Genomic DNA, 72089 nt, shown 5'->3' with positions numbered 1-72089 from the left:
ATAGTGGGAACAGACCACGACAATTCCTGTCGTTCCTGTTGAACGTTGACGTTCTAATCTCCCCCTAACGACGGGAAGACTATCTCATCAAAGTGACAATCCGTAAATTCAGCGAAAAAAGAGATCGTCTGTCAAAGGTTCTACATAGCGGACTTATAGTTGGAGACTCATGTCCAACACAAATATATATATATATATATATGCATTCGTTGCAATGACTCATGTTGATGCGTTGTGGCGGCGCAATTGGCATATGAACCGCACACTCAAATATGCATAAGTACGAGATATTAGACTCGAACCCAGTCACTAGCTGTAATGCAAATAAAAGTTGAGTGGCTGCTATGAGTCGTAGACGAATTAGCATAGCTGCATGCGATATTGCATAACCCAAGTGGAAATATTGGTGCGCATTACCAATGTTCGGGCTACCATCGTAGTCGTTTAATGGTGGCTTTTCCGCGAGACCAATTGGGTGTGTACATGGGAATATGATACTTGATATCAATTCCCAATGATATGCAATAGTCATCAAAAATTTTCGATGTAAACTCTCTAGCATTTTCAAGTCGAATTGACTGAACGGGATTATCCGGGTAGTGAGCCCGTAGCCATATGATTTGGGCTAGGAGTTCATCTTAAGCAGCATTACGAGTGGACGATAGTGCGACACGTGACCAACGTGTCCGCATATCAACCAACAGCATAAAACATCTAAGCAGTCCGCAAGTTGGTTGAGTCGATCCACAGAATCCCCTTGGATTCTTTGTAAGAATGAAATTATTTCTTTAGTGTCATTTTCATAGGATGGTCGTGATCCTTAAAAAAACAGGCTTTACAGAACGAAAGATTGACCTTATAATCAACCAATGAAGGTTTTGGTTGAGCCACATTGTCACAATTTACTTTGAGAAGTAGAGAGAGGAGCCAAGTCTCCATACATGGCATCAAAGCCATGATTTTGCCGCAGGGGGATCACGGCGCCGGTGTTGGTCGGCCGGTGGTGCATGGCGGCGGCGCCCCAAGGCGCGGCGGCGGTGCAATGCTCTCTTGAATCGACTTTTGATTCTTACTTCTCTTCGTTCTGAAGAAGAGATGTCCGTGTGAAGTCTTTAGTATCACGGATCATCATATCATGACCTGGGTGTCCCAAACGGTCGTGTCAAAGCCTATATGTGTCAAAATCCCATAAGTCGTCTCTCATGACATGGTTGGATTCAATAACTCGAATCGTGGTTGCATACAACCCACTAGAGCGACACATAAGTTTCTCTAATACTCGTTTATGTCCGTAGTCATTAGAGGTGATGCAAAGGAACTCTTGTCCATTCTCACAATGTGTTTCCACATGAAAACCATTGCCTCTTATATCTTTCAAATAATAAAGTTCGAATTAAGGTATGTCCAGGACATTAAGTAAAAGAATCGACACTTTATTAATAGTTAATGATTACATCAAAGTTTCTTTAACCAAAGTCTAATCCAAAATGAAAACTTAGACAGATTGTAGTCACTCAATCCGTTCGATTACTCCAATCAAATATGACCAGGAAAGTAGGAAGAGATGTCGGTGGAGCGAGGCTCTCTTAAGTACCACTAATCTCAATTACTTTCCTAGACATCATACTTAATTAGGTGAGCCTAGAGAGAAAGAGTTAATACAAAATGTCATTACTGCCATTACATAATACTTGGAAATAAAAGACTATAATAAAAATCTGAGGCATTTTTTTCTTCATCGCCATATTTAAAGTCTTCTTGAACTCGATGTCATGATCACCATGAGGCGGCTACCTTCCTAGGTACATTGCAAACTCAGGTCCATTGATCAGACGTTCCATATCAGAAATAGACACCATGAAGAGGATTCTCCCTTGATTGAGGCGCATTGGCGCAATGTGCATGGTCCCTAGGACCGGAGGCGTTGGAAAATTATGACCATGGCCAACGTTGGCTCTATGGTTTCCAACCCTTCGTCCCTCAAAGTCACGGCTCCTACGGTGGCGTGATTGTCACCTTTGGCGACTACCTTCATGAGCATTTCGATCATATGGATCATGACGTCTATGGCGATTTTTTCTAGCCATGGGACGATGCTCTGGATAGCTATCTCGAAGCCTATCAATTTCTCTTCTCACAAGCTCGTTGCCTTGCCTTTCAGCAATTTCCATAGCTTCAATAAGCTGTTGAAAGCTTGTGATCCGTCTTGCATTTATATGAGTCCGAAATAAATCACAGGACCTCATAACATAGACAGGGAAGGTATTGAGGGTTTTCTCAATCAATTGTTCTTCTGTGATCGTCTTTCCACAGAAGCGCATCATTCCTGTGATGCGGAGAGCTTCCGAATAAAATTGTATGACTGTATCAAAGTCAGAGAAGCGAAGATCATTCCATTCTGCTTCTAATTAAATTCGGAGGGATGGAGTCACGAACGTTGCCATAACGTTCACGAAGCGCTTGCCATAGCTTTATAGCGCTATCCTCATTCATGAACTCAAACCTGAGGTCCCTATCCATGTGACACATCATTAGGGCAAGTACCCTAGAATTGTCGATCTCAGTTTGAGGGTTTGGAGCAGTTCCTTTATGACAAAACTCTTGGATTGTATGCAATAAGTCACGGGCAATAAGGTGTATGCAATAAGTCACGGGCAATAAGGTGGAGCTCAACATCCTGAGCCCACATTAGGTATCTTTTGCTTGCATAATCCAATGGAACAAAATCGAGTATGTTCAAGTTTGACATCCTGAAAAAGGGTGAAACAAGAATGAATTAGTTTCGGAGCTAAATTTCCACAAAAACTAATAATAATAAATTTCCGAGCTATGCTACCAAGAAATCGATTTCCAAGAATATTTGGATTAGACCGAAACATTGATGTTTAATATGGTCACAATTTGATGCTTGCGGACGCTCTTAGTCCGAATATTATGAACACTCTTAGTTCATTGATTACGAAACGCTCTTAGTTCGAATATTATGAACACGCTCTTAGTTCGAATATTATGAACACTCTTAGTTCATTGATTACGAACGCTTTTAGTTCGTTTAGCGTGAATCCCCACAATTCCACTTATTAAATAATCGAACCCATGTTCGTATATTGCAAATCCTGCACCAAATAAAGAAATTTAAAAGACAAGAAAGCAGGAACTTTAATCACAAAAACTTACTTGTTGAAATTCGGAGCAGATTCGCTTCTGAACAGCTCCTACTTCGAATGGTGTACAGTTCTCAAAACGACTCCAATAGGACTGAAATTTGGAGGTCATATAGAAGAGACAGAGACGAACAACTTTTATGAAGAAAGGATTTTGATCAGAGATCCCGAACTAGACATTTCGGGGCATGTAAGCAGACTGATATGCACAGGAACGAGAGGAAAGGTGAGAGGAGGAGGATGCAACGTGCGTGCGGCGGTTTTGCAGGGGAAGCAGGCTGCACACGGGGGCGCAGGGACTGCAGGGGCAGCGTACGGTATGGCTAGCTAGGGCTAGGAGCTTGCGGTAGTTGGTATTGGCCGAAACAAAAAAAACTGGGCAAAAAGTCATTTCTGCCGGTTTTTCTGCAGGAGGATCAGTTGGTGTGATGGCCGGTTCAGGGACTTTTAGACTGGTTCTTGGTCTTCTGCTTCAGGTACCTGAATCCTAGGACAGAGAAGGTGCTGCTGACAAAATTTGGTGGCAATTGGGTGTCCGGAAGGTGGTGAACCGGTGGAGAGATCGCAGCGGATGGTTTGGGGCTTCCGGCGGCCGGTTCGGTAAGTTTCCGGCCAGTTTTGATTGTGTTGCTGCCGGTTCCGGACTCCTTGGGTCGGGGGCTACTAGTTGGGAGGCGGAGGCAATTAGGGTTTGAGGGTTTCGACTTGTTTTAGGGCTTTGGTTATTTGTTTCAGGGTTAGGGCTCGTTTTGATAACGTGTTTAAGGAAAATATGATTTGCAGAGAGAATTGATGGGAGAATTGTAGTAATATTATTGATAATAGGAGCCCTATATATAGGGATTTACAGAGTACACAAAAAGTAATAGAATCCGAACATAATTAGGAAATGTAGAACCTTCTCCTATTACAACTCTAAGACTAAACCCTAGTTTGAAGAGGCACACATGATGTCGACTTCCTTCAACAGTTTGAATATATAGATGCGTCAACTTTCTTGAGTTTTTCTGTTGTCTGATTAGCATAAAGACTATAGTTAGCCTGCTTCATCTGTGGTTTATGATAATTTTAGACCACAGACATTTGCTTGAATTTTGTTGTTTGATGTTAATTCGGATTTCAGCTTGTTTTGGTTCTTATGCCTGTCAACTATCACCTCCAATCTTGACATAATAAGATACATAGACACAAGTACTGTAGGCAAAGAATCAATATATATGAATCCTTTCATATTAACAACTCCAGATGTACAAGTCATCAATGCATTATCTTATTCAAGTACATACAAAGTCATCAATGCATTATCTTGACATAATAAGTACATAGAAACAAGTAGTTAATTAACACAACCTTGTGCCTTGAGCAGCTTCAGTTGTTAGCATTTTCTTCTACTACTTCTGTTCATTCCAATTCTGAAGCAAAGGCTCTTCTCACATGGTGAAATGCTACAACTTTGTCGCCAGCTTTGAACTTCTGAGGTCCTTGTCCAACATCAAACCTTCATTATTTAGTCTTGCATGAGTTACCTGATAATTATCTAATGAGCAGGCAATAACAAAATGGAGAAATCCCAATGTACACAAAATGTTATTTTAGTTAATACAAGAGGCACACAGCAAACACATGAATTGAACATGATTTAAGCAAACCTGGCATGGTAAAAGTAGCAATCCATGAGCAAAATTGACCCATCTAAGAGGAGCTGAATCCAATCTTGGGGAATATATCTGGGCAGAAATTAACACCACATACTTCATGTGAGTTTACTAAACAATAGCATTTTCTATTCTCATATCATGCACACTGCAACTAGAGGGAATGTACTTAAGACCATTAACAATAGTAAATTGGACATTACAGGATAACTTGATTTGAAAACTAAAACTGAATGGAAACTTTAGCAGTACAGGAGTCGAAGTGTTTGTGATGGATTTCCTCACCATAGCTATAACTCATTTCAACTTTGGTAGAAAAATGCAAACAAAAGACTTTTAAATAAGATAGGGTCGAGAACCTGAGAGCTTTTCATGGTTTAAAAATGCTAAAACACCTATTATAGCACATATTATAACCTAAAGTCGCAGTCGTTGGGAATGAAAGATCTTTGTGTAGCAATAAAATGTGCATCAGCTTCTGTGAGTGCTGTGTACTTGCCCTTTTTTCGGGCAGTTAGTCACCAAGACTTGCAGCAAACAATCAGATCACTTTTAAGAATGGATAGTAGTGGAACACGTGTAGTTTTTCCAACCATACTTATGAGGAAGGTATTGCAAATCAATAGTTCTGAATTTTAAAACCAAAATCACTTCAAAACTAGATGCCTGGGATGTACCAAACTATGAGAAAATTCCAAAACCAAAACATGTGCACATGTTATCTAAAGAAACTTAAATTACCTTTGTTGGTAGAGCTGCATTATTTTCCTTGGAAGTTTGACGCAACGACTGTTTAACAAATAAACTAATAGTATTTGCATGAAACCATATCAAACTAAACAAAAAGGAAATTGACAGTTTGAGATAAAAAAAAAAAAAATTTAAAATGAATATCCAGAATAAATGCTGATGATTACATGTAAGTTCAAGGTATAAATAACCAAATATTTAATACCTCCAGCACACATATCTGAGCAACATTATCCAGAAGACCTAGCTTATTGAACTCGATGCATTCCTCATGAAGCAGCTTAAACCTATAAAGATAATTTAAGTAAGGTATAAATCAGGTCTTGTCAACATTAGCATGCGGTACCAGCAGATAAATGCTGTGAAGATGATTATCTTTGTTAATAAAGTAGTAATAAAGAAAAGAAAAACAAGCTAATAAAAACGCAGTGTCGAAGAGCAATTGATATGGTATCAATATCATAGATCAATAGCTCTGATAGATCATTCTTTCCTATATATTCTCGAAGAGCATATTCTGAAGTCTGAATCGTACCAGTCGATTCAAAATGTTGTTTTGTTGATTTGATCTGTCCTGATTCTGCAATATAATCATCAAACACTAAATCAAAGCCAACAACAAACACTTTGTAAACATGCTCCTATGTCCTATCGAAAGAAAGGTCGCTTTCTCATTCTCTTACCCTTTCAGTTAGCTTGCAAACTGTACCAAATGAACACTACGGCAAACAAGATACTGATAGAAAAAATAGCTGTAAAGCTGGAAATTAACTTCATTGGCTTTCCTTTACCTGAAAAAGAAATTTAGAATACGACCGTCGCCGAGACTGGATTGAAGATTTTGAGGAGGTCTGGGTTTTCAGTGTATTGAGACAATCAGACTTGAGAGAATGAAGACGAAGTCGTTGGATTGTACCTCCGTCTTCGCCTAGGCAAAGTGAGCTGAACAGTTAATCGAAAAAACCCTAAATTCCCAATCCAACAAAAACCCTAAATCTATTAACACTTAATCGAATGGCTTACCAGCAGTATAGTGAACGAGTAGAAGAGATTGCTGTTGGATTTGACGCTGGATTTTTCAGTTAAGTGGTTTTGGTTTGAGAGATGTGCTGTGAACAAGAGAGAAGTTTGAGAGAGGGGCGTTTTCAGTGTGTTTGAGAAATCTATCGGGCCAGATTTCATCAATTTGTTTGATCTAATTTCATTTACGTTATACCAAAAAACCAAACAGTTCCCTTCAAAAAAAAAAAAAAAAAGCAAATTTTCAAAGGGTGGTTCTATTCATACCTCCCAATTTGCTATTTAGACTTCTAATAATTTTTGTACAATTTTATTTCCTATTTTACCCTTCTTATAGTATGAAAAAAAAAAACAATGATCGGCTCAAAGAGTCGTGTTTAATCTCTTTAGAACAGAGTAAAGCGAAACTCCTCTCTCTCTCTCTCTCTCTCTCAACCCACTCAAGGTTCTCAATTCTTTTAACAAGTTTTTCAATTGCAGAGATATGCATGACTCATTTTCTTTCCATATAATAAAAAGCCATAAAGATCAATCGTTTCAATCTTCATTCTTGTTCAGCCCATGCTCTGTAACTAGGATTCACTTGCATAATCATTAATACATGTTATTTTATTCTGATTCATGATTGAATTGGGACTCAGCAGATCAAGTATGAGGTTGAGTTAAGGTTCAAACTGAAGGCTTGGCAATTTTGATGATTTGGTAATCCAAATTCATATAAATTGAAAAGAAAACCATGACATTTTGGGTGGTTATTTCTTCCTTCTACAAATATATAATTAGAAGAAAAAAAATTAAATAGGTGTATCTTTTAATTCGGCAAGGTTAGACGTCTCTCTCATAATTGGGTTTTGGATTGATAGATTAAGTGGGTTTTGGTTCATCTGTATCTATGTATGGCTTGGTAGGATAAACGCAGTTTCTAGAATTTAAGTTGATATATAGATTGTGTCTGTATTTGATTGATATAACTTCAATTGCATCAAGAATGGTGCTCTATTAGATCCCTCGGCTTGAAAGAAATGGAAGACTTTTATGACATCTTCACAATCGGAAGGCTCGCTAGGCTTGAAAGTGAAGTTTAGGTATTTGGATATGTTCCCCAAAACCGCTTCTTCTTGTTCTTTCATATATCTTCGTCGATCGTTCTTTCATGTTTCTTCATCGAGAAAGATCAAGGTAAGTTGAATTGAAATGGAGAAGAAGACAACAGGGATGAGAACACAACTACTATGGCTTTGTTGCACCAGTCGATTCTTTGTTTTCTCTCATTTAGTTAGAGGGTAAAATAGGAAATAAAATTATACAAAAATTATGAGAGCTCCAAATAGCAAATTGAGAGGTCTGAAAAGAACCACCCACTAATCGAAGCAAATCTTTGTTTAACGCACAACAGAAAACTGTTGTCTGAAACAAAACATTTTTCTCAAAATCATTGTATATCGAGTAATGCTAGGTGAACCAGCTTTTAGGGAACCATCTAGAGCCCACCTTAGTTGGCATCTTATGTGGCATAGCCACATCATCAAAGCTTAATTTCTAATTCTTTTATATTTTTATTTTTTCTTAACTACAAAAATTCATTTTTCTTTTTTCACTTTCTTGATTTTATCTTTTATACTTTTTTTTTTCTTTCTGATCTAATCTGCGCCGTCTTCATCTTCATCAGACCAACATATGTTCTCTCCTCCTCTCTCACCAATTGCTATAAGAAAGTGGCACCTTGCAGCAAAGAAGCATGTAAAACAGAGCAAGCATTCAATTCCAACCAGTGCACCCGGCACTCCATTACATGGCACGTAAAGTTTGGTTATAGTAGAGAATTGCGAAGCGCGCTCCTGGTTTGAAGACTTGGATTTAAGATTTTCCCACCTTGAAAGATTGATTTTACACCAATGTTGGGTAGCCTTTGGGGAACGTATCAAGATCTATAGTGAGCTGCGAGCATCTAAAATATTTTCTACTATTTAGTGATTGTTTGATGTCAAACTTATTGTTTATGACTACAAATTTTCCAAATTTATTGGAGGCTGTAATCATACTTGGGTTTAATGTGTCCAACGACATCAGAAGGATGCTTCAACTAAGAGATTTTCTTGGACATTTTGATTGGTCAAGAAAAGTAAGTCTACATGTTTCCGATGCTGAGGTATAAACATCGATCCCCCTCTTTCTAGGCTATAATCTATTGTAATTAACATATGTGCGTGGCCAATTGAAGAGGAGGTAAGAGGGTTGAGAGGAGGGGTGACAGAGGAGGAGATAAGACGTTGGTTTGATGAAGATGAAGAGGGCGCAGATTAGATCAAAAAGAAAAAAGAAAAATAGGGTTTAAAATATAAAATTAAGAAAGTGAAAAAAGAAAAAGGAACTTTCGTAGTTAACAAAAAAATAAATATAAAAGAATTAGAAATTATGCTTTGATGATGTGGCTATGCCATATACGATGCCACCTAAGGTGGGCTCTAGGTGGTTCCCCAAAAGGTGGTTCATTTAGCATTACTCTTCACTATATTCAGACAACATAAATTTTTCATTCTGTCGTTAAAATTATTCAGACAACAGAAGACAACTATTCTGTTGTCTAATAAGTTTATTGATGTAATACCCCGAAAAATCCAAATTAATTTCCGTGGATTTTTAGAAATGATTTCACGATAGTGGGAGCGAGTACGAGGCTTGGAGAAGTTATGGAATTAGTTCGAACGATTAATTTTCGAAAACGAACGTTATTTAGGAGGTCTCAAAAAGTGACTTTTTATACATTGGGAATTTGGGAAAACTTCATTCATGAAAGTTGTAGAGCGCGTCGATACGAGTTCGTGGACATATGGAATGCGAAAATCGGAGTTCGTATGAGAAAGTTATAAGCGATTGAAAATCGGGAAAATTCTATAAATACAAAAAAAGTTCCGGAAATTGCATTGGAGGACAGAAATTTCAGAAACCTATATTTTCTCCCCAATTCTCTCCCGAGCCCAGATTTGTTCCTCTCTCTTCCACCGGCCATATCTCCCTCCACAGACCTCCGATCGACTTGATTCCAAAAGTATTTTCATTCGCCTTGAAGTCAGTTAAAACTTCCTAGAAGACATCAAAGTGAGAAAAGAACCATGGAAGGTGCTAGGAGGCCGAGAAGCTGCACAGCTCGAGCTGGAATTCGCCCGATGCTGCTCTTCCTTCACCGGCCGATATCTCTCTCATCCAACCTCGAATCGAGTTGATTCCAAAAGGGATTTTGCTGGGCCTGAGCTATATTACAACTTTGTAGAAGACATCGAGGGGAAATAACCAACGTGGTAGCCGCTACAAGTCGAAGAACACGATGCAGTCGAGCTGGAAATCACCTCCTTTCCCCACCGTCGTTCTCCCTCCTCCGGCCACCTTTTGCCGTGATTCTTGAGAGGATTCTGCACTTCTGAGGATGTAGATCATTTCCCCTAAGGTGGATTGCATCGATTTCATCTGTGGAGATCGAATTGGAACGAATTCAAAACTAGGGTTCTTCGGGTTTCAAACCTTATAAGGTAAAATTCTACTTTTTGGCTTATAATCTGACTTTGGTGTAGTTATGAAAGTTTCAATTCGAGTTAAGATGAAGAACTTTCGTGTTGGGAGTTTTGTCTAATTTTGACTTTGGATGGGTGGCGGTGCCGCCACTGTGATGGTGGTTTCCGGCGACCTCCGGCCACCCCAAGGACAGTTTCTGTCCATTTTTGTGTTCTACGTGTCGATACGATCGTTTGCATATATAATTCATAATTTTTGGATATCGTATGATTAAGTTATGAATTTTTAAGTTTAGATCGATTTCGATCGTTAGATTTGTGATCTGTGAAGTTAGGACCGTCAGATGGACTTGTAGTTTTGATATGATGATCTTATGACTGTCCCAGTGGCTTTGTGTGGTCATGGGCGAAGATCCGACCGTTGGATCTTCGTATAAATGCAAAACAGTGATTAGGGAGGCGATTCGTGAGAATCCGTCCGTCGGATTTTCGTATAAATTTGTGAAGATGTTAGTAAGGACGATTCAGGAAGATCCGACCGTTGGATCTTCGTGATGATTTTTGGGGGGTGATCCTAAAGGCGATCCGTGAGGATCCGACCGTTGGATCATCATTTAATTTTGATCCGACCGTTGGATTGTCGTTTGAGTATGTTTTTTTGAGCTATTGGCTAAGTTAAGGTCATGTGTGATTAGGTGATTGACGGTCTCCCTTGGGTGAACGATTTCGGTGTGTATTGTGTTGAATTGAAGACGCAGCGGGAATATCGAGGTGAGTAAAATCGCACATGGTTCATTTACGAACCGAAATTCAGTGATTGAATTCTATAGTGATTTTGTGAAAACTGTTTTAAGAAAATCAATATTTGTTTTAAATTATATGGACTTGATCGACTACGGTCCATAGGTAAGTAAAATGTATTTAAAGTATAAAAATGAATTTATCGATTTTTAAATGCATGTGAACTATAGTTGGTATTAGTGGTCATTCTTGTGTGGGTGACTACGTATATATATATATTTACGTGGAATATATATTGGATGTGTGGTATTTGGTGAAGTGTGGAATTGATGCGATTGATTTACAATTCGAGCATTACTCTCTAGAAGATATAATTTATCTTATAGGTTGAGTTGAGTGTGATAAAGAGTAATTGAGTAAAGTGCTATAGTTGAGTCGTTGAGATGAGTTAAATGAGGAGTCGAGTGATTTGAGGCAAATATTTTCGTAAGGGTGAACCTTGGCCAAGGTGATACTCTACGATTCAGTTAGAGCTCTAGTCTGTCTGCCGTCATACTGCTTGGGGGATAAACGAGTTATCATATGCCCTTGGGTATGACATGACATACTGAATGGGGTGATTAATATAATTAATCATAAGCCTGTAAGTATGATATACTGAATGGGGTGATTAATATAATTAATCATAAGCCTGTAAGTATAATATACTGCATGGGATGATTTATATAAATAAATCATAAGCCTGTGAGTATATATTGAGTAAGAAGTTGTTTATTATTGAGTAGTCATGATGAGATGTGAGTTGATTGATGCTTGAAGTGATGTTGTACACTTCAATTCTTATGCAAAACAAAATTAAAATGTGCTTGAGTTGATTGTGTTACTTTAAATCGTGCAATCCTTTCATTTACTCATACGAGCTTTGCAAAAAGCTTACCGGGTTTGTATTGTTGCAATCCCGGTACACTATTCAAACGGTGTAGCGGGTAATCCTGCAGGTCAGGAGAATCAGGACGGTGATCGTGCGGGTTAGAGAATTTGTTTTAGTTTTACAGCAATTGTAATTGTGAGGTGAGTTATGCTCTTTGAGCCTTACAATATAATTTGGTAAAGTGTGCTGTAATAAACAAATTTGAGATTTGGTTTATGTAATATCGAGCGATGTGAGGTGTGGTTGTTTTGAGAAAAAATTCAGGTTGTATTTATGTGAGTTGTATTAATTCATGTTTCGGATTTGGATTTGTTATTCAAAATCCGGGGCGTGACAGTTTGGTATCAGAGCGTAAGGTGCATATTTGGTGATGTGTCAATACCTTCCGAGTGATGGCCCGGCTGCAGCGGATCCCCATCGTGTGCTCTTCGGTATTGGCTAAGTCATTGGGTATGCGTGAGTGTTGGGAGTTGTTTAGGCCGCTAGGTCGTTTTAGGAACGTGAATACCTTCCCTATAGTATTGACTTGGTTAATATGAATTTGTATTTGACTTATACTGTGTTTTAAGTGTTATACAAGTATTAGCCAAGCATACTATACTCCTTAGGTGATGGATATTCGAAGGGGTTGTACTTAGAACCTTACAGTTGTCTTGTAGGTTCGTATGGGAATAAGTTCAGTGGCCGCGAGTTACAATCCTTGAGGAATAGGAACCTCTTGATTCAACTCTGTTAAGTCAACGAGGATTGTTTTATGGAAATGAGGTTCTTTTGATTGTTGAAGTGTTTGGTTGAAGGCATGATGTGGATCTATGCACGTACCTAGTGTGGATACGAGTATTGATTGATAGAAGTTTACCTTCTTAAGTTAGACGTACATATGTTTTTGGATGAGATGTACATGTCAAATAATAGATATCTTGTTTTGTAATGAGATGTCCTTGTGGAGTTTGTTAGTAGGGTTGAGGTTAGGGAAGAAATTATTGTGGTTACTTCTTCCTTGTGCTTGTAAGTTGTTAAGCAGAGTTTAAGGTGCGAGACAAGAATTTTATTTTGTGCTCGATGGTTAGAGATGAGAGACCATTGTTTTGGGTTGTCGTTGAGTACTATAATTCCTTCAGAATCAGGATTGTTGGTAGAATTGGAATTAGTAGTAGTTTTGGTGATTCGGAATTTGAATTGAGTTCGCGAGATGTGTCTTATATACGTGGTTGATGTTGCTTGCATCATTTTGGAACGATACGTTACGATTCACAAGGAAAACTGGATTTGAAATTTATTCATTTGAACACCATGGGTTGATGACCTGACCGTGACTTGTGAATATAGTTTTGTTCAAGTGAATGAAATTGAATTTTGTGGCCTTTGTGTGGTGAACTAGTTTTCTTAAGTTTTGGATCATAGTATGGAGATGGACTGCAGTGAATTTGAAGTTGTTGTGTGTTTTAAGTTTAAGTAGGCGGGACACTTAAAGTTTTGCAAGGGAGTTGATTTTGGTGTAATTAATTGGGAGAGTTAGAATCAGTTCTTGTGAATGATGTTGGATGAGAGTGTGTGCCTTTGGTGATTGATTTTAGGTGATATAGTTAAACGCAATTTCGGATATTGATTTTAGTGACTTTGTTAGGTATCCATGGTGGTTCAAGTGAATTACTATGTGATATGGAGTTTGATTCGAATTCTGAATCGCTAAATGTTAGGGATTGAATTGTGGTGAGTTTTTGTTGAAGCAATTGATAGATGGAATTATCGAGATTCTATAAGAGTTGTAAGAGTAACTCTAAAGACGTGGGTTTTTCCTAGCTAACTCAGGATGTGTTTAGCTTTATAAATCCCTAATCCTATCGATGAAATTGTTGTGTTTGGTTTGACTCAGAGGATACTAGCTAGACCTCGATGCGACTTAATTGATTGTTGGATTCTTTTTGAGTGATTGTTTTTATTGCATCATTATGAAAGATGTGTGCAGTAGAGTTGTTTATGGTTTTGAAAATAGTATTGGGTGACCAAGGTTCGATCCTTGGTGTTGTTGTTGGTTAAACAAAAAGAAAAGAAAACATGCACACCATCTTATTGATTTTACATTACAAAAAAAAAAAAAAAAAAAAAAGGAAAACGAGGCCCATGCTATACTAAGCCTAGTCAGCAGCTCCGGATGGATTGAGGCTGAGCTCAAGAGAAACGTTTGAGCCACTGTGGTAACCGCCTGAGCCACCAGAATAGTAACCAAAAGCGCTACCTTCCTCGGAAGTAGCCTTCAGGTTACCAAAGACGTCCTCGCCGTGCACGGGGAACAGAGGAAGAGTTTGAACCTCCTGGTGATCTCCTCCTCGTTGTTGCAGGGATGTTTGTCCTCCTGTTGTGCCAAAAGAGTTGTACTGGTATTAGTGTTGAAGTGTGAGGAAGAATATGAAACAAAATTTAAATCAAGAAATCCTTCATTACCAGTAGAATAGGTGGAACCAAAGTTGAGATCAATGGATCTACCATCATCAGTAGAACTAGTGGACCCAAAATTGATGTCAATGGATCCACCAGCTGGCCCAAAATTGATGTCGATGGATCCACCAGCACCAGTAGAACCAGTGGACCCAAAATTGAGATCAATGGATCCACCAGTACCAAGAGAACTAGTTTCCATGGGCACTGGAGCAGCCTGATTACACCTATTCATCTGCTTCTCTCGAGCCCTGACGTTCTGGAACCAAAAGTAAATGTTCTTACCCTCAACATGTCCATACTGGTTCAGCTGGAGGCAGATCTCGTGAATGTGCTCTGTAGTTGGGCACTTAAATCCCTTGACGTAGTAAAGATCCTTGAGGATTCTTATTTGTTCTGGAGTAGGAATCCACCTGGTACGGCTTCGCCAGAAATCCATGTTGGCACTACTTCCAGCTGCTTGGGTGTTTCCTCCCTCCTCTGTTGGTTGCTGTTGTTGTGGTTCCATTTGTTGCGGGGTTTGGAGCTCCATTAGTTGCAGAGTTCGTGGCTCTTGGGTCATGGAGTGAGAGGATGTGAAAATCGAGGAATACATGGTTTAGTGTTTGAGGGAGATTTTGTTAGAAGGATTGGAGTTGTTGAACTGGTGATTGGAGATCTGAGATTCTCAGAGGAAAGATGAGATCGAATCTTCAAATGGAAGAAAAGATCTGAGAAAGAAGGATTGAAGATTTGGAGGAAAAGATTGAAGATCTGAAAGTTCAGAGGAAAGATGGGATTGAATCAACTAGATGGGAGAGAAGATCAGAAGAGAAGGATCGAAATTGATGAAGAAAGGATTTGAGAAGAGAAAGGCTGAAGAGTTGAGAGAGAAAGACTTGAGCTCGGAAGAAAATTTCTTTTCTTTTGGAGTGAACAGTTTTTCTCCAGAATGCACCTATTTATAGAACAAGGTGAGCAGATCTCCACCGTTGGATGAACGATCTCAGAATTTGAATCCACGCGTTGGATTAAAGTCGCCCCGAAACCCGGAAAAGCTGTTGGCGCGTGTTGAGCGTGTAAGGGGACAGGCCGAACCTCGAGACGCTGTGGCAGACAGCTTTAGCCGAAAGTGATTTGCTTTCCGTAAATCACGGAAGAGACGTGTCGTGGCACGTGGAGTGTACCGACAGTTTGTTGTTATTCTATCGCTTATGATAGAATAACTAAAAGAAGTTGCATGGATAGTAACGAGAGCAGCTGGTGCTCTAGTGGTTGAAGAGCAAGGCTCTTGTACAAGAGGTCAGAGGTTCGAACCTTGCCTCTCGTTTATTTTTATTATGTTCGCTTATGACATAATAAGTATAACATTTGTACACGTTATATTAAGCACAGCTTGTGCTCCAGTGGTTGGGGACAAAGGTTTCGTGCAGCAGGTTGAGGTTTCGAACCTTGCCTCCCCCGTTATTTTATTTATGTCGCTTATGACATAATAAATATAACACGTGAGCATATATTAATGAAGGCAGCTCTTGCTTCAGTGGTTGGGAGCAAAACCTTCGTGTTCGAGGTCGGGAGTTCGAACCTTACCTCCTACAAATATTTTTGGATTTCGTATATGCTTGATATACGGACCCATATACGGTATGTACGGTATACATACGTATATACGGTTTGTACGGTATGCATACGTATATACGGTTTGTACGGTATACATATGTATATACGGTCTATACGGTATGCATACATATATACGGTATACCTACGGTATGTACAATTTCATACCGTAGTCGAGCTGAAAGTTGGTGGGCCGATTGGTAGGCCCAAATAGTAAGCCCAATTGTTCGGCCCGATTGGTAGGCCCAAATAGTAAGCCCAATTGTTCGGCCCGATTGGTAGGCCCAAATAGTAAGCCCAATTGTTCGGCCCGATTGGTAGGCCAAATAGTAAGCCCAATTGTTCGGCCCGAATGGTAGGCCAAATAGTAAGCCCAACTGTTCGGCCCGAATGGTAGGCCCAAATGTTAAACCCAATTTGGTTCGGGCCGGTTCGAAATGTGGATGGTTCGGTTTCTTCGGCCCAATTGGCCAGCCCTAATGCTTAGCCCAAGGATTGAGCAAGCCCAAGTCATCGTCACTGGGTGACATATTTTATTGGCGTGCTTTTGGGGATGATTTGTTTTGAGTGATGCATTTCTATTGTTGTGAAGAATGGTGCATGCTTGAGTTTTACTATAGAGATTTACCGTGATGCTAATTGAGTAGCGAAACACTTTGTGGGAGTGTTTACTGTGCTTGTATGCCTGTACAGAGTGATGATCTAAGTGAAGATCTATGTGATGATCTATGTGAGGATCTATGAGATGATCCATGTGACGATTTTGTGTATGTGATGTGGAGTGTTGTTGAGCAGTTGTTGTGTGAGTTTACGTTTGTGATGAAAGGATTTAGTGGCCATAGGAATGTATTTTTATACAAAGAGCTGAGGCTCTGTAGATTACTACAGATTTGGAAAAGATGGAGATTCTATGATTAGGTCAACCTTAATCGAGAGGAATTGACTTACGCTCAAATTTCGGGACGAAATTTCTTTAAGGAGGGTAGATTGTAATACCCCGAAAAATCCAAATTAATTTCCGTGGATTTTTAGAAATGATTTCACGATAGTGGGAGCGAGTACGAGGCTTGGAGAAGTTATGGAATTAGTTCGAACGATTAATTTTCGAAAACGAACGTTATTTAGGAGGTCTCAAAAAGTGACTTTTTATACATTGGGAATTTGGGAAAACTTCATTCATGAAAGTTGTAGAGCACGTCGATACGAGTTCGTGGACATATGGAATGCGAAAATCGGAGTTCGTATGAGAAAGTTATAAGCGATTGAAAATCGGGAAAATTTTATAAATACAAAAAAAGTTCCGGAAATTGCATTGGAGGACAGAAATTTCAGAAACCTATATTTTCTCCCCAATTCTCTCCCGAGCCCAGATTTGTTCCTCTCTCTTCCACCGGCCATATCTCCCTCCACAGACCTCCGATCGACTTGATTCCAAAAGTATTTTCATTCGCCTTGAAGTCAGTTAAAACTTCCTAGAAGACATCAAAGTGAGAAAAGAACCATGGAAGGTGCTAGGAGGCCGAGAAGCTGCACAGCTCGAGCTGGAATTCGCCCGATGCTGCTCTTCCTTCACCGGCCGATATCTCTCTCATCCAACCTCGAATCGAGTTGATTCCAAAAGGGATTTTGCTGGGCCTGAGCTATATTACAACTTTGTAGAAGACATCGAGGGGAAATAACCAACGTGGTAGCCGCTACAAGTCGAAGAACACGGTGCAGTCGAGCTGGAAATCACCTCCTTTCCCCACCGTCGTTCTCCCTCCTCCGGCCACCTTTTGCCGTAATTCTTGAGAGGATTCTGCACTTCTGAGGATGTAGATCATTTCCCCTAAGGTGGATTGCATCGATTTCATCTGTGGAGATCGAATTGGAACGAATTCAAAACTAGGGTTCTTCGGGTTTCAAACCTTATAAGGTAAAATTCTACTTTTTGGCTTATAATCTGACTTTGGTGTAGTTATGAAAGTTTCAATTCGAGTTAAGATGAAGAACTTTCGTGTTGGGAGTTTTGTCTAATTTTGACTTTGGATGGGTGGCGGTGCCGCCACTGTGATGGTGGTTTCCGGCGACCTCCGGCCACCCCAAGGACAGTTTCTGTCCATTTTTGTGTTCTACGTGTCGATACGATCGTTTGCATATATAATTCATAATTTTTGGATATCGTATGATTAAGTTATGAATTTTTAAGTTTAGATCGATTTCGATCGTTAGATTTGTGATCTGTGAAGTTAGGACCGTCAGATGGACTTGTAGTTTTGATATGATGATCTTATGACTGTCCCAGTGGCTTTGTGTGGTCATGGGCGAAGATCCGACCGTTGGATCTTCGTATAAATGCAAAACAGTGATTAGGGAGGCGATTCGTGAGAATCCGTCCGTCGGATTTTCGTATAAATTTGTGAAGATGTTAGTAAGGACGATTCAGGAAGATCCGACCGTTGGATCTTCGTGATGATTTTTGGGGGGTGATCCTAAAGGCGATCCGTGAGGATCCGACCGTTGGATCATCATTTAATTTTGATCCGACCGTTGGATTGTCGTTTGAGTATGTTTTTTTGAGCTATTGGCTAAGTTAAGGTCATGTGTGATTAGGTGATTGACGGTCTCCCTTGGGTGAACGATTTCGGTGTGTATTGTGTTGAATTGAAGACGCAGCGGGAATATCGAGGTGAGTAAAATCGCACATGGTTCATTTACGAACCGAAATTCAGTGATTGAATTCTATAGTGATTTTGTGAAAACTGTTTTAAGAAAATCAATATTTGTTTTAAATTATATGGACTTGATCGACTACGGTCCATAGGTAAGTAAAATGTATTTAAAGTATAAAAATGAATTTATCGATTTTTAAATGCATGTGAACTATAGTTGGTATTAGTGGTCATTCTTGTGTGGGTGACTACGTATATATATATATTTACGTGGAATATATATTGGATGTGTGGTATTTGGTGAAGTGTGGAATTGATGCGATTGATTTACAATTCGAGCATTACTCTCTAGAAGATATAATTTATCTTATAGGTTGAGTTGAGTGTGATAAAGAGTAATTGAGTAAAGTGCTATAGTTGAGTCGTTGAGATGAGTTAAATGAGGAGTCGAGTGATTTGAGGCAAATATTTTCGTAAGGGTGAACCTTGGCCAAGGTGATACTCTACGATTCAGTTAGAGCTCTAGTCTGTCTGCCGTCATACTGCTTGGGGGATAAACGAGTTATCATATGCCCTTGGGTATGACATGACATACTGAATGGGGTGATTAATATAATTAATCATAAGCCTGTAAGTATGATATACTGAATGGGGTGATTAATATAATTAATCATAAGCCTGTAAGTATAATATACTGCATGGGATGATTTATATAAATAAATCATAAGCCTGTGAGTATATATTGAGTAAGAAGTTGTTTATTATTGAGTAGTCATGATGAGATGTGAGTTGATTGATGCTTGAAGTGATGTTGTACACTTCAATTCTTATGCAAAACAAAATTAAAATGTGCTTGAGTTGATTGTGTTACTTTAAATCGTGCAATCCTTTCATTTACTCATACGAGCTTTGCAAAAAGCTTACCGGGTTTGTATTGTTGCAATCCCGGTACACTATTCAAACGGTGTAGCGGGTAATCCTGCAGGTCAGGAGAATCAGGACGGTGATCGTGCGGGTTAGAGAATTTGTTTTAGTTTTACAGCAATTGTAATTGTGAGGTGAGTTATGCTCTTTGAGCCTTACAATATAATTTGGTAAAGTGTGCTGTAATAAACAAATTTGAGATTTGGTTTATGTAATATCGAGCGATGTGAGGTGTGGTTGTTTTGAGAAAAAATTCAGGTTGTATTTATGTGAGTTGTATTAATTCATGTTTCGGATTTGGATTTGTTATTCAAAATCCGGGGCGTGACAGTTTGGTATCAGAGCGTAAGGTGCATATTTGGTGATGTGTCAATACCTTCCGAGTGATGGCCCGGCTGCAGCGGATCCCCATCGTGTGCTCTTCGGTATTGGCTAAGTCATTGGGTATGCGTGAGTGTTGGGAGTTGTTTAGGCCGCTAGGTCGTTTTAGGAACGTGAATACCTTCCCTATAGTATTGACTTGGTTAATATGAATTTGTATTTGACTTATACTGTGTTTTAAGTGTTATACAAGTATTAGCCAAGCATACTATACTCCTTAGGTGATGGATATTCGAAGGGGTTGTACTTAGAACCTTACAGTTGTCTTGTAGGTTCGTATGGGAATAAGTTCAGTGGCCGCGAGTTACAATCCTTGAGGAATAGGAACCTCTTGATTCAACTCTGTTAAGTCAACGAGGATTGTTTTATGGAAATGAGGTTCTTTTGATTGTTGAAGTGTTTGGTTGAAGGCATGATGTGGATCTATGCACGTACCTAGTGTGGATACGAGTATTGATTGATAGAAGTTTACCTTCTTAAGTTAGACGTACATATGTTTTTGGATGAGATGTACATGTCAAATAATAGATATCTTGTTTTGTAATGAGATGTCCTTGTGGAGTTTGTTAGTAGGGTTGAGGTTAGGGAAGAAATTATTGTGGTTACTTCTTCCTTGTGCTTGTAAGTTGTTAAGCAGAGTTTAAGGTGCGAGACAAGAATTTTATTTTGTGCTCGATGGTTAGAGATGAGAGACCATTGTTTTGGGTTGTCGTTGAGTACTATAATTCCTTCAGAATCAGGATTGTTGGTAGAATTGGAATTAGTAGTAGTTTTGGTGATTCGGAATTTGAATTGAGTTCGCGAGATGTGTCTTATATACGTGGTTGATGTTGCTTGCATCATTTTGGAACGATACGTTACGATTCACAAGGAAAACTGGATTTGAAATTTATTCATTTGAACACCATGGGTTGATGACCTGACCGTGACTTGTGAATATAGTTTTGTTCAAGTGAATGAAATTGAATTTTGTGGCCTTTGTGTGGTGAACTAGTTTTCTTAAGTTTTGGATCATAGTATGGAGATGGACTGCAGTGAATTTGAAGTTGTTGTGTGTTTTAAGTTTAAGTAGGCGGGACACTTAAAGTTTTGCAAGGGAGTTGATTTTGGTGTAATTAATTGGGAGAGTTAGAATCAGTTCTTGTGAATGATGTTGGATGAGAGTGTGTGCCTTTGGTGATTGATTTTAGGTGATATAGTTAAACGCAATTTCGGATATTGATTTTAGTGACTTTGTTAGGTATCCATGGTGGTTCAAGTGAATTACTATGTGATATGGAGTTTGATTCGAATTCTGAATCGCTAAATGTTAGGGATTGAATTGTGGTGAGTTTTTGTTGAAGCAATTGATAGATGGAATTATCGAGATTCTATAAGAGTTGTAAGAGTAACTCTAAAGACGTGGGTTTTTCCTAGCTAACTCAGGATGTGTTTAGCTTTATAAATCCCTAATCCTATCGATGAAATTGTTGTGTTTGGTTTGACTCAGAGGATACTAGCTAGACCTCGATGCGACTTAATTGATTGTTGGATTCTTTTTGAGTGATTGTTTTTATTGCATCATTATGAAAGATGTGTGCAGTAGAGTTGTTTATGGTTTTGAAAATAGTATTGGGTGACCAAGGTTCGATCCTTGGTGTTGTTGTTGGTTAAACAAAAAGAAAAGAAAACATGCACACCATCTTATTGATTTTACATTACAAAAAAAAAAAAAAAAAAAAAAGGAAAACGAGGCCCATGCTATACTAAGCCTAGTCAGCAGCTCCGGATGGATTGAGGCTGAGCTCAAGAGAAACGTTTGAGCCACTGTGGTAACCGCCTGAGCCACCAGAATAGTAACCAAAAGCGCTACCTTCCTCGGAAGTAGCCTTCAGGTTACCAAAGACGTCCTCGCCGTGCACGGGGAACAGAGGAAGAGTTTGAACCTCCTGGTGATCTCCTCCTCGTTGTTGCAGGGATGTTTGTCCTCCTGTTGTGCCAAAAGAGTTGTACTGGTATTAGTGTTGAAGTGTGAGGAAGAATATGAAACAAAATTTAAATCAAGAAATCCTTCATTACCAGTAGAATAGGTGGAACCAAAGTTGAGATCAATGGATCTACCATCATCAGTAGAACTAGTGGACCCAAAATTGATGTCAATGGATCCACCAGCTGGCCCAAAATTGATGTCGATGGATCCACCAGCACCAGTAGAACCAGTGGACCCAAAATTGAGATCAATGGATCCACCAGTACCAAGAGAACTAGTTTCCATGGGCACTGGAGCAGCCTGATTACACCTATTCATCTGCTTCTCTCGAGCCCTGACGTTCTGGAACCAAAAGTAAATGTTCTTACCCTCAACATGTCCATACTGGTTCAGCTGGAGGCAGATCTCGTGAATGTGCTCTGTAGTTGGGCACTTAAATCCCTTGACGTAGTAAAGATCCTTGAGGATTCTTATTTGTTCTGGAGTAGGAATCCACCTGGTACGGCTTCGCCAGAAATCCATGTTGGCACTACTTCCAGCTGCTTGGGTGTTTCCTCCCTCCTCTGTTGGTTGCTGTTGTTGTGGTTCCATTTGTTGCGGGGTTTGGAGCTCCATTAGTTGCAGAGTTCGTGGCTCTTGGGTCATGGAGTGAGAGGATGTGAAAATCGAGGAATACATGGTTTAGTGTTTGAGGGAGATTTTGTTAGAAGGATTGGAGTTGTTGAACTGGTGATTGGAGATCTGAGATTCTCAGAGGAAAGATGAGATCGAATCTTCAAATGGAAGAAAAGATCTGAGAAAGAAGGATTGAAGATTTGGAGGAAAAGATTGAAGATCTGAAAGTTCAGAGGAAAGATGGGATTGAATCAACTAGATGGGAGAGAAGATCAGAAGAGAAGGATCGAAATTGATGAAGAAAGGATTTGAGAAGAGAAAGGCTGAAGAGTTGAGAGAGAAAGACTTGAGCTCGGAAGAAAATTTCTTTTCTTTTGGAGTGAACAGTTTTTCTCCAGAATGCACCTATTTATAGAACAAGGTGAGCAGATCTCCACCGTTGGATGAACGATCTCAGAATTTGAATCCACGCGTTGGATTAAAGTCGCCCCGAAACCCGGAAAAGCTGTTGGCGCGTGTTGAGCGTGTAAGGGGACAGGCCGAACCTCGAGACGCTGTGGCAGACAGCTTTAGCCGAAAGTGATTTGCTTTCCGTAAATCACGGAAGAGACGTGTCGTGGCACGTGGAGTGTACCGACAGTTTGTTGTTATTCTATCGCTTATGATAGAATAACTAAAAGAAGTTGCATGGATAGTAACGAGAGCAGCTGGTGCTCTAGTGGTTGAAGAGCAAGGCTCTTGTACAAGAGGTCAGAGGTTCGAACCTTGCCTCTCGTTTATTTTTATTATGTTCGCTTATGACATAATAAGTATAACATTTGTACACGTTATATTAAGCACAGCTTGTGCTCCAGTGGTTGGGGACAAAGGTTTCGTGCAGCAGGTTGAGGTTTCGAACCTTGCCTCCCCCGTTATTTTATTTATGTCGCTTATGACATAATAAATATAACACGTGAGCATATATTAATGAAGGCAGCTCTTGCTTCAGTGGTTGGGAGCAAAACCTTCGTGTTCGAGGTCGGGAGTTCGAACCTTACCTCCTACAAATATTTTTGGATTTCGTATATGCTTGATATACGGACCCATATACGGTATGTACGGTATACATACGTATATACGGTTTGTACGGTATGCATACGTATATACGGTTTGTACGGTATACATATGTATATACGGTCTATACGGTATGCATACATATATACGGTATACCTACGGTATGTACAATTTCATACCGTAGTCGAGCTGAAAGTTGGTGGGCCGATTGGTAGGCCCAAATAGTAAGCCCAATTGTTCGGCCCGATTGGTAGGCCCAAATAGTAAGCCCAATTGTTCGGCCCGATTGGTAGGCCAAATAGTAAGCCCAATTGTTCGGCCCGAATGGTAGGCCCAAATGTTAAACCCAATTTGGTTCGGGCCGGTTCAAAATGTGGATGGTTCGGTTTCTTCGGCCCAATTGGCCAGCCCTAATGCTTAGCCCAAGGATTGAGCAAGCCCAAGTCATCGTCACTGGGTGACATATTTTATTGGCGTGCTTTTGGGGATGATTTGTTTTGAGTGATGCATTTCTATTGTTGTGAAGAATGGTGCATGCTTGAGTTTTACTATAGAGATTTACCGTGATGCTAATTGAGTAGCGAAACACTTTGTGGGAGTGTTTACTGTGCTTGTATGCCAGTACAGAGTGATGATCTAAGTGAAGATCTATGTGATGATCTATGTGAGGATCTATGAGATGATCCATGTGACGATTTTGTGTATGTGATGTGGAGTGTTGTTGAGCAGTTGTTGTGTGAGTTTACGTTTGTGATGAAAGGATTTAGTGGCCATAGGAATGTATTTTTATACAAAGAGCTGAGGCTCTGTAGATTACTACAGATTTGGAAAAGATGGAGATTCTATGATTAGGTCAACCTTAATCGAGAGGAATTGACTTACGCTCAAATTTCGGGACGAAATTTCTTTAAGGAGGGTAGATTGTAATACCCCGAAAAATCCAAATTAATTTCCGTGGATTTTTAGAAATGATTTCACGATAGTGGGAGCGAGTACGAGGCTTGGAGAAGTTATGGAATTAGTTCGAACGATTAATTTTCGAAAACGAACGTTATTTAGGAGGTCTCAAAAAGTGACTTTTTATACATTGGGAATTTGGGAAAACTTCATTCATGAAAGTTGTAGAGCACGTCGATACGAGTTCGTGGACATATGGAATGCGAAAATCGGAGTTCGTATGAGAAAGTTATAAGCGATTGAAAATCGGGAAAATTCTATAAATACAAAAAAAGTTCCGGAAATTGCATTGGAGGACAGAAATTTCAGAAACCTATATTTTCTCCCCAATTCTCTCCCGAGCCCAGATTTGTTCCTCTCTCTTCCACCGGCCATATCTCCCTCCACAGACCTCCGATCGACTTGATTCCAAAAGTATTTTCATTCGCCTTGAAGTCAGTTAAAACTTCCTAGAAGACATCAAAGTGAGAAAAGAACCATGGAATGTGCTAGGAGGCCGAGAAGCTGCACAGCTCGAGCTGGAATTCGCCCGATGCTGCTCTTCCTTCACCGGCCGATATCTCTCTCATCCAACCTCGAATCGAGTTGATTCCAAAAGGGATTTTGCTGGGCCTGAGCTATATTACAACTTTGTAGAAGACATCGAGGGGAAATAACCAACGTGGTAGCCGCTACAAGTCGAAGAACACGATGCAGTCGAGCTGGAAATCACCTCCTTTCCCCACCGTCGTTCTCCCTCCTCCGGCCACCTTTTGCCGTGATTCTTGAGAGGATTCTGCACTTCTGAGGATGTAGATCATTTCCCCTAAGGTGGATTGCATCGATTTCATCTGTGGAGATCGAATTGGAACGAATTCAAAACTAGGGTTCTTCGGGTTTCAAACCTTATAAGGTAAAATTCTACTTTTTGGCTTATAATCTGACTTTGGTGTAGTTATGAAAGTTTCAATTCGAGTTAAGATGAAGAACTTTCGTGTTGGGAGTTTTGTCTAATTTTGACTTTGGATGGGTGGCGGTGCCGCCACTGTGATGGTGGTTTCCGGCGACCTCCGGCCACCCCAAGGACAGTTTCTGTCCATTTTTGTGTTCTACGTGTCGATACGATCGTTTGCATATATAATTCATAATTTTTGGATATCGTATGATTAAGTTATGAATTTTTAAGTTTAGATCGATTTCGATCGTTAGATTTGTGATCTGTGAAGTTAGGACCGTCAGATGGACTTGTAGTTTTGATATGATGATCTTATGACTGTCCCAGTGGCTTTGTGTGGTCATGGGCGAAGATCCGACCGTTGGATCTTCGTATAAATGCAAAACAGTGATTAGGGAGGCGATTCGTGAGAATCCGTCCGTCGGATTTTCGTATAAATTTGTGAAGATGTTAGTAAGGACGATTCAGGAAGATCCGACCGTTGGATCTTCGTGATGATTTTTGGGAGGTGATCCTAAAGGCGATCCGTGAGGATCCGACCGTTGGATCATCATTTAATTTTGATCCGACCGTTGGATTGTCGTTTGAGTATGTTTTTTTGAGCTATTGGCTAAGTTAAGGTCATGTGTGATTAGGTGATTGACGGTCTCCCTTGGGTGAACGATTTCGGTGTGTATTGTGTTGAATTGAAGACGCAGCGGGAATATCGAGGTGAGTAAAATCGCACATGGTTCATTTACGAACCGAAATTCAGTGATTGAATTCTATAGTGATTTTGTGAAAACTGTTTTAAGAAAATCAATATTTGTTTTAAATTATATGGACTTGATCGACTACGGTCCATAGGTAAGTAAAATGTATTTAAAGTATAAAAATGAATTTATCGATTTTTAAATGCATGTGAACTATAGTTGGTATTAGTGGTCATTCTTGTGTGGGTGACTACGTATATATATATTTACGTGGAATATATATTGGATGTGTGGTATTTGGTGAAGTGTGGAATTGATGCGATTGATTTACAATTCGAGCATTACTCTCTAGAAGATATAATTTATCTTATAGGTTGAGTTGAGTGTGATAAAGAGTAATTGAGTAAAGTGCTATAGTTGAGTCGTTGAGATGAGTTAAATGAGGAGTCGAGTGATTTGAGGCAAATATTTTCGTAAGGGTGAACCTTGGCCAAGGTGATACTCTACGATTCAGTTAGAGCTCTAGTCTGTCTGCCGTCATACTGCTTGGGGGATAAACGAGTTATCATATGCCCTTGGGTATGACATGACATACTGAATGGGGTGATTAATATAATTAATCATAAGCCTGTAAGTATGATATACTGAATGGGGTGATTAATATAATTAATCATAAGCCTGTAAGTATAATATACTGCATGGGATGATTTATATAAATAAATCATAAGCCTGTGAGTATATATTGAGTAAGAAGTTGTTTATTATTGAGTAGTCATGATGAGATGTGAGTTGATTGATGCTTGAAGTGATGTTGTACACTTCAATTCTTATGCAAAACAAAATTAAAATGTGCTTGAGTTGATTGTGTTACTTTAAATCGTGCAATCCTTTCATTTACTCATACGAGCTTTGCAAAAAGCTTACCGGGTTTGTATTGTTGCAATCCCGGTACACTATTCAAACGGTGTAGCGGGTAATCCTGCAGGTCAGGAGAATCAGGACGGTGATCGTGCGGGTTAGAGAATTTGTTTTAGTTTTACAGCAATTGTAATTGTGAGGTGAGTTATGCTCATTTGAGCCTTACAATATAATTTGGTAAAGTGTGCTGTAATAAACAAATTTGAGATTTGGTTTATGTAATATCGAGCGATGTGAGGTGTGGTTGTTTTGAGAAAAAATTCAGGTTGTATTTATGTGAGTTGTATTAATTCATGTTTCGGATTTGGATTTGTTATTCAAAATCCGGGGCGTGACAGTTGACATAGTGTATGAGCAGGGTAGTGCCAAACTAACTAACCAGACTAAATCTTTGTAGGAGGAAAATAATTCCTTCACCAAGTTGTTAGCTGGGGAAGTAGAAACTATTGCACATATCATAATTCTATATGCTTGTTTACATAGAGTTTGGTTTGGGTCTCAATGGGATTACTAACAAGTTTTTCTAGACATGACAACATTACATACAGTGTTATCAAATCTAACTTCTATTTTTGACCTAACCTCCCAGGCAAAAAAATTAGACTCTCAAGTCTCACCTTGACAAGCTTTGCTTGCAAGAAACTTTGCGCTGCTCGTGTTAGCTTCCTAAATAAAAAAGAATATAAGAAAGTACGTCATTCTCATGCTTTAATAAAAAAGAAGAAGATAAGATCAACAATAGAAACTACACAATCTTTCCCGTACTTGCAGAGATTAGGAGCTTAATTACAAACTTCTTTTTGCTATGTGAATTGGAAATTGTCTCGCTAGAATCAAAATTTGACAATAAGACGGCAGATTAGAAATATCGGGCTCATGTATATGCTAGCATAGTCCTTTTTTTTTTTTTTGTTGTTTTATGAAAAATCTTGACGGCACAAGGAAAAAATTTGTTAAAAAGAAAAAGAAAAAAGAAGACAATGAGCCAAAGTTGTAGGGAAATAGACTTTACTCCGCAAGAAGAAACACTACTAGAAATTTCCCAATTCCACATTGATTCGAATTAGTCCCTTTTGTCCCAATACACACTGATAGCAGTTGCTAATAGCATTAGCCACTAATAAGAAATTAGTCTCCTCTATAGCATGTGTCATTGGGGCAATAGGCACTGAAAAATCAACAGCTGTTTCTGGTGGCTTTCTCCGGGTACCTCACTCAGAATGCTATACCGTCTGGGGTACCGATCCAACTCCTCGATCCTGTACCAGGAACACAGCGTTAGAGGGATAAACCGTACCGGACGGTTTATGCCCCTCCGATGCCTGAGTAAGATATTAATGTATAAATGAACTATATAAATAGTGGATGAAGGAGTTATTACTCGTGAAAGGTGGTTGTGCTGATGGCTTAATACTCGAGTATGGGAAAGGAGTTTCCCCCATCTTCGATGTGGGATGCACATTGTCCCTAGGACCTAAAAACTGAACGGTTAAGATGTGAAAATTGATCGGAAAGTGGGTGAAAACCGGAAATCCGTACCTAAGAAAAACTAAGGACGTCCTTAGTGTAGCCGGACTGTATATATATATATATATATATATATATATATATACACTTACTCACCAAAGTTGCCACTGAAACTTGAGCATCATAATTAGAATGAAATCCAGCGACTATAATGCAATCGAGTGAATCAATTGTAGTTGCAATCGAGTGAAAGAAAGAAGCTTTTGGTTTTCATGAATTCACAATACAATCGCCACATAATTTCATCATGCACATACATACATCCATTCATTTCGTCTTTACTTTGCTCCCACACGTCAAGATGATCAAGTGGCATCCGGTGTCTCGACTCTCGAACCTTGGCATATATATGGATATAATAGACACTAGTCACCTTGCATGTAATCTCCATACACAAGTGTACTTTAATTTGCATGCAGAGTCTTCACCTTGTATACATATCTCCGCAATCTTTGCATTCTTTCCCACACTCACTCGAAAGCAATGACCATGGCGACATCACTCAAAGCTTTGTTCATTTTCTCTCTTTTCCTTGCCTCCATCTCTTTCTCTCTTAGCTATCAGGATGACCCTCAGCAGCAACAGCAGCAGTGCCATCAAGAATGCCTAGTCCTAGAGCAGATGGAGGAGCAGCAGCAGAAAGGCATCGGCGGAGAAGGACATGGAGGTGAACCACAGATTAGGGAGTGCCAGCGGAGCTGCGACAAACAGCATACCTGGCGCCCAGATATATCCTACGAGGAAGGGAGTAAAAAACACGGACAATGTCGTGCACAATGCGGGCAGCAGTGCCTGCGGAGGTGCGACGAACAGCAACACCTCGAACATGAGATTCAGGACCTACACTGTCGTCAACAATGCGGGCGGTACTTAACACATAATGAGCGTGGACAAATATGCCAGCAGCGTTGTCAGAGTCAACAAAGTGGCGATCGGCAACAGCAACGACAGTGCCAATCAAGGTAATTATAGTTTTTAAGTGATTGAAATGTTGTCATATGTGGCTTAAAAGATGACTAATTTAATTACTTTTTTATTCAAACAAAAGTTGCCTGCAGCAATTGCAGGATCCTGAAACGAAATTTGGGGAATGCCAGGATAGATGTATATTGTCTGGGCAACGCCAACAACAATGTTTTCACCAGTGCAAAGAGCAATTGAGCGAACAGGAACGTCGGCAGATCTGCCTGCGGCTTTGTCTTAGGAATTTACAGTGTAGTGAACGGCAGGCAGTGCGACAATATTGCCAGAGAATGTGCTGCTGCGAGAACCAACTACAACCTGGAGAACAAGACTTCAATCGGCAATCAAGAGATCCCGAGCAGAAATTTGAGCTATGCAAGCAAAGGTGCCAATCCAGGCAACATGGACCACAAGGTCAACAACAACAGCAGCAGTGCGGTCAACAATGCGGACAACAATTGAGCCAATATGAGCGTCAACAGGTGTGCCAACAACGTTGCCAGAGGCGACAAGGTGGGGATTTGAAACAACAACAACATTGCCAAAGAAGGTGCGAGCAACAACTTGAACAAGAAAAACAAGATGAGGGTCAATTTGACATGCAACAATTTGAGCAAGAACAGGGTCAACAGGGTCAGAGCCTACTCATATCTTCAAGTTTGGGCTTCGCAGGCTTCTAACTTCAACCAGTAATCAGTAGTACCAGAAAGAGGTTAATGTACGTCTTATGAACAATGATGTAATAAAATCTGCGTGGTATGTAGATCAGCAATACTAGCTATGGGCAGTGCTAGAGTACTTATTTTGAAGTTATTGCTCATGTAGAGTGAGCTTTAATTTTGGGCTACAAAGAACTCTAGCTTCTATTTTTTAGCAAACCACACATAAGCTCTTGACAAAAGGTGAATTCACTAATACATCCCTATAAGTTGATTTAGAGTTTATAAGGACAAAATTTTACACATTAAGGCAAGTTATTTTGTTGCCAAGTGTCAAGAAGACATTTACAATTCTAACATTCACACATGGATAACTAAATATTAATTATTTTCTTTAATTCAAACTCTTTTTTGTTCAAATGAAGAGAGAGAAACAACATTAGACAAGAAAAAAAAAAAACAGCAAAACCAAGTTAGACACTTGTCCAATCCTGCTAATGCACTCGCTGCACTCATACTCGTCCAATTCTACAACTACACTTGTACTCGTGTTCTGCTACTTCACTCGTCATCGTCTAATCCTGCTACTGCACTCGCTACACTCATACTCGTCTAGTTCTGCTACTACATTCGTACTCATCCAGTTCTGCTACTACACTCGTACTCATCCAGTTCTTCTACTGCACTCATACTCCTCCAGTTCTGCTACTGCTTGAAGATAATTAAAGACAATATTGAAGGTTAGCTCTGCTATTGCACTTGTACTCCTCCAGTTCTGCTACTGCTTGAAGATTAAGACAGTAATAAAGGTTAACTTTGCTACTGCTTTTAAGGATGGAGAAAAAATGCCTTTCAAATTGCCGGTTAACATTAGATAGTGAAATTGCTTGATTATACCAAGAAAAACAAAAGTTAATGTCTTTCAAATGACTAACTAAACACTTGAAATTCAAGAACATTACATTGTTCAATGTGTTTCAAATCCAACATCGCTGGTGTTTTATATCTTTTAAGGACTAGTTTGTTTCTATTTCATTCGCAATCCCCTCCTTAATCATCATATTCAGTAGGAACAATTTCAAGGTAAAATTCCACAACGGAAAACGAACCTCGGCTTTGACAAAAAAAGCGCTCCGAGATGTGAATCTCAATGCCTTCTGTGTCCATCATAATGGCGATGGGGTAGCCCTTGTCCTTGTTGAGCTTCCTCACACGCTCAATCACGGTGCAGTGCCAATCGAGTGTGTTGTGGCACATGTTGAGTCGCGCCATGTTCATGCTGCAGACGGCGACGGCAACAGCCTCAATCGCAGTGGTGTTGACCGACAACTTGAGGAGTAAGGAGGAGGAATGGGGTGGGGTGGGGTGAGGAGTGAACAGACTGAAAGATTGTGACCAGACATGGTTGAGTGAGAGAGAGAGAGAGAGAGAGAGAGAGAGAGAGAGAGAACAAATTTGGTTCTCAGTCCATGAATGGAGGGAGCTGATTAAAAAGCCATAACCTTTTGACAATAGCATCGTAGTAATTTTAACAAAAAATTGTATTAATTCGTAATTACGCATGAAATCTCAGAGATTAGGTCTACTTCATTCTCCTTGGACTTGGGCTTTGTGTCCTTATTTGTATAAATCTAATATAAGATAGGTTTTCTGTTTTTTTTTTTTTTTAATTTGGTATGTTACTTGTATGTAATCTATTTTTTTCATCCAAAAAAAAAAAGAATTCTAGCTTTTTGCCACAAAAATCAATAAAAAAAATTTCTCTACATATTTTCTCTTTGATCGGTATTTAAGATCTTCTTTTATAATGCATCTTTATAATAAATAAAATAACGTAATTGTTGTAAAACATAAAATAAGAGAGTTTGGGAGAAGAGAGAAATGAGAATGAGGGAATATGATAGAAAACCTTCTCTTATATAGAGATGAGATTATGGTTTAAATTACAATAGTATCCCTAGTTGGCTAATTACAAGAATGCCCGCTAGATAATAACTATTTACAACACTCTCATTTAGATATTATTTTGTCATTATTCTTCTTTGCTGTATGCTTTGGTGTTGCCTCGTCAAAAATCTTGCCAGGTAATAAAAACCTTTGTGGGACAAAAAAATTTCTGGTTAAAGGAGAAAAAGAGGAGAACGCACATGTAGGGGTGGTAATCAGAACCCGGATTTCGGTGAAGTAGTCTTAGGCCATCTCCAGCTGTGGGGGGGGGGGGGGGGGGGGCTAAAATAGCCCCCAGGCTAAATATTAGCCCCCCCATAATCACTATTCATGTGAATAGTAAGGGCTATAATTTCTACCATCTCCAACCCTTAGGGCTATAATTTTAAATGCCCTATTATTTTATTGTTTTTCATTATGTATTTCTAATATATAGTATTTTATAACTATGCTACTATTTCCACTTATATAATTATTTTTTTGATCAAATGTTATTAATTTTTTAGATATGATTTTGGCATCCAATTTCCTAATTTTTTTGTGGTGGAGGCCATTTTTGAACAAAGAAGATATGATAGAAATTGCACAATGAGAAACAAGTAGTATTGGAGTGAGGAGGTAGAAAAAAAATATGAGTGAAGGTGAGAAATGAAAATGGGAGTGAGGAGGTATTTATAGGAATATTTGATAGATTTTTTTATTATTTTTTCTGCAAATTAGCCGTTGCATTCAAGCAGAAAAAATAAAAATTTCCAAATGGCTACTTTTTAGCCGACCAAAAAAAAAAAAAAAAGTATCCCAACGGTTAGACTTAGCTGACATCAGCCATGCAAATACATCAGATTGGATTTTTTGTGTACAACGTGGTCCCCACACAAATCAAGCCTAAGGGCTAAACAAGGGGCTATATATACCCCAGCCCATAACCCTTTTAGCCCCTCCAAACTCATTTTTGTAATAGCATAGCCCCCAATTAGAGATGGTTTCCACTATTTTTTGGGCTATATCAACCCCTTAGCCCCCCATTGGAGATGGCCTTATATAGACCATAAGCTGTGAGTCCGTGGGAGATAGATGCACGAGTTGCTACACCAAAACCTTGCCCGGTAAATCCAGTGGGACAAACTCGTGGTCAAAGGGAAAAGATGAGCAAATGCATATATGTCGAATAAATGCATATTCAAAATGCAGTATCAGTAGGGTGACCATATTAAAGGTGTGCCTCATTAAAACCTTGCAAGGTAACAAAACCCAGTGGGACAAAATAACCCTGGACGAAGAACAAAACGAGTACATGATGATCAAATGAGTATGCTTTGGGATACTCCCCCTGATATGACTCCCCTTGAAAACTACATACTAGGTAAAGCTAATTCTTGGAACATGCTTCATAAAGAGTTCTAACTCTTAGCATGATTTGAGGAGATAACAACAAGGGTTTGTTTCTTATACCTCCAAAATATTGTTGTATTCCCCATAGTAAAGACATAACTAGTTTGGGAAAGGTCCTTGTGTGAGTTTACATAGCTATCCCATGTCAGCATATCTAACAAGGCAAACATCATTCCGAGGATCAAGGAGGTTTGATCCATTCCTTGATGTGTAGGGATAGAATAAGCTCATATCCATCATACATTTAAAGTAGTGGAAAATTGTCTTTTATGCCATTTTCAGAGGCGGCGTGTTGGCGCAGAGCTATATGTAGCTAACAAGTTTGCATTGAATGAGATGTTCGGTCTAGGACATTGAGCCAAGTACAATAATGCTCTTATTGCACATTGATATGTGACCTCCTGTGCCAGTATCTCTCCATTATCATCTCCAGGACGAAATAGGCTTTTTGAGGATCTAGATTTCGGACTACCTTGGCTGAGCTCGAAGACGTTGGTTTATCCTCATTAAAGCGTTTTAACATCTCCTGGATGTAATTTAATTGATGGATTCCATCTGCACGGTGCTCGGGCTTTAAGTCGAGACAATAACAATTTGTTCTTCTAAGGTCTTTCATCTCAAATTTCGACTTCAGGTGCTTGGCAGTTTCCTTGATCTCTTCAAGAGTGTCAATCAGATTCATATCATCAACTACTATAATTGTAAACCTGGAACTTGTTTTCTTAATAAACACGCATGGGCGTAGTTCATTATTCACTTATCTCATCCCAATCAAATATTTACTTAGGCGGTTATACCACATCTGCCCGGATTATTCCAATTCCTGAAGTGAACGGTTCAAACAAATGAAGAGCGTGTTCTGTGGTCTAGACCTTTTTTTTTTTAATATCTTAAGTCCTTCAGGAATCTTTATATATATATATATATATATATATATATATATATATATATATATATATTGGTTCCAAAAATCTTTTAACCAATATAGATTAAAAAAAAAGTCTGTGTATTATGTTCCCCATTGAGATAAGCTGTGACCACATTCATAAACTGCATATTCAGTTTTTTAGAAACTACCAAACTGATAAGATAGCAGAAAGTTATAACGTCCATTACGGGAGAGTTTTGGGTCTGAAGATCATGAGCAAACAAGATGACGAACAAAAAGGATATGTGGATTGAATTCTTATGGGTTGTAATGGGTTGTTAGATCATATATTCAAAACATCTAGGGCCATCCCCGGTTAGTAAAATACATAGTGTGGGACCTGTAGGCTTTTTTTTATTTTTTTATTTTATGTATGGACTAACGGGTAACATATTGAAGTTCATTTGGCATACATGCATCATTTGTTATCATTTATAAAGTATTGGTTGATAACTTGATTGTGTTACGTAGTCAAGAATAACCTAAAGAGGTTTGGCCTTACTGAGCGAAAGCTCACTTCGATAGATTATTGTTCAGGTACGTTATGAGATTTGACATGTTTATCAAGAGGACTCAGGGAGACGACATTTCTTACATTTACGAGAGTCCAAAAGGATCGCAGCAAATTAGAGTGAGATAGATCGCAAGGCGTTATTTCTCTTTGTAAAGTTTCTATATTATTTCAAATGTTTTATTTTCGACTAATTCTAGAAAAGGTATTTGGTGTTGTTTATAATTTCCATTTATATTTCTATTGCTGACACCTCGGATTCAGCGTTAGGTACCAAATATCACCTCCACTTGGTTCGGAGTGTCATATGAATCTCTGTCCTTAAATAAATAAGGTGCATGTTCAAAGATGTGAATCAATGAGTCTTTGGTCAAAACATTGAATGAGATTAAAAAGAAGTTTCTAATCACATCCTAAGAATTACATAAGAATAGAAATCACATTAGGGGATTGACATATCAATTTCATACCCCGATAATATGATTTAAACATCTTATTAGAGAATGACCGTATGGTCCAACTGTCTGGCTCTTGCAAAGCACTTGCAATTGCATGTTTCTCATATATTCAGGGAGGGGAATGCTCCAGCTGATACCTTGGCTAATTATGGTGCGTCTCATGTTGGAAGCCATTTATGGTCAGCACTGCCTTTGTTCTTGGTTCCTGGTTTTGGTCGTGATTTTTCATCAAGGCCAACCTACAGGTTCTCTTAGTCCTATAAGTTACTTTATTGGTTCTCTTTGCACTTCTTTCAATTATGTTTGTTCTCTTTGCATTAGTACAGAATCTTCTAGAATGTTCTATGTAGATTTGGGTCTCATTGCTTTTTTGTAATTTTATTTGGGAGTGGCCTTGGCTGCGTCCTCCACCCCACTTGTTTTGTTTTTGAGTTATCAATAAATTTCTGAGAGTGGGCGTTGAGCTAGCCCTCTTCTCATTTTCAAAAAAAAAAAAAAAAAAAAAAAAAAAAAAAAATTCCAATTGAATAAGTTCTTTGTCATTCTATATTAACTAGGGTACGTAGTCATAATATGTTGCAAGACGTTACTCATGACTTGTGAAGTCTCCGAGGGTTGATAAATATTTATGATCCTAATAACAAGGGAGAATCAAAATTGAGTTTTGATTCGTAAACAAAAAAAGAATGGTTTTACAAACTTCACTGTTTTGTTGATTAGAACCTAAGAGATCGCACACCATATAAGTGGATCCTTGAAATTGTTCATGAAGAAGATTAAACAAGAGTTGGTTATGACCAAATAATTAATTAGATTTATTATTTGGACATAATTAGGATTTTAGGGTAAAACCGAACTTATTGGGCCTAAACGGTTGTCGGGTTTTTTGGATGTTGACATGGGCTTCACTAAGTGAGACTTAAATGAAAGCCCAAGACACAATTGTAGTGTCCAATAACATGTCTAGACCATCCAACATTTTGGCTTTGTGAAAGTCGATCAATATTTCACTTTTAGTAGTTGAAACTATTTCCTACTATGTAAGGTGAAAGCATGGACAAAGGGAGTAAGAGTTTTTACACTAACCTCTTTAGTTGGTAGGAGAGAGTTCTCTCTTTATCTATTGCATAAGTTGGTTATAACAAGGAAGGAAGAACACTTGCATACTTCTTCCTTTCCTTTCATCTTTCTTCATCTCTTGATCCACTTGGTGAGGATCCTTAGTGGCCACATCCTTTTTGTGGCTCTACTTGTTACATCAATGAGAAGTTTACAAGCACAAGAAGGAGTTCTAAATCCAAGGTGGTTCAAGGTGGAGAAAACATATACAAGGAGAGATTAAGGAGAGGAACTTTGGTGGTTCACTTGGATCGGATTGAAATCACGTTCCAAGGGTGAGTAGAACATAAACTTTTTCTTGTTCTTCCTTACTATGCATGCTATATTTACATACATATCACAATAAGCAAAGATCATGGGTTAAAGGAATGGATTTTATGTTTCGTTAGTAGTTTATTTATTTTTTTGAAATAGAAGTTAAATTCATTAGATCAACAGCCAAAGGCTAGAGCCTACCATAATTTACATAAGCAAAACTCGGCAAGAAAATTCGAACTAAACTATCTAAGCTAGAGCAGATCATTAAAATCTCTGGGACGCTCACATTTAAGCAAGCTTATACAAGAATAAAAAAAGGATTAAATATTTGTTACTCCTCAAACTTTTGCCTGAAAAACAGTTTAGTCCCTCGCCTTTTAAATTAAACTAGATAGTCTTTATTTTCTCTAATTCTCACACAACAGGTCTTCAACAGACCTAAATTGACTATTATACCCTCATTCATCTTTTTCTAATTTCTTCCTCTTTTTTCTCTCTTTTTATTTTTTTAATCCTTTTTTATTTATTTTTTTCTACTTTTCTCTCTATCTCTCTCTCTCTCTGTCTCTCTCTCTCTTTTTTTTTTCGACGAGACTTTGTCTCTCTCTCTAAGCCCAGATCCATGGTCCCTGCCGATCATCCTCGATGATGTCGCCACCGGGCTTCGATCATGCCTTGGTCGAGGGCAACGCTAACCATAGCTCTCACCTCATTCACTCTCTCAAATTCTCATGGAGATTTCCAGAAGCCTCGCTTTTCCAGACACCCATCCCATCCTCGCCCTCCTTCGAGTGTATTCCTTCTTCTTTTTCTCTGAGAACGAAATGATATCAGACATGAACACTCATCCCCGCCTTCTTCTTCTCTTTTAGACTCTTCAATTTTCTTCACCAAATCACTCTCCTTTGAAGATCGAAAACCCTCTTCGTCGTCTCTGTGATTCTGTCTCCGATCTTCGATCAATGGATTACGATTATCGGAAAACCTCATCCTACGATGCCCAGATCCAACCCTACCACCTTGCTGCGTCCTCACAGCTGATGTACGGACCGCCAAAGTCGTCGCCGGCGTCAACCGGAACGAGTTGAAATGTGTTCCGAGGCAAGAAGCTGTTGACGCATCTCAGCACTTGGGGCATTAGTGGCCCTTGTAATAATTTCATCCAAGTATTCGATCAGACCCAGCTTGTTTCTGTTTTCAGGTTCTCTTCTGCATTTCATTTCTAGTTAATGTTAAGTTTTGGAAACTGATTTCTGGAAAAGTGTTAGAGACATAGCTTTGTCAAGAACTATGACCCTAAACAGTTTTTGAAAATGGGCAAGACATTAGCTATTGATAAAGACATAGACTTGGCTTTGAATCATGAACTAATTCAGTAAAATGGTCTTGCGTTTTTGAAAACAATGCAGATACTGTGATGAGCATTCAATCCGGTTCATTGTCATTAGCAAAGGCTCAAATTGTTTGTTTGATTACTTGGGTTTTGGGTATGATCCAGAGTGAGATGGCAGCGGCTTTCGTGATTGGATCTGGGAAATTTGCATTGCTTTCGTGGTTGGATCTTGGTTTCGATTCATGGATCTGGGTTTTAGGGTCTCGTAATTGTTTATGTAATCATGTGAATTTGAAAGTTTGAAGTTTTGTTTGATGGGTTCGATGGATTCTGGTTGTTCTTTTTGGGTTTGTAGCTATTTTGTTGCTGGAGGTCCTGGAAGAGGAAGTAGATAGGGGAGAATCTAGCCAGGTGGAGGCGGAAGACGCAGGAGGTGCAGAGGTCGCGGAGGGTGGCTTGGTAGAGAGAGACAGAGAGGAGGAGGAGGAGGAGGAGAAGAAGAAGAAGAAATAAAAAAGAAAGGAAAATTAAAAAAGACAGAGAACAATTAAAAAAAAAATTGAAAAAAAGATGAATGAGGGTATAATAGTCAATTTAGGTCTGTTGAGGACTTGTTGTGTGAGAATTAGAGAGAATAAGGACTATCTAGTTTAATTTAAAAGGCGAGGGACTAAACTGTTTTTCAGGCAAAAGTTTGAGGAGTAACAAGTATTTAATCCATAAAAAAAACCTCACCTCCTACGGAAAAAAAATCATTCAACTAGCTCTCACTTGCAAATCACTCAATTGTGGTACAAGCAAGACACTTGAAATGTCATAGAAAACTTATAGAAGTTAATCCAACCTTCCACAGGCTCATACCCTAATACATTAGGGCCCAGACTGCCTTGACCTGAGCCCAAGCCCATACGCCCGAGCCCAAATCAAATCTTGCTTAGCAGGCCAGTTCCCCTGCCTCATCAGCCCAAGATTGAGCCCCGGCCCAACCTCAAGCAAGGAGGGCAGCAGCCCTAACCCGCATTGGCCAACTTGCTTCTGCAGCCATCTACCAAGTCCACCCCTCCGGCGACCGCCCGGTCCACTGCAGCATCAAATCCAGCTGACAAACAGAGCAGAGATCGCCGACAACAACCTGGTCGAAAGTCTGCCCACCACTGAAACCAGCGAAGCAGGCCTCGTCCAAGTTTGCAAAATCAAATCACTCTGCCTCGATCTTGTTACCCCCGCTGAGCTTTACCGCAATCCGGCAAGCCAAGGTTTGCCAGATCTAATCCGGATCACACAAACCCCACTACAAGACCCGTCTGCACTCTGCGCTTACCTCTCCGACGCTGCCCACCGCCTGAGAAAGAAACCCAAACAAAAGAAATACCATGCTTGGCCCAAGACTGACGCTAGACACGGCCGGACGCTGCGCCGCCGTCTACTCAAACCCTAGGTCTAGGTTCGCTCTAACATTTTTTTCAGTTAGTTAGTTAGTAGTTTATTGTTAAACTAATTCCGCACTAATTAAAAAGTTTTGAAATTTATCCATTCCTTCACATGAATGATCAATGATGAAGTTTAAATAATACCTTGGTATTGTCTTTTATTCTAACTGCATAAACGGATGAATTACTACAACCAGAGTAAATTTTGGTTGAATAGAGACACTTGTGGATCTCAAACCTTTTGCTGATAAGATTTTCAATGGCAGCAATGGAGTTGTTGATCAAGTTAGGAAGTTTAAGTAGATTGAATGTGCCTTTTAAGTAGAAATAATTGTAAAAAAACCATGCTAGGTTAGTTGGTCTAGGTGTGTATTGTGCATTGGTTGTGTTGTCTGTTTGAAACACAACTCCAAGTAATTTTGAAATATTGAATGCAGCAATTAGAATGCAATCCAACGGCTAGAGTGCTAGTGGCCTGCACCTGTTTGATGTTAGCCATCTTACTAGCTAGGCCTCAGCATGGCAACATGACTAGGTCAAAAATCGGGGCAATTCACTACTAGCAAAATAACAACACACACAGATTTACTGTATTTAAAAGCGACAGATATCCATGTGAAATAGAAATACTAACAGATAACCGTGTGAAATGAGCATAATTGGGCCCACAATAATTTATACAATAACAATATCAACAGAAATCCGTGTGAATAAACAATAGTAACAGATATCTGTGCAAAAGCAAAAATAATTTCACACGGTTATCTGTGTGAATATCAATTCACACAGATTTCTGTACGTATTATAAATTAGTTTATTTAGAAATCGTTAATTTTTTATGCTATATGAAATATTTCCGTTACAATAAGTTTTTGGTACAGATTTCTGTGTGAAATGAGTAACACATGAATATCTGTGTGAAATGTTAACAAGGAAATCTGTGTGAATAAACAACAGTAACAGATGTGTGTGTAACAACTAAAACATTTTCACATGGTTATCTGTGTGAACATCAATTCACACTGATTTCTGTACGTATTATAAATTAATTTATTTAGAAATCATTAATTTTTTATGTTATGTGAATTATAAAATGACATATTTCCGTGACAAAAAGTTTTCGATACAGATTTCTGTGTGAAATGAGTAATACACAAATATCTGTGTGAAATTAAGACAGATATCCGTGTGAAAAGAAAAATCTGCTACAGAATTCCGTGTGAAAAGAGAGACTAGATACAGACTTCTGTGTAAATAATTGAATGACAACTAACATGACAGCTATTGATTTATTGAGATAAATACATACGGATATCTGTAGTAAATGTAAATGTATTTCACATGGATTTCCGTCGTAATTTTTCCCCGCTCACTTTTTTGCAACAAATTGAATTTCCCTCCCAATTTCACTTGGCGTGTCTACTTAAAGCCAAGGGCTTGGGTGGAGTTGATGAGAAAGATGTGAGGAAGGCTCTTAAGGGCAGATCAGAAACTGAGGTGAAAAGGGTCATTGACACTCTCATGGGTGAGTTAATTTGCAAGATTCAATCTTTTTCATTGAACTAGCTAGTGTCTAATTAGTGTTGCAAGTTCAGAACTTTGAGATTATATTGGAATGTTTCTGATCCATTTATTGTGGGTGAGGATTAGGATTACTTGGTAGACTATTTGATAAATAGATATGATGTATGATGTTGCAGTTTTTGTGTTGTAAGCAAGATTGACTTTTGTAAAAAGTAGTACGGGTGCTGAAAAGTATTGGTTAACTAAATTATTCAAACATGATTGCAGTGATTCAAGTGCAAAATGATTTCCAAACTGATATCTTGTTCATTGTTTTCCAATTGCTTATCAGTTGGTGTCAAACTCTCCCTTTTCTTTTCCTACCCACCCTGTGCCCCAAAATCTCATTGTACTCATTACTATCTTCTTTGCTTCTGAAGCTTAGCCTTCTTACATGATTTATTATCACTTTTTCAGTATGTCTCATGGATCTATATGTTAAATGTACAGCAATATGGGTTTTCTTCATTTCGGCCATACCAAAAGAAAGTGATTGAGAAAATCATAGCAGGAAGGGACTGTTTGATTGTCATGGCCACCGGAAGTGGCAAATCTTTGTGGTAAGAGTTCCCTTTAAATTTTAATTTCTATTGTTTTGAAGTATTGGGTTAATTTCATATGCAAATTTTAAAGCTTGAAAGTGGTTTAATTTGATTTGAGCTATCAATTGCCTCCTTTGGTTATTGGAAAGACTGGTGTGGTTGTGAGCCCTCTTATATCCTTAATGCAAGATCAGGTAAACTGACTTTGTTGGTGTTTTTTATTGATGTTCAATGAGTTTGAACATAAACAGAATGTCTTGAAACAGACCCAAATTGCATGTCAATAAGATTTGTTTTGTGTAGTATAAAAGGATCTTCATTAGTCGATTACATATGTATCGAGACAAATGATAATTAGCTGGTACCTAGTCCTCAGTAGCCACTAGCTGCAAATTAGACTGTCTTTGATAGATTGTCTGTAGTCATCCCATAATGCAAGTAGTTTCCTACATTCTTATGTTCCTGTAAATAGCTTTTGTTCTCTTCCTTTCTTTCTTGTACGAAATTATTTCATGAGGTCAGGTTATTCATAGAAGAATACAAACATTTTTAGTATGACAAATGATACATGACATAGCTAATTCATTGTATCCTTTTGCTATGTAACAGCAAACGCATAGGTTGCAGTCAGATCCTCAGCTTCTGTAAGTTACCCTCAATTCATGGATGTATTTCGCTAATGTATCTTTACTTTGAATCAGACGTGTTTCTCCTAGTATTTAGAAAATTGATTACTATAACTGCTGCAGATGCAAAGAAAGCTAACCTGGAGGGATCCACTTTGAAGTACTAATTACCCTAAAAAGCCTTTGTGTTAATTTATTACTTTGCAGTCACATTCTGTATTGTTTGCCAGAATGGTGGATAAGCTTTACCTTTGGGTTTTTGCATATTTTCCTATATGTTCATCTTTGAGCTATATTTCACTAGGCATAATTTAATTGCAAACAAATACTTTTTCTTAAGTCAGGTTTCTGCATTATGTAACTTAGTGTGTTACTTTCTCCACTATGTATGAAATGTATTTTGCTAGAAATGTAAAGAACATCTTCCTATGAATATTGTAAAGTTTAATATTTTTGATTGAGTTGTGGATTTGTTCATTTTATTGTAAATATTTGAAGTATATTTATTGTAGACAAATAAAAGTATTATTATGTTTAGGTTGCAAATTAATCAGTAAATTTTTTTTTTTTTTAAATGCTGTCACTCTTACAAACTGAAATCAATGCGAGTTAGAGTATAGGGATTTCACACGGAAATCCATGTGAATAAGGTTATAGGTTTTTACACATAAATCAGTATTAATTGTATTTCACACAGAAATCAGTGTGAAATGGAGTTTACATATTTGGCACAGAAATCCGTGTGAAATAGAGTTATTCACACGGACAAAATAATCCGTGTGAGATGAGTATTACCCCCCCTCCAAACTGCACGGTAACTCAATCTGTGTGTGTATTGTGTGTAAAACCCTTCACACACTGAAATCCGTGTGAGAAAGTCTTATCACACAGATGGGGTGATTGTTGTTTTGCTAGTAGTGATTCTAACCCAATTGATTGATTTAGGTCACTTTCTGTCTGGGCTTCCCACCGGCTTTGGAACTAGATTTGGGTTTTTATCACTTTTTGGGACTAGAGGGAGGTGGCAACGGGCTCTAGTCTACCACAAAACTTGCTCTTTAAGGTTTGAATGACTTGACTAGTTTGTGATCAAAGAAGTAAGTTCACTTTCGAAATTAAATTTTTATCGTATTAATATTACGAACTAAAGTTGGTGGTTCAGTCATTAAAACAAGTAAAGCTACTGTTTTATTTAGTATTTGAAATACCAGAGAACTGATTGTACTTGTTATTTCTATGCATATATATTGGTTTTGGTTTTGAGTTGAAAGAAGCTTTTGGTTTTTGTTTTTGGTGTGATTTGGGGTCAACACCTTCAAATAAGCTTCAACTCAACAGAGATTCCAAATTGCTCATTAAGTTTATCAGAGTTGCAATCAAATGTCTTTGGGATCCTATTTGTATATTTATTTTCATACTCTAAAGAAACCCCCTATATAACTGAAGAATATAAAGACGCTATGGATGTGGTGCCGAACAAAAAACCAGGGTGGTTGGACTAGAATTCTAGAAACATCTATGCTCTGCTATGGATGTGAAGTCATTGTTGAAGTTGCAAAGAGAATGTAATTAATAACCTCCGTTTTAAAGGTTTAAAAAAAAATTGATATAATTAGAATCAATAACATAAAACATGCTAGATTCTACATGCGCTTAAACAAGAAATCCGGTAAGAAAATCCATAAAATCTATCTAAACCAATGCTACTCATTATAGTCTAAAGAGATGCTTTTAAGCAAGCCTAATTCAGCAAGAATACTGTCACTCTCTAAGAAAAAATCAATCATCTGATTCTCATCTGCTAGCACACACTTGTGGTACAAACAAGAAACTAAAAACTCTGTTTTAAAGATATTATATATGGAACTTGTCATATAAAAAGGATTGGGCATGAATTATAGAAATTCTTTAGTCAGTACTATCATGCATGATCTCTTTGGCAAAGGATGACTGAGCGGGTCAGTATATTTAGATGAGTATACTCTATAGCAGTATAGCATGCCTGACTGTCTCTGCACCACTGCCTGTCTCACAGTCTGTCAGTATTCGCATTCTAGATGAGGATCGCCACATCCACCAACCCAGCTCCAATTTCTGGCTATTCACACTTCCATGCATCTCAACACGTTCCCAATGATCTGTCCTCTCTTCCCACAAAAAGCACATACCTGTTGTAAAACTAACATAGAAAGTGTTTCAGAAAATGGAGAGAGCTTTGCTTCTAAGAACTTGAGAGAGAGAGAGTTTAGATGCAGATAATAAGTGTAGTATTTTCTGTTTTTCTCCTCATAACATGGATGAGAAATGGACTACATATAGTGGAAGATAGGGAACATGTAGCCTAAAGTCCTCCATAAAACAAGGACTCCTAAAGTCCTCCATAAAACAAGGATTCCTAAAGTCATCCATAAAACATGGAAAGGGTAAGCCTATAACAACATAATGATTTACCCTATATCTATTTACATGATATAGCCATAATGATTTACAACACTCCCCCTTGGATATTTCATGTCAATAGTGTTGCATGGGTTGTGCGCTTCTAAGTTGTCTCATCAAAAACCTTGCCAAGTAATAAAAACCCTGTGGGAAAAAAACAACCTTGGTCGAAGGAGAAAAAGAGCACAACGCGTATGAGTGTGGAGTAGTAATATCACAGCTTCGGAGATAAGTGGAGTCTTCTTATTAGCATCATAAGTAGGTAGTATGTCTACGAGAGGGATGCATTTAGATTTGCTACACCAAAACCTTGCCCGGTAAACCCAGTGGGAGAAACCCGTGGTCGAAGGGAAAAGATGAGCAAATGCATATATGTCAAATCAAAGCATCTTCAGGATGTAGTATAAGTGGGGTGACCATTCTAAAGATGTGCCTCGTTAAAACCTTGCCAGGTAACAAAACCCAGTGGGACAAAATAACCCTGGACGAAGGACGAAAAGAGTACACGATGGTCAAGTGTATATGCTTCGGGATACTCCCCCTGATTTCGACTCCCCCTGAAAATTACATGTTAGGTAATTCAGATAGTTTACGTAGACCAATACCTTGAACATGCTTCTGGAATGTAGACTTTGGTAGTGACTTGGTAAAGAGGTCTGCACGATTATCTTCAGATCGAATCTGCTTGACTTCAATCTTCTGATGCTCCTGTTGTTGCTGATTGAAGAAGAACTTCGGTGCAATATGTTTGGTGTTGTCTCCTTTGATGAAACCCGTCTTCATCTGCTCTATGTAAGCAGCATTATCCTCGTAGATAATGGTTGGTTCATCAGTGGTGGAATGCAGTCCACATGTGCTTCGAACATGCTTTGTAACGGCTCTTAGCCATGTACATTCACATACTGCTTCTTGAAGAGCTAGTATCTCAGCATGATTCGAAGAGGTAGCAACAAGTGTCTATTTCGTAGACCTCCAAGAAATTGCAGTATTCCCAATGGTAAAGACATAACCAGTTTGGGAACGTGCCTTGTGCGGGTCTGATAGATATTCTATATCAGCATATCCAACAAGGCGAGCATCATTCTGAGGATCAAGGGGGTTTGATCCATTCCTTGATGCGTAGGGATAGAATAAGCCCATATCCGTTGTACCTCTAAGGTAGCGGAAAAATGTCTTTCATGCCATTCCAGTGGCGGCGTGTTGGCGCAGAGCTATATCTAGCTAACAAGTTCACATCGAATGAGATGTCCTATCTAGGGCATTGAGCCAAGTACAATAATGCGCCTATTGCACTTAGATATGAGACTTCTGGTACCAATATCTCTTCGTTATCATCTGCAGGACGATACGGTTCTCTCTAGACTTCAGACGACCATGGGTGTGCTTGCTTTTATCCTCATTAAAGCATCTTAACATCTTCTGGATGTAATTTGGTTGATGGACCAAAATTTCATCTGCACTGTGCTCGGGCTCCAGGTCGAGACAATAATTTGTTCTCCCAAGGCCTTTCATCTCAAATTCCAACTTCAGGTGCTTTGCGGTTTCCTTGATCTCTTCAGGAGTATCGATCAAATTCATGTCATTGACATAGACCGCCACAATTCTAAACTAGGAACTTGTTTCCTTAATAAACACGCATGGGCATAGTTTATTATTCACATATCCCATCCTGATTAAATATTCACTTAGACGGTTATACCACCTCCGTCTGGATTGTTTCAATCCATAAAGTGAACGCCTCAAAACTAATGGAGAGCGTGTTCCGTGGTCTAGAACTATTTGCATCGGGTATATTAAGTTCTTCAGGAACTTTCAGGTATATTTCTGTATTATGATCTCCCTAGAGATAAGTTATGACCACATTCATAAGCTGCATATTCAGTTTTTCGGAAACTACCAAATTGATAAGGTAGTGGAACGTTATGACGTTCATTACGGGAGAATACGCGTCCTCGTAATCAATCACAGGGCGTTGAGAAAATTCTTGCGCCACTAGACGAGCTTTGTGTATCACAATCTCATTTTTCTCATTACGCTTCCTTATAAATACCCATTTAAATTCTACAGGTTTAACATGGGGAGGTGTAGGAACAACAGGTCCAAAACACCTTTCTCTTTGTCAAGGAATCTAATTTGACCTGGATTGCTTCTTTCCATTTTGGCCAGTCGTCTCTACGTTGACATTATCAACGGAGCGAGGTTCGATGTCATCGCTAGTTATAATTTCGGTAGCTACCGCGAATACAAATATATCATCGATGATAATCTCATTTCGATTCCAAATCTCACTTAAGCATGCATAATTTATCGAGATTTCTCTATTCTCGAGAGTGGGTTCAAACGTTGGAGCGTCCCCCAACGTTGTCTCTTCTAGGACGGACCCATAATCTGGAATTATCTCGTGAGATGGATCAGTTGAGATCGCGATGTCTAGTGGATTCGTTTGTGCTGGTTTTACCCTCTTCCGGGGATAGGAATCCTTCGAACCTAGTGGTCTACCTCGCTTCTGGGCAGGGACATGTGACTGGTTAGCCGCCATGGTCGTACCTCGTCCATCCGGGACAACGCGTCCTACAGGGACATCTATTCTTGCAGGCACATTTGTAGCAGGTATATGTGATCTCGTCACTTTAGCTAGATCAGAGAAAGCGTCTGGCATATTTTGGGCTACACTTTGTAGATCTAGAATTCTCCGCACTTCACTATCGCATTGTGTGGTTCGGGGATCGAGATGAGACATAGTGGGGACATTCCACGTCAATTCACGTCGTTCATCAGGAACGGTAACGTTCTTATCTCCCCCTAACGGCGGGAAGACTGTCTCATCAAAGTGACAATCTGTAAACTCTCCGGCATTATCAGGTCTTATGGACTTTATGGGATAATCCGAGTGGTGATCCACAATTTCATGATCTGGGCGAGAGTTTAGCAAAAGCAGCATTTTCTTGTGGACAATAGTGTAACATGTGATCACTTTGTCGATACATCAACCACAACCATGAAATATTTAAATTGTCCGCATGGTGGTTGGAAAGGTCCACAAATTTTCCTTGCATTCTGTGCAGAAAAATGGTGTGTGTATATACTAGTCTTTGCACATGATGGTCTAGAGTTTAACATTCCTAACGAGCAAGTTTGGCGTAATGTGTTACTAAACACAGGACCCTTATTCAGAAGGGGATGCCCGTGTGATAAGTTGAGGATACGGTGCATCATACTTTGACCTGGGTGTCCCAAATGGTCATGCCATAGCAAGTAGTTGCTCGAATTGGTTAGCTTCTGGCTAACAAATTTCAATTTCTCCAATATACGCTTCTGGCCGCACATTCAGAGGTTATGCAAAGATATTACACTCATTTTTCTTAGGGGTTTCAACGTGATAAATGTTGGTTCGAATATCCTTAATACTCAATAACGTTCTCCTGGAACGTGGAGAATATAAGGCCTCATTAATGGTAAATTCAGTACCATTGGACAACATAAAGTGGGCTTTGCCATAGCCTTCTATCAGGTTGGATTGGCCTGATATGGTTGTCACAGAGGTATGCATGGGCAATAAGTTTGAAACATATCTCCGATCTCGGAGTATGGTGTGTGTAATAGCACTTTTAACCGGACAACAAACTTCCCCATAGAATATGCCTATTCATTTATTTAATTCAATGGATCACATGTATGAATAAGTTTATTGAATTAAATATATTCGAACATAACCACATTTCTATAATCCAAAATAATTGAAAACATAAATCACCAAAATCCGAAGATGTTTCATTCATTAAGATGAAATAGATATGGCACAAGGGGCCAATTATACCCATGTCTTCGAGTTCTAATCCTCGGTATGTTCAGTAACTGCCTGAAAATCCATGATCTCTAGTGTGGAATCGATAGAAAATGACCCTTTAATAAAGTTGGTATTTCGAGTTCTGCGACTGGCGTAATACTCATCTACTGCTTAGGCTATCGCACAACAGGTGCGGGACCAGCAGTCAATTCCTCCACATTGATAACAAAGATCATGCTGATCGATTCTGGTGGCAGCGGGCCGGACCAGTGTTCCTTTCAACTCGGGCTTGCTGAGTTATGGCATCATGGTTCCTACCACGTGGGCCTTGGCCACGTGGAGCCTGATTACATGGCCTCTTGGGCTTTGGCCAAGTGGCAGACGGTCATATGGGCTAATTTCGTTCTGCCAATCATGTCTTGCTTCAAGCAAGAAAATGGTCATTTGATGGTGAAAGTGCTCTTCTAGAGTGACCCAAAGAATCTGTGTATCCTTTTCATCGGATACTCAACTTGGAGTGTTTTCTCCATATGTTTCCTTTGAAAATTATGGCACTCATATTAAAAGCCTCAATGACGACATTGTTAGCATTGATTGTTGATCTCATCTTCTTTGCAGTTAGATGAATTATCACATCTTGAACCACTTTAGATAGTTTCTTCCGGAAACCTCCAAAGAAACAAAGTCAAGTTTGTTGAGATTTGGTATTTCTTACAGGAAAGGAACAAATAATCTTAGTGCTTTGGGTAATATCGTCCATAAGCAACTAATAGGAACTTCAGGTTCTATAACATGGTATGAAAAATCGGATTAAACATGTAAAATCTACTGGTTTTATCATGTGTGGTGAATTTATGAAGGAAACTTCAAGTTTCTTAAATGGCATTATCGAAACTACAAGTTCGATATGTGTATGAACTACTGGTTCATTTAGAACTTCTAGTTCATTAGGTACCTGCATTTTCTACACATATATTCTAGTGCGAAAATTTAGACAAGTAACACAATAATATTGAATAGAGCAAATTGAAATAATATCTCACAAATTGAATAAATGGAAATCACAAATCAATTGAGATATTAATTGCATGCTAGTAATATAACATATTAATTGTCACACAATTATGTGAATAAATGCTTCTGGCAATTAATTACACATATGAAATATGGTGAATTTATTTGCAATAGCCATAATGACATGTACATTGTCTGGGTTCAAATCTCAGTAGAATCAAATCATTTTTCCTTTTATTTGATTCTGCTGGACCAAAGGAATGGGCTTGATAGTGAAGCCTATCGGGCTTAGTCTGCGGGCTTGTGACCCGGCCTTTCATGCGTAATTTAAATGGTGTGTGAGGCCTGCTGGGCTGCTAGGTCCCGCAGAGGGAGAGTGGGCCTGCTGGGCTCAAGCTGGTCTGCCAAGGAATGAAAAGTTATTACTCAACCCTTTTGGTAACTCCAATTAAATACGACCAGGTAAGAGTATGAGGTTTGGGTGGAGCGAGGCTCTCTTAAGTACACAGCCTCATTGTATCTTGCCTAGACATCACATCGAATTGGGTGAGCCTACTTGGAAAGATTCATAATATTTCAGTGTTGTCAAAACTACAGGTTCGATACTATATGTGAACTTCTGGTTCAATATTTATGTATGAAATTTTGGTTCAATGTTTATGTGTGTGAACTTCCGGTTCGTTAAGTACCTGCATTCCGCACATATATATTCTAATGCAAAGAATTTAAGCGGGTAAAATATTTAAATTTAATATGAGCAGGTAACACCACAAAACATTATCATAATAAATAATGAAGGAAAGATGTATCATTATCACAAAGTCCAAACAAGTATTTATAGATATTTGTCACAATATACATGAATTAATAGCTAAATTAAAAAGCTATTGATTTTCCTTTTACTCATTCCATTATGCCAATTATAGTGCAAGAGAAATAAGTGTCTCTCATAGATGATTAAGTTAAACTAGATGCTTCAATAAAAGTCATAAATCGTGATTGCAGCTTCTACTGAATAGAAGTCGAAAAACAAACCAAAATCCCAACCAAAACAACCCAGAAAAATATGAAAAATTATAGAGATGCAGTAAACACACAGAGGCTCTAGCATACAAAATTTGGTGAATTTTGGAGTTGAATTACTATTTTAAATAAATACGGGAACACAGAGGACAGAAGGTAAACTGAAACAGTAAAATCTGTTTTTGCTTGGAAAAACATACTTGGTTGTAGAGCTGGTAGATTGATGTTGATTGAATGATGAACCTCTTCTTTTCTGCAACCCAAGAGTTATTCACCTCTTCTCTTGTCGATCGGCAATCCGAATCCTAGAGCTAGTCGTGCTGATAACGTGTTGTAAAACTAACATAGAAAGTGTTTCAGAAAATGGAGAGAGCTTTGCTTCTAAGAACTTGAGAGAGAGAGAGTTTAGATGCAGATAATAAGTGTAGTATTTTCTGTTTTTCTCCTCATAACATGGATGAGAAATGGACTACATATAGTGGAAGATAGGGAACATGTAGCCTAAAGTCCTCCATAAAACAAGGACCCCTAAAGTCCTCCATAAAACAAGGATTCCTAAAGTCATCCATAAAACATGGAAAGGGTAAGCCTATAACAACATAATGATTTACCCTATATCTATTTACATGATATAGCCATAATGATTTACAACAATACCAACCCCGATTCCACGCTTCAGAGTTCCTCAGAATATGAACCCCCACAGTTTCATTTCGTCCTTATTTCTCTTCTTCACGTGAAGACGATCAAGTCGGACGTAGTGAGCTTCAATTTCAATCGGTCCCATACAGAGGACACTAGTCACCTTGCATGTAACTTCAATAGACAAATGTACATTGCACGCAAAGCCTTGGCCTCCTATAAATGCCTCACCACTCGGCTATGCTTTTCCAGACTCATCAAAAGCAATAACCATGGCGATACTCAAAACTTTTTTCCTTTCCACTCTTCTCCTCGCCTCAATCTCCTTCTCTCTTGCTTATCATCATGAGGATCCTTCCCAGCAGTTGGAGCAATGCCAGCGGCGATGCCGGGAGGAGATGCCGCGCGGACTTCAACAGCAGCAGTGCCAGCAAGAATGCAGAGAGCGGATGCAGCAGCAGGGAGGCCGCGGTGGCGGTAGCAGAACCCCGTTCTCTCGTGATCCTGAGCAGAAGTTTGAGCAGTGCGTGGAGAGTTGCCAGTCGAGGCAACACGGCCAGCAACAGCAGCAGCAATGCCGCCAACAATGCGGTCAACAAATGAGCCAGCACGAGCGCCAACAAATGTGCCAAAGACGTTGTCAGATGCAAGACAGTGGTCAGCAACAGTGCCAAAGAAGGTGATTCAAATGAACTGTCAAAATATCTATATGGATTATGTTATGTTACTATATTTAGTATTATAGAAGTTATCTCATATTTTTCCAGCTAACATGTTCATTTATGTTCTTAGTTATGCATGATTAGTTCACTCATTCTAAAATTTAACCTCCTAACACAGGTGCATGCAGCAGCTCGAGCAAGGAGAACTAGACATTAATACATCAAGAGATCCCGAACAAAAACTTGAGCAATGCCAACAGAGTTGCCAATCGAGGCAACAAGGCCAACAACAGCACCAGCAGTGCCGTCAACAATGCGCACAGCAATTGAGCCAGCGAGAGCGTCAACAAATCTGCCAAAGACGTTGTCAGATGCAAGACAGTGGTCAGCAACAGTGCCAAAAAAGGTGATCCAAATGAATTGTCAAAATATCTATATGGATTATGTTATGTCACTGTATTTAGTATTATAAAAGTTATCTCGTATTTTTCCAGCTAACAAGTTCATTTATGTTCTTATTTATGCATGATTGGTTCACTCATTCTAAAATTTAACCTCCCAACACAGGTGCATGCAGCAGCTCGAGCAAGGAGAACTAGACATTAACACATCAAGAGATCCCGAACAAAAACTTGAGCAGTGCCAACAGGGTTGCCAATCAAGGCAACAGGGCCAACAAGAGCAGCAGCAGCAGTGCCGTCAGCAATGTGCACAGCAATTGAGCCAGCGAGAGCGTCAACAAATCTGTGAGCAACGCTGCCAGAGGCAACAACGTGGGGATCAACAACAGAAACAACAGTGCCAAAGAAGGTGCCAGCAACAACTTGAGCAGGGTCAACAGGGTGAGGACCAGAACTACCGACGAGAAAGGGAGGACCAGCAAATTCGGGGTCAGAGCCAAATGAACAACCCTTACTACTTCCCCTCGGACATGTTTCAGCAAAAATTCAGGTCTCAAGAAGGTGGGATGTATGTTCTTGAGAGGTTCACCGAGAATGAAAATAAGCTTCTTCGCGGCATTAGGAACTACCGATTAGCCATCATCGAGGCCAAGCCCAACACTTTCGTCCTCCCACACCATTGTGATGCTGAATCTATTTTCGTTGTTATCAATGGTGAGTAAGGACGTCTTCTGTTAACAATTGAGTCATTTATAAACAATATAAAACCACAACTTTAATTGCTTTATAAATATGATATTGCAGGACGTTGCACCTGTACAATGTTGATGCAAGACAACAAAGAGTCGTTCAACATGGAAATGGGTGATGTCCTCAGAGTTCCTGCAGGGGCTATCGTCTACCTTGTTAACAACAACAATGATCAGACTCTAAGAATTGCAAAGCTCAAGCAGCCAGTCAACACTCCTGGACGATTTGAGGTAATCAAACAGGAAAAGAATCAGGATTCTTATTTTGGAAAATTAAGGTAACTAGTTTTGTATAACATTGCTTAATTTGCTGCAGGAGTTCTTCCCTGCAAGTTCTCAAGACCTAGACTCATACTTCAACGTTTTCAGCGATGACATTCTTGAATCAGCCTTCAATGTAAGTTTCAGTTCTTATTTTTCATTCACTTGGTACTAACCTGATTTACATGACGCTAACTAGGCTCGAATAATTTTGTGACTAGACCCCAAGCGATCAGCTACAGAGGGTGTTTGGACAACAACAGCAGAAGAGGCAAGGCATGGTGATGAGGGCATCACCACAACAACTCCAGGCATTGAGTCAGCACGCTTCTTCGCCCAGGAGCAAAGGCCGTCAGTCTGGCAAGGGTCCATTCAATCTTCGAAACCAAAAGCCCATCCAGGCCAACAAGTTCGGCAAATTATTCGAAGCTCGCCCTGAGAAGTTCGATCAGCTCCAGGACATGGATGTCTCAGTCACTTGCGTTGAAGTCAACAATGTAAGTAAATCAGAGAAAGAAAATTATTATATTCTATAAGTTATAGTGGGGCACATGTGTTAGTAAAATGTCTTCTGAAAACTTGGTAAAATTAATTTTGGGAAATGTTGCAGGAAGCTATGATGCTGCCACACTACAATTCTAAAGCAATATTCGTGGTGCTGGTTGTGGAAGGAAGCGGACGGGTCGAGATGGCATGCCCACACATGGCAAGCCAGAGCCAAATGGGTGAGGAAGAAGTAGAACAACATGGAGAACAGATGAAGGTCACAGCTGATGTATCAGAGGGTGATGTTTTCGTTATCCCAGCAGGTCATCCCATTGCCATAGTTGCCCAAAACCAACAATTGAAAATGTTGGGATTTGGAATCAATGCCCAAAACAACAAGAGGAACTTCATTGCAGGTAGCTCAATTTATCATGCTTTGAGATGAATTAACACATTGAAAATCCTTAGCCTTGCTGATTAATTAGTTGGTTACTAACACATGATATGTTCCTTTCTCTGCAGGGAGAGAGGCTAACCCGATTAGGGAGATGGAGAGAGAGGCTAAGCAACTGACCTTCGGGCAAGAGATGGAGCAGATCATCAACAGGCAGAGGGAATCTTATTTCGCCCCGACAGGGCAGAGCCAGCAGCAGAGAGGAGGCAGAGACGAGCCCTTATCTTCAATTTTGGCATTTGCAGGCTTTTAAATAGATATAAGCAGTACTATAGGGAGAGAGTAATGTACGCAGCATGATGTAATAAAATCCAATTAGTAATAGTATGTAAAGCAGCAGCAGTAGTAGGTAGGCTGTGCTAGAGTTTGCAAGTACGAGCTCATGTAGAGTGAGCTTTTGTCTGAAAAAAAATATAGCTCTAGCTCTCTGCCACATGAAATAAATACATTTCCGTTCTCTGTTTCTGTTCATTCACTTTTAATCCTTGATTCAAATCCACGGTCTATTTTGGATTCCATTTATTTATCTAGTTACATAAGTATATACTTGATTACTCTAAGCTCAGAAAACTAACCCCAAACAAACATTCGTACAAGAACAGTAAAGATCAAGAAATCCTCTTCTCACCTCTAAACCTCCCAAATGTAAAACTCATTAGAACTAGATATCAGCATTAATTACTACTTAAGCTGATATATAGGAGATGCTTTGAGTTCAAATAGTGACACATATAAACACATAAAGACTGTAATCAAAAATTGGTTTGGTGATTATGATCTGTTTGAATTTGAAATTCAAATTGTATGGTTATTTGGATTAATCTAATCAGACAAAATATGGCAGTTATATGACAATTTCATGGAAGGAACTGCCTCATTTGCCTTGTCTATATAAGAGGATTATACAGTCTACATTGATCCCTGCAAGAACACCATAACTCATATTCTTTTGTCCCATCACAAAACTGAGACTAAAGGGTGGATCTTGGAGAAGAGCAATGGACACAGGCACTAGTCCATCATGTTAGAAAACCTGATGAACAAGACATTACATAGAAACCTTGTATGTACAGCATATACACTTAAGTAAACGTATTTGTTAGAGTTTGTGTTTGGATTGATTTAAAAAAGTTTAAGTACTTATCCTAATCTGTTTGGATTGATTTAAAATCAAATTAGGACAGTTGCAAAAAGTTATATATTTGAAATAGCAGTTAAAGGGTGATGGCAGTTTCTTGATGGAAGAAACTGTTATTACATTGCTATATATAACGTTTTGGTCCCTTCTGATACACAATCTGTTCTCATAAATTAGTCCCATCATACTAAGAGAATACTGGAGGTGGAATCAGGAGAAGACTAAGATGAATGGTTCAAGTGCATCGTGTAAGACTCCTTTACATACTGTACAGTTTATATACATTGCAGATATCAGGAGAGATATGAAGTTTCAGTCCTATATTAGGATACGACTAGTATACCACTCCTAAATAGTTCATCTATATATTAGGATAGATATGTTTCTGCAATCCTAATATACTATGCGTTTACTATTGCAATCCTAAATAAAGTTCACGTATATAACATTGTTTACATGTGCTCTTACTGAGATAGATTTACAGCATTAGACTAGTGTAGTTCTAACAATTGGTATCAGAGCAATCTATGCTTAGATGAGTTACATGTTATTGCTACTTCAACAAATTTGTTTTGAAACGATTTCCGGGAATTTTGTTGTAATCCGCATACAGTTATCTACATATATAATTCATGTCTGATAAATAGTGATTGATGTATATGCTTGTTTCAAGTTATGATATTTGATTCATTGAGAAATTCATCATGTTGTGTGCTGCCAAAGTGGTCCCATGAATGAACATTCCAAAGGATCTAATATGCTGATGAAATATTTAGTATGAATTCAATTATATGTTGCATAATAAAGTGCTGTCAAAGTGGCCAATATATAGCAATTACATTGTATTCAGTTTCATCAGAATGAGATTATGAGACTTAAAATTAAATTTGAGTATGATTTCCAAAGAGATCTACATCAAACATTTGGTTTCATAGTCTTGTATATTTTAGATAGATGAACATTCAGAAACTATTAGAGATGAGTACTCCACAAAGGATGTCAGGTCTTGAAAATAGAAAAGTTTCATTTGTCTGCATATACATATAGTTTCAGTTAAATGACATTCATATATGAATTTCATTTGTTTTGGGACATTCAGATTATTCTAGTATCATGATACACTAGAAGATTTTGACTGATCAATTTCATATACAGCAATGCACTTTCCAATGAGCATAAGTCAGATTGAGTTGCTGAATGGCTCAAATTTCAAGAAATGGAAGAGTGACATTGAATTGAATCTGGGAGTTCTAGACTATGATCATGTTTTGAAAGAAGATCCACCAGAAGCATTGCCCGCAACTGCAAGCAAGGAAAGCAAAGAAAAATATGAGAAGTGGTACAAGCACAATAAGATGGCACTGATCATGATCAAGAAGAGCATAACTGAGAATGTGATAGGAGGTATTCCAGACTCAGAGTTTGCAAAAGTGTTCTTCAATTCCATTGCAGAAAAATCAAGGTTTCCAACAAAGCAGAAACTGGAAAGCTTATGAAATCTCTCATGAGGTTGCAGTTCAATGGAAAAGGGAGTGTTAGAGAATATATATTGAAGGGTTCTGACATTGCTGGAAAACTCAGAGGACTAAACATGGCTATTGAAGATCCATTCCTTGTTTATTTGTTGCTGGAATCACTACCGGATGAGTATGATCAACTGAAAACACTTTACAAAACTCAAAAGGAAATGTGGAGTGTGAATGAACTGATTTCCCTTTGTGTGGAAGTTGAGGATGAAATTAAAAATAAGGGAAAAGAAGTGTCAGTGAATCTCATGTCCCACTCAAAGTTCAAGAAGAAGAGGTTTGGCAACAACAACTACAAAGGAAGCACTTCAACTGGTACTTCAACATATGCTGTGAGGTCTGACAACATTAAGTTTAAAAATAAACCTGCAGGTGGCTTGAAGTGTTTCTTCTGCAAGAAACCTGGACACTTTAAGAAAGATTGTGAGGGTTTCAAAGTTTGGCTAACTAAAAGAGGTGCTTTTCTTTCAAAACCTGTTTTTAGTGTTGAGTCAAATGATTTTGTTCATGATAACTCTTGGTGGTTTGACACTGGCTCACCCATTCATGTTGTGAATTCTTTACAGGGATTATCAAGGATAACAATCCCAAATAAGAATGAAACAAGGGTGTGTTCTGGAAATGGTCAAAGAGTAGCTGTGAAGGCTATAGGAGTTGTCAAGTTGTTGTTTAGGAATAATTATGTATTAGAACTAAATAATGTGTATTGTATTCCTAGTATAAAGAGAAACCTCATATCAGGTTCTCAATTTGTTGCTAACAATGGTTGTAGTTTCTCTAGTGATAATAAATTAATGTTGCTTTATTATGACTCTGTGTGTTTTGGTGAAGCAAATATTTTAAATGGGTATTGGCTTGTCAATTGTGAAACTGTGTTTTCTGGTAAAAATGACAGCAAGAATATTTTCTTCTTAGATAAAGCATCTGGTTCCAAAAGAAAATTCAGTGATTCTTCATCCTTTTTGTGGCATAAAAGACTTGGCCACATTTCTAAAGAAAGGTTAAGAGAACTTGTTAAACAAGGGATCTTACCAGCCTTGAGTTTTGAAGATTTTGGAACCTGTGTAGATTGTCTAAAGGGTAAATTGACTAATTCTAGGAGTTTTGGTTCAAAAAGGAGTGAAAATTTGCTTGATTTAGTCCATACTGATGTCTGTGGTCCTTTTCCTGTTAACACAATCTGTGGAAATTGTTATTTTATAACTTTCATAGATGATTTTTCTAGGTTTTGTTATGTTTACCTTATTTCTGAAAAATCACAAGCTTTGGAAACCTTCAAGATTTATAAAACTGAGGTTGAGAAACAAACAGGCAGGGTTATCAAAGTTGTCAGGTCTGACAGAGGTGGTGAGTATTTTGGAAGGTATACAGAACAAGGGCAACATAAAGGCCCGTTTGCTTTATTTTTGCAAGAATGTGGGATAGTTGCTCAGTATACAACTCCATACAATCCTCAACAAAATGGAGTTTCAGAAAGAAGAAATAGAACTCTCATGAGCATGGTTAGATGCATGATACTCAGGTCTGGACTTCCAAAATTTCTGTGGGGAGAAGCCTTAAAGACTGCAAATTATATTTGTAACAGAGTTCCAACCAAAGCAGTTCACAAAATTCCATTTGAGTTGTGGTGTCGATATAAACCCAGTCTGAATCATTTTCATGTGTGGGGATGTAAAGCAGAGGCTAGAATTCACAGCAATGCAGATGGAAAGTTGGATTCTCAATCAGTCAGTGCATTTTTCATTGGCTATTCTGAGAAGTCTAAAGGATACAAGTTCTATTGTCCTGGAAAGGGAACAAGAATAATGGAATCTCACAGAGCTGCATTCTATGATGAGGTGTTTGATAACAGTGCAAGGAATGATTTAGAAATGGATAAAAGTTCATCACAGGCAGAAGACGACATGGAGAAATGGTTTGTCTATCAGGATTGCAGTAACATTCGCATCCTAGATCAGGACTGCAGCAATACATCAATCCTAGATCAGGATCACAGCAATACAATAGTCCTAGATCAGGACTGTAGTAATACTTCAATCCTAGACAACTCAGTGTCGTTGAATCTTGTTCCAGCAAGTGCAGAGGGTGAAAATGTAACACAACAAGCAAGTGCAGATGTTGTGGATCATGTCAACACTATCACAGGTGAACAAAGTGAGCCAATTGCAAGTGATACAATGCCAACACAACATAATAAGCAAGCTGAATGCAGAGTTGCAATGCAGACCACAGAAATTGCAGAAGCATCACAGCCTGTAACCTTGAGAAGATCTGCAAGAGAAAAGAAATCTGCCATACCAGATGTATACAAATTATATTTGACTATTGAGGAAATTGATTTGGGAGATTGAAGGTGATCCAATTTCAGTTGAGGAGGCCATGCAATCCTCAAATAGTGAGAAGTGGAAATCAGCAATGGAAGATGAGTTGCAAAGCATGTCGCAGAATGGAGTGTGGATCTTAGTGGACAAGCCTCATGATTTTAAGCCCATTGGTTGTAAGTGGGTTTTTAAAACTAAAAGAAATGCAGATGGGAATATTGAGAGGTATAAGGCCAGACTAGTTGCAAAAGGGTATAATCAAAAGGAAGGCATAGACTACAATGAGACTTTCTCTCCGGTCTCAACAAAAGATGCATTTAGAGTCATCATGGCTCTTGTAGCACATTATGATCTGGAACTACATATGGATGTGAAGACTGCATTTTTGAATGGTGATCTATATGAAGAAATATACATGCTGCAACCTGAGGGTTTTGTAGAAGATGACAGCAAGGTATGCAAACTTAGAAAGTCAATATATGGTCTTAAACAGGCTTCAAGACAATGGTACTTGAAGTTTGACAAAGTAATCACTCAATTTGGTTTTCTGGAAAATAAACTGGATGAGTGCATTTACTTGAAGACCAGTGGGAGTGACTTTATATTGTTGATTTTGTATGTTGATGATATCTTGCTTGCTAGTAGTAGTGTTTGCCTATTAAAAGAAACAAAGGATTTTCTTTTAAATCAGTTTGATATGAAGGATATGGGAGAGGCTCATTATGTTCTTGGGATTGAGATAACAAGAGATAGAAAACAGTATGCCTTAGGCTTGTCTCAAAAGAATTATGTTGATAAAATACTTCAGAGATTTGGGATGCAGAATTGTAATTTAGGGGAGTCACCAATGTCAAAAGGAGACAAGTTGCATAAAGGTCAATGTCCTAAGAATGCATTAGAGAGGAAGAATATGCAGAACATGCCATATGCTAGATTGGTTGGGAGTTTGATGTATGCTCAAGTGTGTACAAGGCCAGATATATCCTTTGCTGTGAATATGTTATCAAGATATCAGTCAAGTGCAGGTCATGCACATTGGGTGGCTGGTAAGAAAGTATTGAGGTATTTGAAGAAAACCAAAAGTCACATGTTGGTTTACAGAAGAATTGAAGATCAAGAACTTGAAGTGGAAGCTTATACTGATGCATCGTACAAGTCAGATTCAGATGACTTGAAATCGACATCAGGTTATATATTTGTTATGGCTGGAGGAGCAATTTCATGGAAAACAGCTAAACAAACTCTGACAGCAACTTCAACCTTTCAGGCTGAATATATAGCCATCTTTGAAGCTACTGGGCATGCACTATGGTTGAAGAATTTCATTGCTCACTTAAAGATTGTAGAATCTGTGTCAAGGCCTATAACAATCTACTGTGATAATGCATCTGCAGTATTCTTTTCAAAGAATAATAAAAGGTCTTCAGGTTCTAAGAACATTGATGTGAAATACTTTGCAGTGAGAGAAAGTGTCAGAGATGAGGAGATAGAGGTAGTGAAGATTGGAACTAAAGATCAATTGGCTGATCCTTTGACAAAAACCTTGGCAGTTTCTGATTTTATTAGACACACCAAAAATATGGGAGTGTTGGACAGTTTCAATCCTGATGAAGTCTGATGGTATCTCACTCGTTGCTGTGTATTATTATTTATGGATTTTCAGATAATGATCAGTTAAGTATTATTACATTCTTGAGTTTTCACTTCATTGTGTATTTGCATGATTGAGTTGTACAATTTCAGATTGTTGTTTATAAACAGCAAATATGCAAATTCATGATATTAGGCGAGTGAAATATAATTTGCTTCAGTTCTATATGATTAGAAATTTTGGTAGGACATTATGCATGCTTATATCATATATGGTATGATAATTTAAGCTTGATTACAGTGCAGCTGTAATAAGGATGATTCATGTGATTTTGGTTGCTACAATGTGATTATGGAACACTAATGTTTTCTCTGATTCATTGTGTTGTTCTATGATTCTTTACAGCAAACATGATTGACAGAATTTGGAACAGACAGGGAATACAAACTGAATGTGCACAATTTAGCTAACTGATACATGTATATGCACATATCAATTTCTAAGCAATGTCAAGTTCAGTGGGAGATTGTTAGAAAACCTGATGAACAAGACATTACATAGAAACCTTGTATGTACAGCATATACACTTAAGTAAACGTATTTGTTAGAGTTTGTGTTTGGATTGATTTAAAAAAGTTTAAGTACTTATCCTAATCTGTTTGGATTGATTTAAAATCAAATTAGGACAGTTGCAAGAAGTTATATATTTGAAATAGCAGTTAAAGGGTGATGGCAGTTTCTTGATGGAAGAAACTGTTATTACATTGCTATATATAACGTTTTGGTCCCTTCTGATACACAATCTGTTCTCATAAATTAGTCCCATCATACTAAGAGAATACTGGAGGTGGAATCAGGAGAAGACTAAGATGAATGGTTCAAGTGCATCGTGTAAGACTCCTTTACATACTGTACAGTTTATATACATTGCAGATATCAGGAGAGATATGAAGTTTCAGTCCTATATTAGGATGCGACTAGTATACCACTCCTAAATAGTTCATATATATATTAGGATAGATATGTTTCTGCAATCTTAATATACTATGCGTTTACTATTGCAATCCTAAATAAAGTTCACGTATATAACATTGTTTACATGTGCTCTTACTGAGATAGATTTACAGCATTAGACTAGTGTAGTTCTAACACATCATCGTGTTAGTATTACATGTTCTTTTAGATTCTGTTTTAACTTTAAATTCCTGCTTTGCTGCAGATTGTGTTTCTTGTTTATGATTCATGTTACTGATTAATAACAATCTTGTATTTGACATAGTTATTATCTTACTTATGTGAATCTGTTTATATTAATGAACTCAGAATACATTTTGTTCCTATAGAACAATTTCTCCAGAAATTGAATATGTAAACTTTGTCATTATTGTTCTTGATGATTTAATTATCTGAGTTGCTATATGAAGTTCTGTTTTCATGTTTAAGTTACTTTGAATATCAATTCTAAATTTGACATAGCCATGTTAATTATATTGTATATGTAAATCTACATACGTGCAAATTCATAATTGATCATAAATCATTATTAGTTATATCTGCAGAAGTTGCATGAACAGTTTTTCAAATGTTCTTGCTGCTTTAAATATCAGAGTTGCTATATATGATCAAGTATTTAAATGTTCAGAAATAAATTGCATCTTACACCAAAAAGAAGAAAAAGAAAAGCAGTGGATCCGAACCAATTTTGTACAAATTATGCTCCCATTTATTAATTCGTTCACAACGAAACTAGTGTCTATAGTAATCACATACATCAATTTCAACTAGATAGGTTAAAAAAAAAACCATAACACGCGCCTAAGAACGCGCCTAGAAAAAAAGAAAAAACAGAGAGAGAGTGGTTTCTCTCCCGGTCGAACGCCGCCGGCGTTCCTGCTGCTGCGTCTCGGCCGGGAGAGGTGTTTTGGAGGCGGCTTTTTGCTTGGCTTTAGCCTTTGTCTACCATTTCGGGTTGGTGTGTTGGTGTGGTGAGGAGGAGAGTGTGTGGTTGTTGCAGATCCGCCGTCGGCCATGAAGGAAGGGAGATCCGAGTGCAGCGCTGGGGTTGAGGAGGGTTTGGGGGGGTTCTGTGTCCCGATCTGGTTGTCAGATCGGACTTGTATGGGCGCACACCTGATTGTGTTGAGGACCTCTGGTGGATCTGATGTCTGACCGGATCATCAATCGGGTCGTCGGTGAGCTGTTCCAGGGGTTGTTTGAGGTAAAGTGTGGTGGGCTGTGGATCTGGAAAAGGAGGCTTCGATGGCTGCGGAGGGTTGGGCTGGTGGTTTTGCTCTTGATCTGCAACTGATGGTAGGCTTGGTGGAGTTTCTGAGGGACGGCTTACGGAGGTTCCGATGGTAGCAGAGGCCGGAGTTCTCCTGCGTTTGGACTGGGCTCATCTGGTTTGGGCCTTGGGGCCTACCCAGTTTTGGGACTGGTTGTGTCGACCCAGGAGGAGTGCCGCTTTTCCTTTTGTTTTTTTCAGTTTTTTCCAGTTTTTGTTGTTAGATTTCTGTTGTTTGATTGTGGTCGACCCGCTGTTGGGTCTTGTTGGGCTTCAATGCATTCAAACACCTTCGCCTATTGTGATGTTGATCCTCTAAATAGATCCTATTACGTGTATTCACTAGCCGACGAGGCTGAGATGACTGGTGCGTATTCCTCCTACTCGAGTCTGAGCCACGACTCAGTTGGTACGCCGGCGTTGGCTCAAACCACGATGTGGCCCGGCTGCCGGTTTTTTGTCATTTGTTAGCCTTACTGGTGTTCTGGAGAGTTTTGCTCCATTTTTTGTTTTGTAGAATTTGGAAGGTATGTCCAGATCAGTGGATCGGACTTGAGTTAGAAGTAGGTCTATTGGCTTTTGTACTACATTGCATCCCTGCTTGTAATTTTCCTTCCTGAAATGAAGTATGGATGATGATTTGATCCGAAAAAAAAAAAAAAAAAAAAAAAAAAAAAAAAAAAAACTAGATAGGTCGGGATGATATCAGACTCATCCGGTCCATGACCAAAAATAGATGAAGTAACTCATAAAAGGATATACATGTAAAATTTTGTCCCACCTCGTCCACTTGTCACCATGAGCTCACGTCAAATTTGTCCGGTTGGACACTAGTCAAGATGCATGTAATGTGCGTAGCCAAATGTCCACGTACCTCAAGCTTCTATACAAGTATCCACAAAATAAAGATCATAAAAGGGGTCGGCGTCATCATACTATATTAATTAATATCAAATAATAACTAGCTAGGTAGCTACCAAGCATGGAGTTCATGAAAGCTAGGTTTCCTTTTCTCTTCTTCTTCATCGTCTTCTCTTCCTCGGTTTTGCTTACCTCTTTCACTTTTGGCGATGAAACCCTCAGTAGTACTGAATACGATACCGATTGTATAGCCCGCATCTGTGAGGGAGCGGACGGCATCGGTCTTCAAAACTGCAAGTATCTGTATGCCGGATACTGTGAGGTGGTACCCGACTACAAAAAGCCAATTTCCGAGCTCGCTCAATGCCAGCGACGTTGCGAAGAGATGCGAGAGCTGCAACAATGCCAAAGCAGGTGCCTGCGGGAACATCAGCAGTACCAGCAGTGCATGCAAATTTGCCAAGGGAGTGGTACTACTGCGGCCCGATCACCGGAGCTGTGCCGAAAAGTTTGTCTAGAAGAACAGGGGGAAGAATACTACTTGAGTCTTTGGTATTCTAACCCTGATTATGATAAAGGGAAAGTACACTTGAAATGCATGGACAGATGCAAAACGAGTCAAGAACCGCAGCTATGCATAAGAATGTGTCAGCAGAAGTATCGTGAAAAAGAGGAAAGGGATCCAACGTACGAGGAAAGGATCAGATCAGTGAAATACAGGTTTGTTCATTTATCAGTATTCAGTTAAGTTGTACCATGTGTAGCACAAGCAGACCATCAGTACTAGCTAAGAAGACGTTTGAAGTAGAAGTTGGCAACTGATGTAGAGAAAGAATGAGTTTTTTTTTTTTTTTTTTTTTTGGGCCAAAGAGCTTTTAGTATTTTTAGTGCGAAAAAAAAATTGTAAAAGAAATGACAAGTTCCAACTACCAGAATAATTTATTGGTTTTGTTTGCATAGTACAAATAAGACAATGAGTACGTGAATATAAATTTGGGTGATTTTTTCAAAATGATCGTTCCATTTAATCCAGAGTATGCAAATGATTCCGAAGACTGCATTGACATGTGACATGGAAATCGATTTAAGGATTTCGGGACGATCGAATGTAAACTAGCAAGTGCATGATTATGGTCACTGAATAAATTTCACTAGGAGGTTGAAGATAGCTAACCAAGATATACATATAACATGTTGGTTATTTGGGATAATCAACTCCCATTGCCAGATGGTGCGAGGAAAGGAACAAAAAAATACCTATCCTAGGTCAAATCTTATCATATATAGATATCAGATATATAATTGCATTTTCTATTAGAATTATAATAACAAAAATTAAAAGGAGGGTGTTTTTATACATCCTTAACACTGATTCACTGAATCACTGATTACAAGTTCAAATAAGATAAAAATTAAATTAAACATCCCATATTGGCTTGAATTACATGCATATTATTTTAATTTCTACTAGAGAACTTCCCCACTAGATTGATGGTCGCCGATATATGATAGCCTGCACAAGGAGCTCTTGTTGTTCTTTGAGCAATGCTGCCTTCCTCTTTTCGAGAGAGCAGATTGCTTTATGGATATAAAGCATATAATCTCGTATGAGCATGAGCATCGGATCCATAAAAGGTGGGTGCTCCCAGAATGCGCCCAGCGTTCGCACCCGTTGGAGTTTCTCGTTTCCTACCTCATGCATTTCTTGCTCATTTCTTGCAAGTCTGCTAGCGATGCCCATGGATGTTCGCAGCTCAAGTCGGCTAGAAGATTCTATTTATACACCGAAAGAGAGAAACGAGACTGAACTGGTTCAAGTGCATAAGTGTAAAACGTATGAAGGCATCCCAGACTATCTTTTGTTCCTGGAGGTTGCGTGACCCACCAAAAACAAATTTTTCACTTCCCACACCTTCATGTAAGGTCCACACTAATCGTGTGGGATGCAATTTGAACTGTTTCATTTTCTCCTCGGCTTGATTCTCTTATTATAAAAAGAAATAAATGTACTGATCAACCTAGCTACTTGGATAATTCAAAGTCAGGATAGAAAGTATGATGCAAAATGATGTGAAGACATGCAAATTCAACCATGCAACGGAATTTAATTGATCTGTATATATGTAATAAAATTTTACTACCATGTTCTTGATAGCATAACAGCCATGGTCAACACCTTGAGAGCTAAGTCAAGCTTTTAAGAGAGTAAGAGAAAAGAGAGAGAAAACCTGAACCAAACTTTCTCTAGGTTTTCCGAAAATGAATTACACACAAAGTTATTACAGGCATAGCTATTTATAGTTAGGACAACCCCTAACAATTATTACAACTGAAAATGCAAAATATCTGGAACTTTCCACATCACTAAATGACTAGTAAATGTGTGACAGCTGGACGACACGTCATTGGTCAGCTTGGACCTTCCATGCTGGTAGTGTATTGATCTCGTTCAGGCTAACACCTCCCCTCAATCTCAGTGGGGGAAACAACACAGAGATTGGTACAATGTTCTCGAAAGATAGGACTGGGCAAGCCTTTGGTAAATACATCAGCAGTTTGATGTTCAGTAGGAACATACTGAAGGAGAAGATCCTGCCTTTGAACTCTTTCTCTTACAAAGTGAAAATCATTGTCAAGATGCTTTATTCTTGAATGGAAGACAGGGTTTGAACACAGGGCTAAAGCGGACAGGTTGTCACATTTTAACAAAGGAGGAGCTGGAACTCTTACTTGAAGATCACACAGAACATGGCGAATCCAAGAAATTTCTGCAGCAGTGTTTGCCAATGCTCTATATTCTGCCTCTGTTGAGCTCCTTGACACAGACCCTTGCTTTTTTGACTGCCAGGATATAGGACAATGACCAAGATAAACAATGAATCCAGTGGTCGATCTTCTATGGTTAATCTCACCAGCCCAATCGGCATCACATAAGGCATTGATATAGGATGCAGAGCTTCCATATCTATAAAACAATCCTTTGGTCACAGTTCCTTAAAGATATCTGAGTATTCTTTTCACAGAAGCATAATGCACATCAGTTGGAGTAGACATGAATTGACACACAGTGTTGACAGCATATGTAATATCAGGTCTGGTAAATGTGAGATATTGCAAAGCACCAACTATGCTCCTGTAAAGTGTAGGATTAGACAAGGGTATTCCTTCACACTTGAGTAGCTGATTATGAGGTAGGCAAGGTGAGTTACACTCTCTGCAAGACTCCAATCCTGCCTTGAGAATCAAATCTTTAACATATTTCTCTTGTGACAACAATATGCCATTCTTCTTGTACTGCACATTAATACCAAGGAAATAAGAAAGTGATCCCAAATCTTTCATGTCAAATACTTTACTCAACTCAGCTATTACAGTATTAACTCCTTCAGTGTCTGAACCTGTGACAACAATATCATCCACATACAAGAGAAGTGCAACAACACCTTTTCCACTGCTCTTGACAAACAGGCTGGGATCAGAGTGAGAGAAATGAAAACCGAGAGCTGGAAGGAAAGTAGTAAATTTTTCATTCCAAGCTCTAGGTGCCTGCTTTAATCCATAAAGTGATTTCTTAAGTCGACAAACATACTCAGGATGTGTAGCATCAGTAAATCCAAGTGGCTGTTGCATGTATACTTCTTCTCTGAGATCACCATGTAGAAATGCATTTTTGACATCTAATTGTCTCAAATCCCACTTGTTCATAGCTGCAAGGGCAACAACTAATCTAACAGTACTGTGTCTAACCACTGGACTGAATGTTTCATCATAATCCAGTCCCTTCTCTTGGATAAAACCTTGAGCCACAAGCCTGGCCTTATATCTTGACACAGTCCCATCAGGATTCTTCTTGACCTTGTAAATCCATTTACTTCCCACAATATTCTTATCTTTTGGAAAAGGAACGAGTTCCCATGTACCTTGTTTCAAAAGAGCATCAATCTCTTCATTCATGGCAATATCCCATTCGGGTTTGCCAACTGCAGCTTTGAATGATTTAGGCTCAACAGGATCATGCACATCTAGAATAGAAGTAAATCCACTGAAAAATGCCAACTCATCGAGTAACCCTTGTTGAACAATACAAGAAAAAGCACAGAAATCTTGAAAGGACTTCTTCTTCACAATACCATTCTTGGCCCTTGTAAGCATAGTATGATTGTTGTATGCTTGAGAGTGATCCTCAACAAACTGTAATTCTTGAGGTAAACCAACATTTGAAACAGTCTCACCATTTGAGCTTTCATCATCAATATGCAACATCTCATTCTCATTCTCCTCAGAGGAAGTAGAAAAATTACTACCATTACCAGTCACATCCCCCCCATCAGACAAAGCAGGTAGACCTGCAGAAGGCTGAGAAGTGTGATCAAAAGGAAAGACCACTTGTAACTGGTCTGGAGTGAGAATAGGCAACAGAGGAGTAGGAGAAGTAGAGGGAGAACAAACAGGAGCAACAGGGGGAGTAGACCAAGACCTTGAAGGAGGAACAGGAGCAGGAGAAATAGACACAGGAGATAATGCAGAAAATGGAAACAAGGATTCATCATGAACAACATGCCTGCACATCCAAAGTTTGTTCTTCTCTATGCTAAAACAAAACACGCCTTTATAACCAAGAGCATATCCCAGGAAAACACATCTAGTAGTTCGAGGATCAAGCTTATCTTGTGAATAGGGTCTGAGATATGGATAACAGGCTGATCCAAAAATCTTGAGAAAACTAAGATCAGGGACAGAACCAAATAGAGCAAAGTATGGAGACTGCATATGGAGTGATTTACAAGGCATTCTGTTGATGAGATAACAGGCATGAGAAACAGCATGAAACCAAAAATGCTTGGGTAAAGAAGCAGTGGCCATAAGAGTGATGCAGGTCTCTACAATATGTCTATTCTTTCTCTCAGCAACACCATTTTGCTGAGGAGTGTATGGGCAAGTAATGAGATGAAGAATACCCTTACTATCTAAGAAATTCTTGAATGAGTTACTGTTAAACTCACCATCACCATCAGTTTGAAAAGATTGTATAGCCATATGGAACTGAGTGTGAACAAAGCTGTAGAACTTGACAAATGTAGAAAACACATCTGATTTATTCACAAGTGGATAGATCCATACAAACCTTGTACAGTCATCAATGAAGGTAACATAGTACTTAAAGCCTTCAAGAGATAGGCAAGGAGCAGGGCCCCAAACATCTTAGTGAACTTTATGAAATGGAGTTACAGACTTTGAACTAGACTCATGAAAAGGTAGTCTATGCATTTTGCCACTAAGACAAGCTGAGCAAATGTGCTGACTAACATCATTATTATACTTGATGTGAGACAAAGACAACATTTTGGAAGTAATATCTGAAGTAGGATGACCAAGTCTCTGGTGCCAAAGAGAGGATTTGATGGCAGAACCAACAAAAGCAGTGGGAGTATGCAGAACTTCAGGAATGATACTTGGAGTTTTGAACAGAAACAAGCCTTCTCCATTACTCTTTCCCTTGTACAATAGGGCCTTTGATGCCTTGTCCTGAACACAAATATCAATATCATCCATAGTTATGTAACAGTGATTATCTTTGCACAATTTATTGAATGAAAGCAGATTCACAACTAGGCTAGGCACATGAAGAACATTTTTAAGCTTGAATGAATGTGCAGCAGGTGTAATTGAAGTAGAGCCAATATGTTTGACTGTCAAACCTGCACCATTGCCAATAGTAATTGAGTTATTGGACTCATAAGGATGAGCAATAGTGAGGTTTCTGAGATCTGAGGTCATATGATGTGTGGCACCAGTATCACCAATCCAAACTTCATTGTGATGTGTCCCAGATGAACTAGCTCGAGAAAACTGAGCAGTCATTGCAGTCAATGTAGAAGGAGGCTCAGCACCTTGATAAGCATAATTGCTTCGATGATGACAATCCAATGCAGCATGTCCCTTGAGACCACAGATTTGGCACACAATAACTGATTGAGATGGATGATTAGCTGGAATGTCAGATCTATAGAAGCAATTCACTGCAGTATGGCCCTTCTTGCTACAAATTTGACACTCAGGAGAGCCTCCAACATTGTTTCTGTACTCTTGATTGTGGCCTCTAAATTCAGGTGATTCAGGATTTTGAAAACACTTGCTAGCAATGTGACCCTTCTTGTGGCAGTAGCTGCACTCAAGATTTTGATAGCAGTTATTGGCAGTGTGACCTCTCTTATTGCAAACTTGGCATTCAACTCCATTATAAGGTCTGAAAGTTCCACCAGCTTGTGTGTCACCTTGAGAGGATTGTTTGGTGTTAGTCCAATTAGACTGCCTGCCATTGTTACCATTCCAAACACCTTTGCCTTTATCTGTGTGATAACTGCTGGAATAGCCCTTGTTTCTGTCATCATTAGACTTGTAACCTCGTGCAGCCATAGCAGTCATAGAGCCCTGTGGAATAAACTGAATCTCAATATCTCTTTCAGCTGCTAAGAGTTGAGCTCTGAAGTCCTTGAGAGAAATAGGGCTATCTCTGGCACGGATTACAGTCTTTATCATAGAGTACTCATCAGGTAAACCATTCAGTGTAACAACAACAATATCCTCATCAGCTATAGAGACACCTACAGATGACAATTGATCTCTAGCATGCTTGATACGAAGGAGATACTTATCAATTGAGTCAAAGCCCTTCTTAATGGTCTGTAGATCAGTTTTGAGCTGAATGATATTAGCCCTTGACACAGTAGAGAATCTTTCTTGTAAGGCAAGCCATGCTTCACGAGATGAGGAGCAACCAACAATAATCTCCATAATGTCATCATCAAGTGTAGCCATTAAAAGTCCAACCAAAGCTTTATCAATTTTCTTCCACTGTTTGTATGCTTGAGTAATCTCATAAGTAACAGTGCCTTCATCAGTAAGCACAAAGCGAGGTGGACATGGATAGGTTCCATCAAAGTATCCAAACAAATCATTGCCCTCTAATACAGACTGAAACTGAAAGCTCCATTTGACAAAGTTATTCTCGCTCAAACGTACAGTAATCATGCTCAAGAGAGAATTGACATCAGATTGTGTGGTTGCCATTGTTGCAAGCTTGAAAAACACTCTACAAATTATCAAATTTATCAGCTACAAGATATCAATATCTTGTCATCAACAAAGTAGGAACACAGCTGATTATGTTATGCACAATTATGTTATCACAAATCTCTCAACAAATTATGAATCGAATTCCTTGTTATCGCCTATCACCACTTCTTCAATCATCTCAATTTCAAATCATCTGAGCTAAGACTAGTACCAAATAAACACGAACTATGTATAGGAGAGAATTCAAGCTCAACACATAGCACATCTCAAAATATCAACTGCAGATCTGGATCGAAAGCTTTGAACTAATCGAAAAGCTATAAATTGCTAGATCTGAACAAAATAGAAGTTTACTAGCTCAAGTGTAGAGACCTAAAGCAAATAGTAGAACCTTGAGAGCTCGAGAGCTGTAGAAATGGTTGAAATCGCAGACCTAGGGTTTGAAGATGCAGTAAGCTTGAAGATGCGGAAGCGAGAGCTGCAAAACGAGCAGCCACAGTGAGATTAGGCTCAGGATCAAGAGCCGAAGCTTTGATACCATGATAGCATAACAGCCATGGTCAACACCTTGAGAGCTAAGTCAAGCTTTTAAGAGAGTAAGAGAAAAGAGAGAGAAAACCTGAACCAAACTTTCTCTAGGTTTTCCGAAAATGAATTACACACAAAGTTATTACAGGCATAGCTATTTATAGTTAGGACCTTCCATGCTGGTAGTGTATTGATCTCGTTCAGGCTAACAGTTCTGACATACAAAATTCTCTTACCATGCTGTAACATGGCTCATATATATGTTCATACACATCGAGTATCATAAGACTGTTGGATTAGCTAGCAGTAAATTAAGACCAAAAAATCGTCCAAATAAATTCGCATATATTTTCTCACCACGTGAAGCTGAAGTTGGACATGGTGTCTGACATTTTGAACGTCTAATTTGAAACGGTACATGTGAAGGGAGTTATCACATAGCTATGACACCAGTCACCTTGCATGCAATCTCCATAACCAGTTCAGTCTTTAACCTCCTACAAGTAGCTGAACAACATCATACAACTGTGATTCTATGAAACATTTCCATAGTTCTTATGGCGACAATTGAAGCTAGGCATCTTCCTTTCTTGCTATTCCTTTCCACTCATTTCCTTGTATCTATATCTACCACTCTCGGTGTGGCCCTAGAATTCATCAGCAATGCCTAGCCAAGTGCGCTCGAAATCT

The 72089-nt window shown here is 38.8% G+C and overlaps 3 protein-coding genes and 3 long non-coding RNA genes across 10 annotated transcripts; 4 read left to right on the top strand and 2 right to left on the bottom strand.

The window, feature by feature from the left end:
• Positions 1-4359: 4359 nt before the first annotated feature.
• LOC133712523 (uncharacterized) lies at positions 4360-6735 on the bottom strand. Of its 5 annotated transcripts, none has more exons than XR_009847455.1 (7): positions 6593-6735; positions 6361-6511; positions 6105-6149; positions 5775-5856; positions 5561-5608; positions 4814-4891; positions 4360-4690 (listed from the first exon to the last, which is right to left on the bottom strand). It is a non-coding gene; the product is annotated as an uncharacterized LOC133712523 (long non-coding RNA). The 5 variants fall into 5 exon arrangements; XR_009847453.1 differs by having other exon boundaries at positions 5561-5624; positions 6361-6497; XR_009847456.1 differs by having other exon boundaries at positions 4360-4701; positions 6361-6497.
• Positions 6736-24915: 18180 nt separating this feature from the next.
• Positions 24916-27131, top strand: LOC133708699 (uncharacterized). Its single transcript, XR_009846001.1, has 3 exons — positions 24916-25247; positions 25925-26000; positions 26952-27131. It is a non-coding gene; the product is annotated as an uncharacterized LOC133708699 (long non-coding RNA).
• A 1784-nt stretch (positions 27132-28915) lies between these two features.
• On the top strand, positions 28916-30069 carry LOC133711388 (vicilin Car i 2.0101-like). Its single transcript, XM_062137520.1, has 2 exons — positions 28916-29388; positions 29475-30069. Exons 1-2 carry the CDS (start codon positions 28916-28918, stop codon positions 30067-30069), a joined length of 1068 nt encoding a protein of 355 aa, XP_061993504.1.
• Positions 30070-49432: 19363 nt separating this feature from the next.
• LOC133712851 (uncharacterized) lies at positions 49433-51081 on the bottom strand. Its single transcript, XR_009847629.1, has 2 exons — positions 50619-51081; positions 49433-49920 (listed from the first exon to the last, which is right to left on the bottom strand). It is a non-coding gene; the product is annotated as an uncharacterized LOC133712851 (long non-coding RNA).
• A 189-nt stretch (positions 51082-51270) lies between these two features.
• LOC133712850 (vicilin Jug r 2.0101-like) lies at positions 51271-54419 on the top strand. The gene is made up of 8 exons (XM_062138971.1): positions 51271-51739; positions 51901-52128; positions 52290-52837; positions 52928-53103; positions 53189-53269; positions 53355-53630; positions 53744-54035; positions 54142-54419. Exons 1-8 carry the CDS (start codon positions 51333-51335, stop codon positions 54324-54326), a joined length of 2193 nt encoding a protein of 730 aa, XP_061994955.1. The 5' UTR covers positions 51271-51332; the 3' UTR covers positions 54327-54419.
• A 948-nt stretch (positions 54420-55367) lies between these two features.
• Positions 55368-56707, top strand: LOC133711387 (uncharacterized). The gene is made up of 2 exons (XM_062137519.1): positions 55368-55459; positions 56367-56707. Exons 1-2 carry the CDS (start codon positions 55438-55440, stop codon positions 56705-56707), a joined length of 363 nt encoding a protein of 120 aa, XP_061993503.1. The 5' UTR covers positions 55368-55437.
• The last annotated feature ends 15382 nt before the right edge of the window (positions 56708-72089 follow it).

This window comes from Rosa rugosa, chromosome 5 (assembly GCF_958449725.1).
Source record: "Rosa rugosa chromosome 5, drRosRugo1.1, whole genome shotgun sequence".
NCBI lineage: Eukaryota > Viridiplantae > Streptophyta > Magnoliopsida > Rosales > Rosaceae > Rosa > Rosa rugosa.
This window is presented reverse-complemented; position numbering and strand designations above follow the sequence as displayed.

Coding starts and splice junctions, on each gene's coding strand:
- LOC133711387 (XM_062137519.1), top strand. CDS start 55,438: ATGAATGGTTCAAGTGCATCGT. Junction 55,460..56,366: donor GAATGGTTCAAGTGCATCGT/GTAAGACTCCTT, acceptor TTTCATATACAG/CAATGCACTTTCCAATGAGC.
- LOC133711388 (XM_062137520.1), top strand. CDS start 28,916: ATGGCGACATCACTCAAAGCTTTGTTCATTTTCTCTCTTTTCCTTGCC. Junction 29,389..29,474: donor CAACGACAGTGCCAATCAAG/GTAATTATAGTT, acceptor TTCAAACAAAAG/TTGCCTGCAGCAATTGCAGG.
- LOC133712850 (XM_062138971.1), top strand. CDS start 51,333: ATGGCGATACTCAAAACTTTTTTCCTTTCCACTCTTCTCCTCGCCTCA. Junction 53,270..53,354: donor TTCTTGAATCAGCCTTCAAT/GTAAGTTTCAGT, acceptor TTTTGTGACTAG/ACCCCAAGCGATCAGCTACA. Junction 53,631..53,743: donor CTTGCGTTGAAGTCAACAAT/GTAAGTAAATCA, acceptor GAAATGTTGCAG/GAAGCTATGATGCTGCCACA.